This window comes from Coloeus monedula (assembly GCF_965178545.1).
Source record: "Coloeus monedula genome assembly, chromosome: 10".
In the NCBI taxonomy this organism is placed as follows: Eukaryota; Metazoa; Chordata; class Aves; order Passeriformes; family Corvidae; genus Coloeus; species Coloeus monedula.
The window spans coordinates 19,257,625-19,329,713 of NC_138790.1; the positions used below are offsets into that span (position 1 = coordinate 19,257,625).

At 40.2% G+C, this 72,089-nt stretch overlaps 2 protein-coding genes across 2 annotated transcripts; one reads left to right on the forward strand and one right to left on the reverse strand.

Annotated features, from left to right (window-relative positions):
- Positions 1-2,473: 2,473 nt before the first annotated feature.
- Positions 2,474-6,633, forward strand: DNAJC19 (DnaJ heat shock protein family (Hsp40) member C19). The gene is made up of 6 exons (XM_082288449.1): positions 2,474-2,504; positions 2,884-2,935; positions 3,226-3,299; positions 3,652-3,728; positions 4,606-4,676; positions 5,924-6,633. Exons 1-6 carry the CDS (start codon positions 2,502-2,504, stop codon positions 5,992-5,994), a joined length of 348 nt encoding a protein of 115 aa, XP_082144575.1. The 5' UTR covers positions 2,474-2,501; the 3' UTR covers positions 5,995-6,633.
- Positions 6,634-7,948: 1,315 nt separating this feature from the next.
- Positions 7,949-41,736, reverse strand: FXR1 (FMR1 autosomal homolog 1). The gene is made up of 17 exons (XM_082288131.1): positions 41,545-41,736; positions 31,981-32,033; positions 27,853-27,946; positions 27,187-27,258; positions 24,802-24,950; positions 24,260-24,353; positions 23,314-23,430; positions 23,043-23,213; positions 19,784-19,862; positions 17,491-17,600; positions 16,754-16,840; positions 15,821-16,028; positions 14,035-14,238; positions 13,145-13,345; positions 12,314-12,394; positions 9,831-9,922; positions 7,949-8,967 (listed from the first exon to the last, which is right to left on the reverse strand). Exons 1-17 carry the CDS (start codon positions 41,593-41,595, stop codon positions 8,797-8,799), a joined length of 2,034 nt encoding a protein of 677 aa, XP_082144257.1. The 5' UTR covers positions 41,596-41,736; the 3' UTR covers positions 7,949-8,796.
- Between the last annotated feature and the right edge of the window lie 30,353 nt (positions 41,737-72,089).

Below are 72,089 nucleotides of genomic sequence, written 5' to 3' on the forward strand. Positions count from 1 at the left end.
TTCCACCCCTAGGCTCAGTCTTGTCCAGTTGCTGGTATACTACATGTACCAATAATGCAAATTCCTCCATCCCACCTCCACTCTTACCAGCTCTTCCCACTAATTTTCCTTTCTCCTTAATAAAGATGAAATCTTTTAAGCATGCAGAGGCCTCCCGAGATCTCCCTTTCTGGATTTTCTTTAAAGGGCTTTCACAGGAGAAGAATTAGGTACATTATCAACCCATTACCAGCCCAGTATGCACATGTCATTATGTTTGTCCTTTTTCTCTAAAAATGAGAAATTTCACTACAGAAAGAACCACTAAATATAAATTCGCAAAAGCCCCTTTGCCACCAGAGCTACCAGTTTCTCTCAACAGGGACTGGGAAGAGTGAGGAAGGAAATAAAATAAAATTCCCTTTCAGATAGTTTTCTCCTGAAGGGCACTAAGATCTGGATCTAACAAAAGGTTAAAGAATAATTAAACCTCATGCAAAAACCTTATTTGTTCAGATGATATGAAAAATTAAAGTCTAGTCATACCCTAGTAAAGTCATTATCATCTTTTTGGTTCTGGTGGTTTTGGTTTTTTGAGTGACCTTTGTTGATAGAAAAGGGACAAAGAAGAAACCATCCTTAAACCAAATCCTCTTCTATATACAAGACCTGTACACCTTTACTTTTACTGAGGGGACCTTTTTTCCCCAGTAAATCATCTGGTTGTTTTCTACTTGCTGGCTCTCCTTTCCATATTTGAACATGTCTTACAGGCTGTCAGGGGCCTCATGCTCCGCGATGAGTGGATTCAATTCCTCTATCAAACATAAAAGTTTCCTTTTACTTCAATCTCAGGAAACACTTGTGCAACAGTACAAGTACCTTAACCAAGACCTTTCTTCCATTCCTTTTAAAGCAGGTTATTTCCTTGTAGAGTTACTAGAATGACAGGGAAAGAAAAAGACAGGAGACTCCTGCAAACATTACCTCAGTAGATGTTAAATCGTGCACTTGAAATTTTTGTGAGAAAAACAATTCAAGAGCAAAGTGAAATTATGACACATTCAAAGTGCTCATTACTCACAGAAAATATACAGCAAGGAAGGAAAATTCTGTCTTCCAGTGCAAGAGCCAGCAAAATTGTAAGTTTCTTAGCCAATGGTCACCTCTGACACTAAACTGCTTGTGTGAGGGCTTGTGAATCCTAGACCTTAAGCAGCCAAAAGGCAGCTGGCTTTGGCTACTGGGTCCTCTGGGAGCCCCCGAGGTCACTGGCACGTTCTACAAGCACAGAGGATGGCAGAAAATCTTTCACAAAGCGTCAGGCAGACAGCAGGACTCTGGGCCTTGCGCTTTGACGTTTGCAGCAGAACCTCAGGGCTAAAGGCTGGCGTGGTCTCCCTGCTGTGTTACTCAGTTTCCAAAACTACACCTTCAATCCAGAGCAATGGACAGACAGACGGGCACTTCGCTGCTGTGCGGAGCACGGCATTGTGCTATTAACAGATGACACTATGTTATTAATAATATTCAAACAGAAGTGCCATGCCTGTAATTCTCGCTCGTTCCGTAGCAATCTTCAGCAATCAAAGCCCTGTCCCTGCCCGTGCGGAGCCGGTGCCTGACGCGCTGGTCAGCCCTGACAGCGCAGCGGGGAGGCTCCATTAGCACGGGAGGAGGCGGAGAGCGCACAGCCCACGGGCGAATGGGGCGGTCAGACACACGGAGCAGAGCACCAGGACAAAAGACGGGAAAATGGGAGAATCACAGAATTGTCAAGGTTGGAAGGGACCTCTGGAGATGATCCCGTCCAACCCCCTAACAAGGCAGGGTCACCTGGAGCAGGTGATACAGGAACGCGTCCAGGTGAGACTCCGTGCCCTCCCAGGGCAGCCTGTCCCAGTGCTCTGCCACCCTCAGTGTGTATAAGCTTTCCCTCCTGTTGAGGTGAAACTTTTTCTGTTTTAGTTTATGGCCATTGCTCCTCATCCTGTTGCTGGGAAACATCGAAAAGAGTCTGGCACCATCCTCTTGGCCCCCACGTTGGAGATATTTATATGAATTAATGAGATCCTGTCAGTCTTCTCCAGACTAACCAGGCCCAGCTCCCGCAGTCTCTCCTCACAAGAGATGCTCCAGACCCCAAATCCCGTTTGTGCCTCCGCTGGACCTTCTCCGGTAGCTCCTTGTCTTTCTTGTACCGAGGAGCCCACAGCTGGACACATTTACCTCAGGAGGAACTGAAAAACTACTTTTATTTTCAAAAAGCGAATCTGGCCTGCGAGAAGGCTCTAGATCGGGGCGAAATCGCTTGATTACATTAAGAGTAAGGTCTGTACTACGTTTTACAACGCCGTAACCCTGCGCCCTGCACAGCCCGTGCCCCGCTCCCTGTCCCGTCTCCGCCGGGCCCTGTCCCCGCCCCGCCCCCTCATGCCCCGCCCGCTCCCGGGCGCTCCCCGGCGCCGTCCCCGCCCCGCGCTTTACGGCAGCGGCCGCGGCGCGTTTGCGGCGGTGCGGACATGGTGAGTGCGGGGGCCGCTTCTGCCCGGCCCGGCGGCTCCCGCGCCCTTCCCGAGGGGCCGCGGGCTCGGCTCGTCCTTGACGAGCCCTTTCTGAGGGCCCGCAGAGGCCGCTGGCTCCGCTCTCGGCCCCGCAGCCCCCTCGGTGAATGCGGCGCCGCCGGACCGGGTTCCCCTCGTCGCGCACAGCTCGGGGGTTCCCGCCCCGCTGCCCTCGCCGTGTCCCCGCGGTGCCCGAGAGCGCTGTGCCCGCAGTTCAGCGTGTCAAGCGCGCTGTGCCGTGTTGGGCTGGGGGCGGTGTGTCCGACCCGCTGTGCGCGCTGCCGGCGGGGCTGCTTCCCTTTCCCTTCAGTAAACAAACTCTGTGTTCGTTCCCATGCAGGCCAGCACGATGGTGGCGGTCGGCCTGGCCATAGCGGCAGCCGGATTCGCAGGTGTGTAGGGGACGGGCGGGCTCTGAACCCAGCTGTACTCACACGGCCCGGTGTACTTAGCCGTGCTTCAGGGCTGATTTCAAGGTAGTTTAATAGCAGATACAGGACACTCTTTTGGGAGAGCCAAAAGAGTAATTAATGGCTGTAATTAAACAAAAGATCAACGTTCTTACTGTTTTATGTCCCAAAAGAGTTTATTCCACATTCTAATCCACAAGTTACCAGTTGCGCTGGATTGCTAAATGTTCATGGAACTATGCTTAACATCAGTCAACGCTGGTCTCTTCAAGGTCGCTATGCAGTAAAAACTTTGAAGCAAATGGAGCCACAGGTAAAACAAGCCCTTCAAAACCTACCAAAACCTGTAAGTTTTTATTTATCAGTAGCGTCTTTTTGTTTAAAATTTTACTTGGTGAAATAACTATGGACTGTTGTCTCTTAATAGCACTGCTGTATCTTCTCCTGTATTTTGTCTGTAACAACAATTGATTGCAGTAATTCTGGTGGTGATTGGCTAATAGAGAACTTGTATGGGCAAATTTAAGTAATCATTTAAATAATGATACTCTACTTCAACTGAATTTCCTATTTCAAGTGTAGAAGAAGTTTTGCTATTTTTACAGACAAAAGCTCAGCAGTTACTAAAGCAATAATGAGTGGGTTTAACTGATTCTTGGAAATTAGTGGTTTTTAAACCAACACATTTTCTCTTTCAGGCCTTCAATGGTTATTACAGAGGTGGATTTGAACCCAAAATGACTAAACGAGAAGCAGCTTTAATACTAGGAGTGAGGTAAAGGAAATGTATCAGAAATGAAATGTGAACAGGAGGCACTGGTGTCTCCTCACTGCTGGCTTTGTTTGGAAAGGTTGTCATCCAATGCCCAGCATCCATTGGGAGTGTCACTGCCAAGTCAGGAAATAAGATGTGACCTTTGAGGACTTTCTGTGCTTTTTGGGGGTTCTTTGCTGCACTTTAGCTTGGTTGAAGCTAATTCTGTGTGGACTTCCAGGCATCTGCATTTCCCTCGCACATTCCAAAGCCACGTGTGATCCAAATAAGCCATTTCAGGAAGCCTTGGGGTTCATTGTGTGTGGGGGACACGAGACTGCTGTTTTCTCATGGTTCCTGTCAGTGTTGGGGAATTTCAGGTGGATGCAGTGTGAAGGTGCTGCAAACCCACTTCTTGTGTCTGGAATAAACTCATCATTTCTGGAACATGGTAGATCTGACTATGGTGGCAATCTCTGCCAAAGCACTTAAGGCCAAATACATAAATCTATCAAATAAGAACTTTGAACTGTGGCATTTTTTGGGTTTTTGTAGTTTTTTACCTTAATAAACCAAGCAAATGTTTTTTGACTTACAGCCTTTGGGAAGTTTTCCCAGTAAAAATGTTACAACATAGTTCTGTTTGTTTTTAACTGTGTGGATGACCCCCACCCTATTAGACATGCTGTAGCATGTCTTTTTCAGCATACAGTGTTTTGGAAAAACCCTAGGAAACCTCTCCACGACTTACACACTACATATCAGTAGTAGGAAAAGAGAAACATACATATTAGCTAGAGAATTTATGGGTAAGACAGTGCTCACTTATTTTCAGACACTTTTTGACAATCTGGGGAATTTCATGAGTCAAAAGTCAGTTTTTCTCTGTCTTTCAAAGCCCGACAGCCAACAGAAATAAAATTAGAGAAGCTCATAGACGGATCATGCTTCTGAATCATCCAGATAAAGGTGAGGAAATTAAGTCATGTTGATTAGTTAATACATGTTTTTAACACAGATGAATAGAATTGTGTAGGGAAGTGAGTGATACATAACCACCTCAGCTACTAAAAAACCCACAGAAAACTGTGAAAACAAATTTTAGAGTGCCTTAATCCATGTGGGTGTAGAGCATATTTTTGTGTGTGAATGTTTTAAAAGCAACCAGACAGATTCAGCAGATCAGTTTGTTACCTGCTTTATCTTCTGTGAATATCAGATCAGAATATGAATTGTTAAAATGCGACTTAAAACCTCCTTAATTTTAGATGAAAACCCAGAGTACCCTTGTGTGTTTTATGTACCACTTGTGAGTTTGAGTTCATCATAAATGGAAAGTGTTGAGCCTTCTACAGCTGCTGAAGACATTAAACTATGAAATATTCCTGTTTGTGGTACTCTGAAGGCTCAGAATCTAGTTATGCTCAGAGTAACTCAAGGCATCTATACCTGTTCTAAATTCCATTGAGTGAGTCAGAATCATGTGTTGGTGTTCGACATTCGACTTCTCAATCGTCGCTTAAAAGGTAAAATGGCTTCCTTTGAAGTGACTGTTGAATTCCTTGCTTCTGTGCACCAAAATCTAAAATAATCCATGGGGATATGCCTTTCATAGATAATATTGAGTGAAAGTTACCTTCAAAATTAACCTTACTGAATATATGCAGAACCTAAAAATAGCATTTTGTGTTGTATATGACCTAAAGCTTCAAGTAAATAATTAGAGTGCAATTAATGGTATATATGCCACCAGCACAGTTGTTGTGCCTCATGGCTTTACAATTTTGGTGCATTTGCAGTGTGGATTCTGTCTCAGTCTCCCTAAGTAATTTTTTGCCCTGTTTAAAAACTGAACTGGTCCCTTGGTACAGCAGCACTTTGTGCTTGGCACGGTTGTCTGCAGACCTGTTACTTCAGTGCTTCTGTATTCACCACAGACTGCTAAGTCAGGAGTGACCAATTCATTTATGACTGATAAAACTGGAGCAAAAACCACTCCAGTAAACTAAAAGCAGCCTAACAGGAATGAGTGGTCTGACACTGAGCTCCTGCAGTGTCTGTGAGTGAACTTAGATGCCTTCAGTCACAACCAGTTTGTTCTTTAACTGGCAGAACCTCAGACCATGCCCTTTTTTCCCATGTCCTGTGGCATTATTATCAGCACAGAAGAGAAATGTTGGGTTTTTTCACCTGATTTGAGGTTCTCCTTCTTCTAGGTGGGTCTCCATATGTAGCAGCCAAAATCAATGAAGCTAAGGATCTACTGGAAGACCAAGCTAAAAAATGAACGAGAAAGAAAATCACTCATTCAGAGGGTTTGTCCCTGCAAATGATTATTTTTGATAAATGGCTTAAGAGAAGTTCTGATGTAAGTCTTTTGACTTAATATAAATGAAGCTGAAAATACAAACCCAGGGAGGTACTTCCCTCACGACTTAGTCACTTTTTTTTTGGAAATGCGTGAGGGAGTGAGGCTTAAAGATTTTTTCATAGCTGTTCTTTATTAAACAGCCAAATCTGCCACTCAGAAATGTTTTCAGTGCTTGAGAGCAGTAACTTGGTGTGGCCAGTGTGTGTTACCAGACACAGGTAGATTCACATGCTGTTACCTAATTTCTGTTGAACTGGCCCTGCTTAAAGTTCACACTGCTGCTCTTCTATCTGCTAAAATTAGCACGGTGAACGTGTTTGGGGAGGGGGTGGAAAAACCAAGAGGATTTATTGGACAGGAGGAGCTGGGAGAGATGTGTGGTTGTCTCTGCCTGCAGAAATAAACCACAGGAAACAATGTATTCCCTTGTCCTTGCCTTGTGAAAAACAGGGTTAAGTGTTACTGATGGATCTGGAATGTTCCAGATATTTTTAGTAACTTTTAGTTTTTGACAGATTTTAATAGCACTTAATAAATTCCATATTTGTAATAGAAGTCCTGTAGTTTTATACATTATTGTACACTACAAAGCCAGAGCTCACAGACTGAGGTTTGCACTTAGAGTGATTAGGAAACAGGAACTCTACATTGATCAGAGGATACCTGAGCTGGATTGTGCCCTGTTAAGCCTCTCACACCCAGCAGCTTGTAAGGATCTCAGCTGGGGCCAGGGAGCTGTGTCATACTCCACGAATCTTCCCAGTGTTTCTGCCACTATGGTAAAACACTGCACAGCACCTGTGAGAGTTAATGTCCACCTGGTCATAAACACAGTGGGGTTGAGGGCTTTCACTCCCAGAATCTGGACTTGGAAGTGCTGCTGGAAGCATCTCATCTTGTGAGTGCTGCCTGCTGTGCCCCAGCAGTGCTGTAGATGAGTTCTGGGCTGTTGAGGAAACATTACAACAGTAGGGATGAGCTTGTTCTGTGCCTTCAGGAGGATCAAATAGGGAGCATCTACAACCTCCCCTGAAGGGTAGTAATTTTGCTCAGCTACAGAATGTAAAGCAGGGTGAAGGACAGCTGGAACCCACCATGCACGGTTCTATAGTCTGCACATTCCAAGCCAGATGCAGAATATTTCTGTACTTAAGTATTTCCCAGCCAAATACTACTGACTTATTAAACATCGCTGGTTTTTTCCTTCCCTGTTTTTTTAATTTTCTCCACTCCTGTGCCTGCCCCATCAGCTGAGATACTTGTGCACACTTCAGCTACAACGTTTAACTCTGTGTGTTCTGCAGGAGGGATCGTTGTTGCTGAGCGTCCAACACCGAAGTCCTACGACAAAGTGCACACACAGGTCCCTGCCTGGGACATCTCTGCTGTAGCTCTAGCATGTAGAGCAGCTGGTTTAGAACTCTTGGTTTTGTCCTTACTTCTGACAAATCAGGCAAGACAAATTCAAGTCAGTACAACATCAATGCTACCTTTTGCTGTGATTTCTTACACCTTCTTGCTACCCAGATGTTTTTCCACACCGGTTTTGTGCTTACTTGCTCTGGCTCGTGGCCTGGAAAGATGGGTGTGTGTGTTGTACTTCAACTTATCAAAAACTACATCTGCATTAATTCCTATATATGTTAGTCAGGTTATGCAATTCTCCAAGATAAGGAGTCTGGTTTTAGACTTGTTAACTGATGTTTGACATCATCACCTTAACAAAAGGAAGAGCAGCACATTAGAAACTCTTACGAAAAAGAGTTAAGAGGTTCAAGCTGCCTAACAAGTAAGTTTCCATTGTTAGTTAACAGCTTGAAAACCTTGCAGTCAATAGTAATTTGAATTTCTGATAGAAACAGTCAACAGATGGAAGATCAAAGTTTATTTTCTTTTACTACCAGCATACAAAAAAAACATATTGCACATCAAACAACCAAAACAAAAATAAAAATACTCTACTAAGGACTAACATATGTAGTTTATACAGAATAAACTTTCTGGAAATTGATCTTTTCAGTAGTTCAGGTTATGTCTTAATGGACATGACTAATTCAGCTTAGTGTTAACTAAAGCTATGTTTGATTTTTAAATACTGTACAGTTTAATAAATAAACCAAACAAAGCCTCAATGTAGAACAGTCACTGCCAATGTCACCCAGTATCCCTGCAGATTATGAGAATTTAACAAATGTATTCCAGTGGTCTGCAGATTTTTCCTCTACATACAGCATTTAAAAAACATGTATTAAAACAGACCAGTTTCCAGACTAAACTAATGGAGAAATTACATTTCAGTGCAAAATATTTTAGACTGCATTTCTTTCTAGTATTCCTCAGGTGAAGAAGTGGTTGCATATTATTAAAAATGTAACAAAAGCAGCTAATGCTTTCATAAAGAGTATTATGTTAGGGATCCCCCTCACATCTTTGCCGTATTTTGAAAACAAAATAACATTTCCTATAGCCAGCAATTTTGTTTATTTAAATGTTACATATACTATCTCAAGGCACATCTGATGATATATTTATAACACAGTAGGTGTCAAAGTATGTTTAACATATGATTTCTCCAGGATCCCTCCCCTTTCTGTATTCCAAAATGGAGGAACTGAAAGTGCGGTGTCAAGACTGGCGATCCATATTCTATCTTTGGCAAGCTTATACAAGCACTATTTTAAATGTAATGTAAAAGAACTGTAAACTAGGAACTTCAGTTTATGAAACACCATTCAGCACTGCTTCTTCCTGATTATTTGCATCCTCCTGAACAGTGACTTTCTTTTCATCAGGGCTGTGCTGTAGTTTAGAAGGCTCATCCCCAGAGGTGGTGGCAGGACCATTCACTGCCTTTTCAGAAGGGCTGTTTTCATCAATCGCATCTTTTGCCTTGCAAAAACAAGAACAGGAGAATATTAAAAATTCCATAACAAGACAGAGTGTAATCTCAATTTCCCTCTGGATCACACAATAGCTTTTCAAGAGCAAACACCCCTTGTCTGTCTGTGCCTGTATCCTGTCATTTAGAGCATCTGATCACTTACCTTGTCGTTTATGGGGTACTTCTTTATCAGCCACTTTAAGGAAATCATGCCAGCATAACCCCCAGGAGTGCACACCCCCAGCACACCCACATGCTTATTTATTTCTATTTGTCTAAGCCCATGAAGGAGTTCACTGAAAAACAGCTTTACAGCCTTTCTGAAGTCTATAGCAAGATGACATTTTGTTAATGGATCTTTCTTGCTTTGCTGAACTCAGAGACAACTTGTGGCAATATATTGCCTCTATAGAAGAAATTCTGCTTTATTCAGTTGATTATTTTTCAGGATAATGTAATGCCACTCTGATCCTTTAAGAAGAAAGGATCAAAAACATACAATCTTTGTACAATTAATTCCTTCTAAAATAGTTTGTACAAGTCACTAAAAATACCACATAGTATCCTCTGTCTGTAACATGTTTTAAGGGTTAAGACTTACCACGGGCAATTTTCCCATTTTATTACATAATGCAACATTACTAAGTTTAGTATTTTAAAATGTGTACAGACTTAAATTTGATTCCTAAAATCTGCAACAACAGTCACAGTCAGTTCTGTTTACTCTGGGCCCTTTTTGCTTTTAATGATTTATTCTTAAACTCAAATGCACTTGTAGTCAAATGAGGCGAGCTAATTGAAGCCTTCCCTTCATTACTGTTCTGCTGCAAGGGAGGAGGAAAAAAGGAAATGCACATTAAAAAAATCTTACCGTTTCTTTCTTGGTTTTGGCTACTGTCTCCTTTGGAGGGTTTCTCTGTCTACTTTGAGATTCAGCTCGTGATATATAATCAGCTACTGTTACTGTTCAAGGAAAAAAATCACAGTGATGCTCTCATCAGCAGTCAATTCAGCATGAACCTTCATGTCTTTTCTGTACAAGTTACGCTCTAACTGGGAGACATCTCACAAAAGGCCTTCACACTTACAGGTTATCAACCGCACAGCAAGGATCAATTTGTTACTGTTGTTAAAAATAATTTTCACTAAAATCGGTGGTAACAATGATCTGAAAGTGGACTCTTAATAAAACAAATTTTGGTCCAATTGCAAATTTTATTGGAGAAGAGCTTTCTGTACTAGGTTTGAAGAGCTTTGGCTGCAGGCTCTTTGAACTATAGGCTGTGTGTGTCACTGGGGGTTTTATTAGCTTGAGTAGTGCAGAATTTCATACTAATGAAATGAAATGAAGTGAAATGAAGGCAGTGCCCAGAACTGGGGCAGGTCAGAGCCCAGTATCACTTAGGATGATGTAGCATCAAATCTTTGTTACGTCATGAAGCGACTGGCAAGGGAACTTGTCCTCCTTGAGGTACTGTGAGTGCCACCAGCACTGTGCCACCAGCACTGTGCCACCAGCACTGTGCCCTGCCTCGGGTGTGGCTGCTGTGGGGTGTGTGGACACAGCAGGGCTGCTGGAGCCAGCCCGGCTCAGGGGCAGCACGGCCGTGTCTGTGCCAGTACAGCGGCACTCACGGGGGCTGGCCAGGGCTTCTCTGACCTCTCCTTGCCACCTCAGCACATTTCTGTAGCCTGGTTTTGTGTGATCCTGCCCTCCTGTAACCACACCAAGACTCAGTTCTATCTTTAGAATACGGAGTACTGCAACTTTAAATATACACTTGTATCTCTGACAAGCAACAGCACATTAGGGTTGGCAAGCATTACCTATTGAACTGTACAGTCATTTTATATTTAGTGTATCAGGTATTTAGGTGAGCTCTTTGTCTGGATTTAGCAATGACTGTGCATGAAATCCAAATCAGACTGGCAACTACAACAGATGAATTGCTCTGTTACAGTAATTGGATTTCTTACAACTGGGCCGTTCCAGAACTATGAAGGGCAAGGGAGTTTCTGTGCAAGTACTTTATCTTTAAAATGAGGTTCTGTACCCAACTCCTCTAATATTGGCAAACAGGAAGCATGTTTCATGCACACAGTGCATTCTTAGTATTCCTCTGTGTATAAGGAACCCTAATATACAGCAATGTAAATCAAATGATACAACTAAATGACTGAAGTACAGTGGTTGGCACTGGGGAGAAAGAAGGGGAGAGTTCCTTCTGTCTTAATTTCACTCACACTTAATAGGTATTGATGAAGACTTTAAATTATTACAGCATTTTAACAAAGATCCCAGAGAAATCTTGTTTGGGAAGTCTTGTTACGTTCTTAGAATACTTCAGATTTAAAAGAATTCACATGATTTTCTAAGAATTACTAACATTTCTTTATGCTGCTGACTGAAATTAGTTTCTTAGAAGCTGAAATTCTGACCCGTTACAAATCTTATCACTGCTACAAAACTGGAATGTTGAGAAGAAACATGGGTGTTTGAGGTTTTTTAGGAGGGTGAGGTGTTTGATTTTTTCCTTCCCCCAAGTTTTAGTTAGCATAATAAAACAACTTTTTTCTTCTTAACCAAATGTTGTATGAGCACCACAGATACAAGGAAGACAAATATGGGTGAAATTTTGAACCTGTCAATCCAGAAGACCTTCTGTTACTACCCTGTGCCGTGTATGTACAAGCATTTTCTAAACAGGGCATTGTATTGATAATTAGCCAGTTCTCCTTTAACATTTCAAGTGTTAGTACACACAAAAGAAATGCAACAAGCCACAACAACAAAAAATTGGAAACATGCAATTTCACTTAAATTCCTCCTCCTTCCCACCCTCAATTTGCAGATGACTTAAAACTATTCCCAACAGCCAAGGACTGAGAGCAGCAGTGTGATGCAGGTGTGGGGCTGGCAAACCCCACGTGAGTTCCCTCACTGAGCTCTGCCAGGACCCACATCCTGCTGCTCCAACACTGCTGCTCAGCCAGTGCTGAAAAGGTTGTGTCCCAGTCAGTGCAAGCGCACAGATGCAGTGAGTGCAGACCATGAACCTTCATGTTTGTTGTGATCCTGGACCACAGAACTCAACAGCACTTTGGCCATTGACTTCAGTGAGAACTGGATCAGAAGCGTAACTCGTATGTCCAAGCAAAAAGTTAGACATCAATTAGTTTCATTAGACAGATTTTAGAAGTTTTCCTAGTAGAAGAAATATCTTTCATCTTTATCTAGTAGTCTTATTAGTTATTGAGTAACCTTTTGATATTATGCAGCTCTATGTAAAACAGCAGACACAACATTCTCTCATGCTTTTGACCTGAGATTACCCACAGCTCCACTCGAATTACCTGGCTGTCTATCTTCTGCCTGACCCCTGAAGCGACGCCTGCGGCTACGATTGCGTCGCTGGGGTTTTTTGTCACTATCATCTGCAATTGCAAAGTTTATAATGAACTATTTCTGATCATAAAATAAATAAATTCTTCAGCAGTTTCAGCATGGGGCATTTAAAATTGCTTCTGTTAAAGACAGAGACTAAAAGTAAGACAGAAAAGCTAAAAGAAAATTTTATACTGAAAGCATACACAGTAACACAAAAGCTAGATTTTACTTTTTGTTCTTGGTTCATTAAAACATTTAGGCACGTGCTTAATGACCTCAGATTTCATTTATTAAGTAACCATACGTCAAATTTTAGCAACATAACCCAGATTTTGTTTTTCTACATTAAGCAACAGAGTGTATTCTTGTCCCTGTGAGTATCGAGAGAATTTACTGAGGGAAAGTTCTTAAGTAGAAGCTCGGTAGAGACAAATTAACAGCTACTTAAGGAGCTTTCCCATACCGAGACTGAGGTTACCAAGGACAAAACAGAATGTGTATCTGACAGTACTGTTTCTATCAAAGTAGCAGTACCAATGGGAAACAACAAGTCAAGTCTTTGGTGTCTCCATCAGACAGTTTTTACAAAAAAGGCACATGAAAAGGCTAGTGGAGCTCAGTAAACAGAAGATTCCATGGCACAGCCATGGAGGGAGTCTTTCTTTAATCAGACAGCAACCTTGAACAGAACAACGATTCGTCACTTACAAAAACAAACAAGGGCTTCACTACACTTACAGGGACAACACATTTTTTGCTTAGCTTGCTCTGGGTCTACCATCCAACCATTTACATACCTAAACCATTCTCATTAACAGAAGCTGTATCAGACTCTGTCATTCCATCCATAAGAACAGCATCTTCATCAGTCCTTCGCCGGCGTGACCTCCTGCGGCGGTTGCTGCTGTGGTGGGACTCGCTGGCGTCGGTGTCCACGGTCTGGTCTGACTCCGTGTTATCCAGCAAGCTGTAAGGGTTGCTGTCCGGGTCTTTAAGCACTAAACAAACACAAAGTGTCCATCTAAGATACTGTAGTGATGTGTAACTTCATTTCCACGCTGACTTACAGCCGAGTCCCAAAGTTTCAAACTACAAAGCAACCTTAAGCCAAGGCCTAACACACAGACCTGCAGTATTTCATCTCAGACTGGATCCTCCGACCCTTAACCTAACAGTAACAATCCTGGGGCACCACAACAGGCACTTGCACTGTTTCACCACAAACATTTCCAAGATGACACTTAAGAGACCTTTTACTCAAAACTGCTAAATACATAAAACACACCTTTCACTCTGTGGTTGTGTGGTACTTCTGACACTGTTACAGTGTTAATGTTAGCACAGATTCTGATAAAACCCAACTTTCAATCAATGATTTCTTCTTTCATTCTGGATCTAAACGTAAGCTTAACTCAGAAGGCAGCCATAGGCAACATGCCAAAGATTTATCAACTTTGCTAATAACATTGTGTGTGAGCCGTAGAGGAAGGAAATTAAGATCACTGTGAACAGAAAATAAAAAAAAATGCTAAAACACGCTGTATGACACAACTATCACACAACTGCACTGAAATCTCAGGGTATTAAGATCAAAATGTAAGAATGGAGTATTTTAAAAAAGTAAGAGGTTATACAGAAAATTGCCAGGAAGACAATCTCAATTCAAAATCCATTTGGAACACAGTACCAGAGCTAATGGATGACTTTCCACCACGAGGTCCCCCACGCCCACGACCTCCAGACACGCTACGTCCTCGTCCCCCGGGACGTCGTCTGTTGTCTCGTTGGTGCCTGCTCTCCCTGTCATCTTCTCCTGCCAAGGACCAGTCACTAAGTTCATCTTTTCTCTCAGATTCTGTTTCAGAGGGATTAGAGAGCTCAGAGTTTGTACCTTGTATGAGAAGGAAAAGAAAATTGGAAATTAGTATCAATTTGGGGATTATATTCTGGTTTCATATCCTCAACCGAAGTATTCCAGCCAGCATTGCTGGTTATGGATGTATGTTAAGCCAGCATTGCTGGTTATGGATGTATGTTATTTAAAAAAAAAAAAGCATTAAATATATATATAAATATTAATACACATACAAGTATATAATCATAGATGTATTTTAATATTTATATGTACACCCATATATAAGAATATATGCATACATAAAATATAGAGCAGAAGTTACCTAAGTAAGATTCTCAATCTAAGTTTGTTTGTACTAACGTGAAATAAAGGCTGAAAGATTACCAAATCTGTAATTTCTGTACACAGATAAACCAAGGATTAAGCAGTGTTTCCTCTCTTTGTCTACACACTGCAGGCATTTGGTGCAGTTTCTAGGCAACTTCTCTAAAATTCCCAAGGACAACTTTGCCACCTTATAGCCGATGGCTGTTGCTAAGCAACCCCTTCTGGATGCTGTAATGCTGCTTGAACAATTTCACTGTTTATATTAAACAGCATCTCTAATACCCGGCCATCTCTGAGTACCCAAACCCACACAGCTTTTTATTACCTGAAAAACCAACACCTATTATTCATTTTAGGTATCCAGGAACTCCCCCTACTAAACCAGTCTGAAGTTTTAGACACATATGGCTCCATTTTGGGAGGAAAAAAAAAAAAAAAGTTTTCCAAATCAGAGTGTGTATATATAAGCAAAGTGAACAAGTTTTCTTACAGTTAGTCGGTTCATTGGGAAATAATAAGAAGTGAAGTTATAAACATCATCATCAGAACCAACACAACTAACACATGGCATGATCCAGGAAGCTACAGCCAGGGACAGACTGTAAAGCCCAAAAAGGGTCTGATTTTTTAAACAGAAATGAGCTACAGGTAGAAGATATCCAGAGTAATTTACTGCACTGAAAAAAAAACGATTGTCCTTCTTTGTGAAGCATGTTTATATTGAAATGCAGTGTCTCCATTTGGACGAGCTGGGGACGTGCACACCTGTTAGGAAATGAACCGTGCTTTTTAATTGAGAAATGCATCACAATACCTCACCATACCTTAAAACAAATCCAATTAGTTCCTGACCAAATTAAAAAAACTCACGGGACTTTGTGCTGTCTCCATGTTAAATCATTTTGGTTTACTTTTCAGAAATACGCTGCTAAGATGGCCATGATCACAGACAAGCAATTTTTCTCCTTCTCAAACAAAATAGATAATGCTAATTTCAGATTTTTTTTTTTTGTGTCTCCTGAAAAGCATCTCTATTTCCCTTCCCAGCTTTTATGATGTTATCTACCAACACTGAAGGACAAGATGTTCCCAAGTTTGATTTGTTAATTTTTTCAGTTTTAAACTTAACTTCAAGACTGCAAATCTAACGGGGTGTTTCGAGCTATGTACAAAATCAAATGGCAATTCTGAATTTCCAACCCTATCTTCACTCAAGTATGATGAACACAAAGAAATCCAGAGACAGTTTTGGGTTCAAAGGTCTCCCGAGGCCTCGCTCAAGGGCGCTCACCGTAACCAGACGTGTAATTGGGGCCCCTGCGGCCTCTGCCCCGCCCGCTGTAGGACCTGGAGCCTTGCACTGAGGAGAGGGTGCTCTCATCAGTGGTGTAACCCTTCTCCTTCTCAGGAACTCGGGTAGAGGAAGGCCTGAAGCCCATCCCAATCTGGCGCAGCTGTTCATCGATTTGGAGCCTTTCCAGTCTTAGTTGTTCTACCTCCTACATAAAATGAAACAAAAAACATTGAAAAAACTGCTGACAAACGTCCCTCAAAAAACACCATCACCCACCCAGTCATCTTGAAAATAATCATTCCTGTAGGAGAATTACCACCACCTGAAAGGTGACTACAAATAACAAAATTCAAGATGAGCTATCTCTGAGTTTTGGAAGAGATCTGAAAACTTTCTCTTTCACCACTACACAGATGACTTTTCTTTAAGACTACTTAATTACAAGTCATCGAATTTTTTACAGTAAAATTTAGGGGAAAAAAAAAAAGCAAACTGACAAGGGAACACAATTCAAACTCATTATCTTCGTTAACATCACATTGCAAAACCAACCTAAACAGATAATTGTTCTAATACTACACTGTGTTGTGTTACTCTTAGAAATTCCATCCTACCCCAACAGAGCATTAACCTGAGAATAGCAGAACATGAATACAGAGAAAAAATTGTGTTAGTTCCCAAATGCCCCTTAAACCACTGTTCTTTGCAGTCTGATTCTTTCTACCCCAACAGCACTAAGTAACCATGACAAGGTATTTACAGGCTCACGATACCCATGGGCAAGGTGCGGGCTCAAGGCACAAAGGTTTAAATTGTGATATACTGAGGAACAGTTTAACAACTGCAAATCCCACCAAAGCATTTGCTCAGAAATTCCCTTACTTTAACCCAAGTTTCCTCTTCAGATTGTCCCCCTCTAAATACACTCACCTTTAGATATGCGATGTGATATTCCAACAGAACTTGGACATTCCCAATGCTTTCTTTAGTACCAACAAATACAAACGGTACCATTCCCTACAGAAACAAAGCATCAAAGCTTTTTATCAGGAAGAACATTATCATCAAAACAATGCTTTCTTTTCAAATTATATAAAGAGATCTGTTTCAAATTACAAAAGTGAGCTGAACAAAGGCAGTAACTAAGCCTTGGACTGCAAAGACATTAGAAATAGCTCAGGCTGGTGTGACAGTGGGGGCTTCAGACTGTCCAGCTTTCCCAACAATCTATTCTGGAGATGAGGTAACCTGACATCCCATGTTCACATTCCCCCATGCAACACATGCTCTGTGTGTTTATCACAGCAGGTGTGTAGAAGTATCCACAGTTTACCAGGAAGTGCCCAGTGGTTCATTAAACCAACTTTACAAGACTCAGCACCTTTACAAGATTTTAGTGTTTGTTCTTATCTATTTAAAATATGTGGATACTTTAACACTATAAATCCCAAATTAGTTACGTAGCCAAAGTACGTATAGGACAAAGAGTAAAAAAAAAAAAACCCCCTCTTACATCAGCAGCAAAAAACCTTCCTTTAATTACCTCATATAAAATCTACTGCAAGATGCCCACTTAAAACTAATGCTCTCTATATCCACAGATTGTGAAATAAAACTGGATTTGAGAGTAAAAACCCAGTCACAGCAGGAAAGAATAAAGTACTTACATCTTCACGGGGCAGCTTATTTTCATTGTCTCCTTCAATTCTCACCCTGACGACTCCAGACTTGTCTACAATCTCCTGAATCACTTTTCCATTTTTTCCAATAACTTTTCCTTCAGAGGGCAAGAATGGTTAATTTTGCACCAGTGTGCATAGTATTTTAACATGTTTATTGATATTTTATATATAAACCCCCCAGACGATGTCAGAGAAAACTTCCAAAATTAAATTCTCTCTCTATATGCAGAATGACAAGCAGTGACAAAGATCACCACTGCACACAAGCTTCTAACAGAACCAAACCAAGAGTAAAAAGGCACAAGAGTTTTGCAAATTCTTATTTTAAATTTATGTGTCAAAATTATTTGGACCCCCTGACTCCACATGTGCCTTCATTCAATCTTTGCTGACATTTTAATAGGCTTATACATTTTTTGAAGCCTCTTAAAAAATTTTGGCTTTACAACAGATTTGTGTACGACCAGTGATTTTCATATTACCTTTAAAATACCTATTTTGAGATCATGCATGGGACCTAAACCAAAAGGTCCTTCAGAACTTGTATGTTTAAATCTCAAAAAAAGAAAAAGAGGTGACTCCTTACTACAAGAGTTTAGCTCTCAGGCTAAAGTTCTGTGAAAACGTTTCTTCATCCCGGCTAAATATATGGCACTTAAAAACATTCATGTTTAAATTAGGAGCAAAGGAAGGCAGAACAACTTTTAAAAAGGGTAAAAGCCAGAACTGTGTAACAGAATACTCCGTAAGGAATGTTCTTTTCAGCAAATATCAACATGACACAAAGTAACACGCAAAATATATTACAAATTTGTTTTCCTTCCTCAAAAGCTCTAACAGCTCAGCAGGTTTGGGTTTTTATCTTTCTGTACTGGAGTCACCGATGAGCACTGAACTTCCTTTAAGCTGGATGTCTCCATTAAGTGTAGCTAAATATCTGTCTGCTTACCTGGGTGCTCACAGGTGATGTAGGCAGGACATTTGCCTTCATCAGAAACTGGCATTGTAATTGTTTAACAGCAGCATTTTCAGTTAAACACACTGCTGTGACTTGTGCCCTGATTCTTATGTGGTATATATTTGCACTAATGCATGCTCTCCAAAAGCTCTCCAAAACTCAACTTGTAGAACATAAGGTTTAGCAAAATTCCCTGGAATAATTAGATTTACTGAACAAGACTGCAGAAAAAAACCTGTTCACATAGAAACTAGTGATTAACTTGTTGCATGTTAAAATGAGCTTTCACATTACATTGATGAGAAAACCAGTAAGTTGCATCAGATACACAATTTGCACAAGTTCTATTGGAAAAAAAAAACCCAAATGAACAAATGAAACCTCCCCGTACCTTAATCTGGTCAAGTTCTAACACCATGGAAGCCTAAGTTTTAGGAGTTTGCACATTAATTATTTAAATTAGGTTATTTACAATATGCAGGCTCCAAGCACCAAACCACAGGAGGTTAAAGCTCAGGTTTTAATTTCCCCTCTGTATAATCCAAGCTGTTCAATCAGGTACAACACCTGCAACTTACTGCCTCCATGCCCACGCTGCCCACAGGCTGGGCATGGGGAGCAGGGAGCTGCCAGACTTGAGTAAAAAGCAGGATAAAGGAAGTAGAATGAGGGAAGAGGAAAAATGTCCCCTGGGAAGGCCAGAGTAGGAGAAGACGTTTGTGTCTTTAAGTGGAACAAAATTAACTTCACAATACAGAGTGGCTTTCAATACAGAACCTAGCAGACTATGCTACACCTTCATAAACATGGAAACCTGCAACATGGAAAAATGCCTATTTTGAGACTGAGGCTGAGACCTATGAGCACTGTTGATTTATACAGGAGCTCACCAGCATCCAACCACCACCTCTGACAAACCTCAACCCAGGAGGGAGCAGTAACAGGAGAACTGTCTTGTGTCATTCTTGCAACTCAGCTGGAGTACTTCCAGATTAAACTTTGGAACTTAGTTTCTGCACTTTTAAGCAGTCAATTTAGTAAGGTGTATTTTTTCACTACAATCTGAACTTCAAATATTACCATTAAATTAAAAGTCTGTAATCGAGTCAATTTAAGTGTTAAAATCCTGACAAAGAATTATGCAGCAACAATATATCCAATTTCATAATAATTCTCTGATACATGTAGTTTTAAAAGATTAATCACTTTCTACTTAAATGGAGAAATCAAATGTTGTACTGGCATCTATATCCTCTTTGCAAAGTTATGTTGATTAGGCTCCATTTCCCCAACTTTTCATGTTTTAGCAGTATTACATACCAACAAGATTTCTGGGAACTTGAATAAAATCCTCCACAAATTCCAAGTAACTTCTGGCCTTTTTTACTGCCTCAGCAGTCTGGAAATGAATTTAAAAAAATGGAATTTATTTGTGAATATAGCATGTTAAAAGCAAAACCTTGTAGCAACAGCTGCAAGTCTTCCAAACAATCTTATTTTCAGAAAGAGAAGAATAGAGACAAGATTAATCTAGTTTTAAACTAAATCATAAAGGAATAATTGAGTGAAATGCCCAGAGACAAAATTCAGTAGTAAAGCAAAGCATCAGTAATGAATAAACTATATTTTTATGTTATTTCAAGACATTTTGAGACATCAGAATGGATGCCCCATCCCTGGAAGTGTTCGAAGGCCAGGATGGATGGGGCTTTGAGCAAACACTGCAACTGATATTACAGCCAGGGCACTCTCTTTCCAGAATGCTGGTTTCTGGCCACAGTTCATCTACAATGCTCTCCAAAATAGGACAGTGGCTCTGGTTACGGGGGAGAACTCCTGTGAATGCTCTCTTACAGCTTTATTATTAAATGATGGAAATCAACTGAGTTAACTGGGATGCCGAAACAAGAAACAAGGCTACAAATTAGCAACAGCATAAGTATAGAATTAAAGGAGGAGTATCAGCATCTAGTCAGTAAAAACAGCTTAAGAGCACAATTTCCATTTTACACTAATGCCTCAACCCTTTCATCTGTCATTTTTAGGCAACACATGAAATAAGAGTACCACCAGCTCCTGCACCTTTTAATCAAATCAGGCAAATCCTACAAGAAGAAGAAAATGTATAAACCTCTACTTCTGGCAGAGGTCAAAATGATAGCAAAAGAAACATGGACAAATTGGATTTCAAGATAATGAAAGCAGTGATCAAGCACAAGAAACAGATGAACAGGAAGCCACTGTGAGGAGCAGAGGTTATGCTGCATTCTCAGGGCAACTGCTCAAATGATACAAACTTAACAGAGGTTAGCAATTTTTCATCCTCAATGAATTCTACAAATGGACACAATTAAGCAAAGAGTTCCTGCCTCAGGTATGTTTAGCAGTTCTTTCCCAAATAAAGGTGAAGGAACAGTGAATGCATTTACCGAAGCAGTCAGGACAAGAAAATATACAACTGCCAGAGCTGCAGCTCTCCAGTGCACCCTTAGGCCTCTCTACACTTGTCATGAGTACTCAGGATTTTTACGTGAGTACAACCTGGGTAACTCCTTCACACCCCAACATGAGTGAGCACATAAAGCTGACTCAGACAAGGTATTTTCAATTCCTTGTAGTGAAACATGGATTAAAGACCTCAAAGGATTCCAGTCACTACCAGGTACCTTTGTTAACTCTGAATTACAGCCTACACGTCCACTGATGCTCTCACACAGCAGTCCAAACAACCAAGACACCTCCATGCTACTGACGATTCTTTAATAGAAAAATTAGTGTTTTCCTGAACTCAGCATTGCACCTACCAGTGTTAAGAACTGCACAAGAATTGACTGCAATTCCACTATGACAGTAATGAAGGCCTAAGAGGAACTCTTCTATTTCTGACACAGCTCTCCCTCTCTGGGAAGCACAACGTTTCCATAAGCAGTCTGAAGTTCACAGGCCTGTGATCTGTACAGGCATCACAATGAGAAGTTCAAGCAACTAGAGAAGGGTCTTGAAACCAAAATGGTCTCGACCAGACAGGGATAAAAGCATAAGCAGCATGCCATACAGTTTAAATTCCTTCTATCCACAGACATTTCCAATATTTTTTAAAATTTATCTTCATGTGTCTTCCCTCAAAGAGTCTAGCCCTGAGCAAGTGAACCTTTATTTGTATGCAAAACATCAGCTATGGGAAACCCTCACACTGCGACTGCTATGTCAACAACACTGGTTCACTACTCCCACACATCTCAGCCTGAAATTGTCTGCCTGTGCATTCAGCCATTAGGGCCTGGCTGGTTGCCCACTGCAGCTGAAAAGAGGCAAAAAGAATAGGCAAGTGTAGCCAGATGCTGAAACCCTTATCATGTGGAATTGTTAAGCTGCCTGGCATTTTTAGAAGCACTTATCACTTCTAGGAAGGACAAGGCTGGATGTGTCTAAAGGCATTTTTATTTAGGGGGCATCTGGTATTTGTAATCATTGCTGTGCACCTCTGTAAGAGGCTGGTGACAGTCATAACCTTTCCACGAGTTCCAGCATCACACCACTCACACGAAAGAGATCAAAACTGGAATACACTGGACATTCCACTGCATTTCAACTTGTCTGATTCTTCCTCAGGAACTGAGATGCAATTTACTGGCAGTAGGAGATCAAAGAAGGATCTGTTGTCACCCTGATACCCTAGAAGCATTTCCAAAAAAAAAAGGACACAGAATTTCAGGAATACTGTAAAGTACAGAAGTTTGACCTCCTCTCCACAGGATCAACTTCATCTGAATATTTGATCACAACCAGGTTCTACTCCTGACACTGATGGAACAGAATTCAAGACCTCAGATCCCTGAAACAGGACACAACCACAGATTTCCAGAAGTTTTAACATCAGATACTCAGTGGCACCTGTAGAGCTGGTAACATGGGATAAAAACCCTCAAAATATGTTCTGACAGGGCCCTAGTGAGAGTGCATTTTTGTCACTAGCCTTCTGCTTCTTCAATGGATCCTTGTTTTGCCCAAGGACCAGCTACATTTCAAGGTAGTTGTGAGATTCAGAAGAGTCACACAAATGGAATTAACTTGGAGCAAATCATTATTTTGCCACAGCCAGCATTAAATTGCCAAAATATTAGTGTTAGAAGCAATAGATACAGGCTTTAACACACCTGGCTAGGTCAAAGGAGCAGACACCACACAGCAAAACACACATGAAAAGGAGGAGGGAAGAGGAGAACCAATAAGGTTCCGAGGGAGAGAAGAAACCCAAACAAACCCATGATCAAGTCAAATAGCAGGAAATGATACTTCTCTCAGGTTGACCCAGGATATACACAGTGCAGTTACAGCATTTGTGCATCAGCAAAACGGAATGATTAGGACAGAACACACCTTATGGAAGTCACCACTGCAACAAAGGCTTGTATTTCAAATATATGCAGTAGAAGCTGCCACAATGTCAACACGCACAAAGACACTCACACAAAAACTCAGGTGCTTTGTGTTCTTAATTCTGGGTACAGCTCTCACCACTCTAAAAGCAGGTACAGAGAGAAATGCTCCAAGGATTCATACAAAGTTCCCCCCTTACCTCTCCATAGATTCTGAAAGTACCGGTATCCTCTTCAAGTTCAATGGTTGTAACTCCTGGAACTTTTCTGGCTTGTTGTATATTACTGCCATGAGTTCCTATAGCAAGTCCCATTAAATCTTCTCTGACTACAAACTCCTCATGAAATGCTGCAGCAAGCTGCTTTGTGCACTGAAGGGAAAACAAAGGAAGACTCATCCACATGCACTCACTGTAATGCACTGCTCTGAGCTCAGTTTCAAGCAACAAGAGCCACAAGCTGCGGCTTTACCTCCAAGTGTTTTGTAGCTTCCTCATTTCTTGACATCAGCATGAGTTTGGTGCGAATGCTGCGCAGGTGCATGTCACTGAGGATGTTCACTCTCTTCACTGTTGCTTCACTGGCAGACTACAGGAGAGAGGGAACCTAAGTTTTGGCTTTGTAAGCAAATACACATTTAAAGGATAAATCAGGAACCTACTGAAACTAAGTCATAAACATGATCTCAATTTCTAGAGATTACATGAACCTTGTTCTTCCTCAAAACAAAGCACAAGAAATTCAGCAGCACCAACTACTTGTTCTCACTCACAACACATTTTATATTAAAGACTTCGCTGCCGAATTACACAATAACCCTTTCCCCTTCATGTTGCCCCAATAAATCTTTCTACCATATACATGCTTGTCACCACATGAGTAAGAGAGTTAAGGAAATAATCAAGGACAACACAATCCTGCAGAGTGAAGTTCAAGTGGACAATATTAAGTAAATGGAGTTATGAAGAAAAACTAAAGCTGAGACAAGCCTATGCAGTAAGAACAGCACCACAGAAGCATCTAAAGTGAATAATTCCTTAATGCCTACACTGAACTGGTGCAGCTCTCCACGTGGAAACCCAGCTGTGGGTCAAACTGCACAGCGTAACACAGCACAAAGGGAAAGCCATTGCTCCAGAGTGGAGCAAGATGATTTACCTCTGAGCCACCTGCTAAAATCAGTGAAATAGAACGCACCTGAGAATGCCAAAAGTCATACAAACAAGGAGACCCAAAGCTGCTCCTAAATTTAGGTTGTATGCAAAGATTAAACAGATCTGCTTATATTAAATCTCTCACAATTTACATAGCTTGACAAGTTAAACCATTTTCCTTACACACACAGAGCTGGCTATATACTTCCTATAAAAAATATACTGGGAATTCATGCAACATTTACATAGAAGCAATTACTTACCAGTATTATTAGTTGAGCAGTTTCAACATGATAAAAAATTCGACATGCTCCCACAGCTTTCTTGAAATCTTTATGTGCATTTTCATTAGCACACCTAAGGAGACAAAATGACTGTTATTTCAATAAGCTGCCATCAAAACTGAACATGTAATAACATAATCAGACCCAAGAACATTTCAGTAGTTTATGGCAAGGACTGTTCACAAAGAGGGAAGTTCCCATTCTCTCTAACATGGTTCCAGAGCTTATTTCCCTGTGGATTCTACAGCACCATGGTTATCTGGCAAGTCTCAGTAACAGGCCCACTGTGAAGTGAATCAACTGTACAGGCATGAAGTTCCCACCTGAGAACTTGCCTTCTGTCCTTACCCTGAAAGCTCAGCAGGGGTCCCAGGCAGCAGTTTCTAAATGAGCTACTGCAGCCATAACCACCCTTAAAGTTCTTCATGGACCTGTAAATCAGCCTCTAAAATAGAAGCCAAGTGGGTTTTTCTCCCCTTCCAATAAGTAAAAGCCTTCTTGAAGTGTGCAGAGCTACTCACGCATCTCTCAGGTCTTCAGGAACATCCACTGTGCATTTGAAGAAGGTGTTCTTTTTGACAGTTTTGTTCTGATTCACAGGTCGGAGTCGTTCGTAAGTGACAATTTCATTGTAAGTGGCATCACAAGCAGCGTATTCAATAACATAAAACTGCAAAAGAGTTTTTTTAAAAAATGGTAACTCCAGCAAGGAACAACAAAGACATAGTAACATTACTGGCATCAGCAAGGAAGCACAAAATATGAATATATAAACAAAACCCTAAAACTAAGTTGATATAATGATACATTTCTACACAAAGGAGCCTGGACATATTTTGGCACCCTTGTGCTCCCTCACTGAAGCCAAAACACTGTTATCAGCACAGTCTCAGTCCCCCACAACAGCACAACAGCAATCAATCAATTGGATTGATTTTTCTGATGCCCATCTCTCTTTCAAATACTTTCATTAGTTTAGTTCAGTTCAAGTTCCAAAACCCAAAGTGTTTACTGGAGCTCTAATTCTAGAAAATATTGAACAAAGAATAATTCTTCACAGAAATATCACTCTGCACCACTTTAAAACAAACAAACAAACAAGGCAAATCCACTGATTCAATGGGCAAACTACCTGGGAATCATGTAAGATCAAAATCAATATAAAAACTCAATCTTTTTGACACACACTGCCAAATTTAGGAAGGCAAGAGAACTAAGACTATTTAAATTACCAATAATCTACTCCTACACTTCTACCCAACACATACAAGTTTAAAGAAGCTTGTGTGCACAGTATCCCTGAAGCCTGGCTCTGTGTTAGGGATGCAACCTTATCCTCCCCTCCCTTCCACCTGTATCCAATTTAGGGGTGCCACATTCACCTCTCCCTCCCTCAAAATTGGTATCTGTTTGTCTCAACACAATTTGCTTAAGTATCCAGAAAACACCAACCACTCTGGTCATGACACACTGTTTTCTAATTTCAAGTTTTAAGTTTAGTTTAAGTATCATCCTAATTATATAAAGCTGCTTTGAAATGTATCAATGTATCATTATTACCCCAACTAATAATAATGAACAATAAACACTAAACTACAACTAAATTTAAGAGATCTAACACTATGTGATCTAAAAACTTAACTTCTATAGTTAAAGATAATTCTGGATATCAGAACAATCCCAAAGCAACAAATCATTAGACAAATGAGTTGTTTGTGAATTTCATATTAACTCTGAGGAAAAAATCTAAATATGGAATCATGATAAAGACAGTACAAAGCAGCCAGTACAAACTGTGAGGTTCTTTGCAGGGACAATTCCTTAAAATAACTGATTTGACAAGCTTACACTGGCCACTGAGGGTAAAAAACCATTTTTTCCTGTAGAAACTGGAAAATTAGGAATTGGATAAAACTGAAATTAAAATCAGAATTAAAAAATTTACTTTTATGACTTTTTCCAAAAATTAGTAGCACAGCAAAGTAATGGATAGCAAAATTTCAAATTTCTGTGACATTTAAGAAAAGCATATGAGCCACAAATGACAAACTACCATTTAAATCAGTCTGTCTCCTTTTATCTTCTTTTCTTAACAAGCTGCTTATTCGCAAGGGTCAAAACACAGAATCTTCCTTTGGTAGGTGTTTACTACCACCTTGTCCTTACAGAGCTCAACAGAAGTTGGTATTTGTTGAGTTTTTACACAATAATAGAAACTGGATAATTATTTTTTCTCAGTACTGTTTCCTTTAGTTTTAGGAATCTGATACAGCAGAAGCATCAAAAACACAGGACTCCTCCCACAATGAGGTTCAAATCTTTTGCTGTCTTTTCACAAAATAAAGCTTTAATGAGACCAGGTCAAACGCTGCCACAGCTCTATACACTCAAGTGTCTGAATCTGCAATTTACTTGGCAGCTGCAAACCATTTATTTATGTAAAATAAAAACTTGACATATGTGAAAGCAAAACAAGCAGTGCCCTTCTACTACACTCAGTAAGAACACATACACAAAAACCAACCCACAGCCACACAGAGCAATAGCTACAGCAGGCTTAATTTACAGACTATAAGCACGTTTTAACTGCAGGTGCTTTACTTCATATTTAGCACCAAATTCAATCCACAAAGCAGGTTTGTTAGAAGTCCTGTCCTTGTGCATGCCTTCAGTCCTTCAAGCAATTAAACTGCTGAAAATGGAAGTCACTTGCTCAGCTCTAAGGGCACAACCCTCTGCTGTGCAAGGCAGCAAAGGTCATTCCAAAGTGGTCTCAACTCAAAATTCTCTTTTCTCATGTTTTTTGTATTTGTAGTACTTTATTCAGAGTTTTTTCATGACAAAGAACTTCTATTGACTGTATTCAACATGAAAGCATGAAATCATTAAGTTTTAAAATAATTTACCTCTCCTTTCATCATTCGAACTTTTGCCAGCCACCAGCCACAAGGTTCTTGGTCATTTGCCCTAGAATAAACCTGAAAATGAAAGAATTTCTTAGAATAGTTGCCCAAAACTATGAAGTATCCTCAGGAAAGGAAACCATTACTTTGATTTTAGAGACAAGTACAGAAAAAAACCCAGAAGTTAAACTAAATCACTAATGATACTACAATGAGCAGGGAGCAGAACATGCATATTTTGATTTCTAGATTTAGTACATCACTCCTATTAACACTCTCTCTGTAGAACATTGTAATTCACACAATTTCCTACGAGACTGTACCAGACATTTCATCTGGGTTAAAACTTGTTATCAGAGCAGCTCTATTTACATCTTCATATCAAAGATTCCAACACTTTACATTCCAGGTCAAAAAAGAAAACTGCCTAGATTTTGTGTCAGAATTAAAACCTTCTCTGCTATTTTAAGTTTTAGATTTTGAAAAATTTCCACTGGTAGTTTTGTGGGAAAACTGAAATGTCACAGCTTCCCTGAAATTCTAATAAACCCATGTGTAGACACATGCTCCATTTTAAACCTTCAGCTTGGTAATGCCCTTACAACCCTCACCACTGCCTTGAGTGGACAATCAGTTACAGACCAGAACAGGTCATGAGCATTCACTCACCTCCACCTCATCTCCTTCACCGATTTCCTTCTTGATATCAGGGGGTGGTGGTAACCTGACTTCATTGAAGGGCACCTGGCGCTCTGGTTGCCAACTGGAAGTTGAAAAAGCATTACACATTAATTCTCAAACTTTCCTATCGTTTTCTGCATTTTAGTTTTGGAATTCTGAGTTTCACTAAAATTCATTCTTTCCATATAATCAGGCCTGTTTCCTTATTGCTAGAAAGCAAACCTTATAACCAAAGGAACAAAATAATCATGTCAAGACAAAATTCTCTGGGAAGATATTTAATGACAAAATTTTGAAATTAACTGAAAAATTTAACTAATGGCTTTCACGAAACCCCAGTGAAAGATATTATATGATGTACTTAACGCTCCTACTGCTCAAGTCATAGAGCCCATATACAGATATGAGCTCAGCTTTGCAGTCCACTATGGGGTTCACCCATTTCTCCTCCTCATAGTTAACATTTCAATTGCTTACCACCAAAGTTCTATGTATTCCAGGAAAATCTGACTCCGACATTTAACAAAACTTTCCACCTGCCAACTTGCTGATGTTCCCCAGTAACATATCTTTATATCTGCCTATCAATACCAATTACTTCTAGGCATACAAAATAAAGGTTGACTTTCTTGTACAGCAAGACTATTTATTTTACTTTAGTTGGCTCTACAGAAGTATTTTATTTGTAGAACTGTATGTTTTCAGCGCATTTTATGAAGACTACTGGAGCAATTAAATCCACTGTGCTCCCCTGAAATTCCTTTTCCTTCTACTCTGTGAATGTCACAGAATGCCATCAGCTGTTCCTCGCTCTTAGTCAGAAATCCAACTAAAGACTCTACACAGGTTGACATAAAATCAGGGGAAAAAAGACCCTTCACAAAACCCCTATTAATTTAGAGTATCTGAGGGACTTTTAACGGTATCTGTCAAAGTATTGCAATGTCCACCATTTCTGCCCATCTGATTCACATTAGACACCCACAGAATCAGAACCAACCAACTTGCAACACTAAGGATTACTGCAAGTCATTTGCTTTGCTTACTTGTAACAACCTGCAGACAGAGCAGCCTAAATTAGTGGAACAAGTCTGAGCATAAGGAGCAAAGGGCACTTCTGCAACTGTCTAGGTAAGAAGATGGATACATTTACATGTTTGGTCTGAAAAGACAGCTTACACTCAAGTACCTCAATAAAGATGTTACATATCATATAGTTTTAATCTAGACATTATAATAAAATTTTTCTTTCAATTATAGTTTGAAAAAGAACAAAAATGCATGAAGACTATTACTGAGGTGCTGGAACACATTCAGAGAAGGGCTAGGATGCTGGTGAATGGTCTGGGGCATAGATCTGATGAGGAGCAGCTGAGGGAGCTGGGGGGGCTCAGCCTGGAGAAAAGGAAGCTCAGAGGGACCTGAAAAGAAATGGTGTCAAGTTGTGCCAGGGAGATTTAGGTTGATACTAGGAGAAATTTCTTCACTACAAAGGTGGTCAGACACTGGAATGGGCTACCCAAGGAGGTGGTGGAATCTCCATTCCCAGAGGTGTTCAAAGGCACACAGATGTGGCACTTGGCCACATGGTTTAGTGGTGAACATTGTGGTGCAGGACTAATAGCTGGATTTCATCTCAGAGGATCAAGCATAAGCCTTTCCATCCTTAAGGATTCTCTGACACGGATAGCTTTTGTTGAGGCTGGAAGGTATTTTGGCTACAAAATGTTAATCAAATCACATTCTATTTCTGAGAAATGGTGAAGGAGGCTGGCAAAAAAATTCAGTTGCAATTAAACTGCCCTCATTGCAAATATAACAGTTACTAATCTCATGGTTTGGGTTTTTCCTTCCTCTCCCTGCCAGTGAAGGAAGTGCACAGTGGAAAAGGGCACAGAAGGCTCAGTTCTCAGAATATGAGTCCAAGTTTTGGTAGCAAAACTTTTTAAGTCCAGAATTGGAGCATCTCACTGGTGAGATGCAAAACAAGATGTTTTAAGAAATTACTTGTGATGGGCTACAAACTACCAACTAAGACAATCTGACAGAACTAATGCTTGAACTACAGGGTACCAATCACAACAAAGGGAGGCTCTTGCTTCTTACAAGCCTCTCCTTCAACACAGCTGCTTCAAACTCCAATGAGCCTCTATGAAACTGCACCTCAAGATCCAATTTTCTATCTAACAGTAATAAAAGTTTCCAGTTCCTGAAGCTTCTGCATTCATTCCTTTGCCTCCTTAACCTCAGAAAATGTCTCTTAAAAGAATTAAGGCTACCTGCTCAGAGACTGCGTGTTGCTATGGCCACAAAATCATCATTAGCAGTCTGTGCTAGTACACTTAACTTTGGGAACCTTACAACAGCTGTAGATTAAGACTGGCTAACAGCAGAATGTGCAAAGTGACAGTTTACACTGCCTATTGTGGGGTAGGCAAGTGTATTTGCTAGTGATAATCACTATCACAACACTGATGCTCTCAGCGCAGGTCACTCTTGCCAACTTTGGTTCCACTAAAGCCCTGACGAATTTAACTCCATAAAAAGCATAAGAATTGATCAGATTTACGTCACAGAATAAATGGCTGTGTACACCCATCCTGATCAGACCTATTTTTAGTCAACAGAACACTCCACATATGCTGCAGCCCATCCTTTTTGAAACATGGCTGCTGCTGCCAGACTTTCTGTAAAACACATGGATGATATGGATACTAAATACTAGAAATGCGTTTGCCAACAATTCCACTCCTGCTGCAAACCCCTGGCACTTCCTTTAGCTTACGTGGTTTCTGATATGAAAGTATATACTTTGAATGCAAAGAGAAGTAATTACTTTTCTTTATAAAGTAATATGGATGTTGAAGATGAAACTGAAGATTTGTCACATCTTCTCAGACCATGGATAAGATGAAGGGTTTAATTTTTTTTCTGTTTGTTGGGTTTTGGGGTGAGGGTATGAAAACCTAGGAGACAGATACAGCTTCCATAACCACCTCAGTGTTAGTATAAATCATGGTTGCCACCTCATCTTCTAACTGTTTTCATAAAATAAGGACTAGAAAACACAGGCTAGAAAGAAACAAACACTGGGTTTTGCAGAGTAAACCCCAGGATTACTTATGTCCCCCCCCAAAGGATTTATTTTTACACACATGTATATATGTACACACACGTACACACCCGGGATTATAAACGCTGTTTATAAGGACACATTTGCACACTCCCTAGTATTACCTTTATTACCCAGCAATCTTCCTTGAAGAAAGGCTCAAAACTGATCTACAGGCTAGAGGTGGCAAAGGTTCCTAACAATTTTCACATCAAAAGCAGACACATTTTATAGGATCTCCACCTAGTAACTGGAAGGGAAACAGGAAAGAGTACGTAGCTCACAGAGTATTTGGAATTAGCACTGGAACCTCCCAGGTAATCCACAGAGCTATCAGTCAGAATGCTGAACAACAGGTACTCATTTGTACTTTACTATCCCATGGATTATCCGTGGCTTGCCACAACGAGTTCCTAGCAGCACTGCTGTGTTTATATATTAAATGAAACGGGCCTCATGGATAATTCTTCTTCAAGATTTGCTAACAGATCTGCACTCTTTTCCACTCAACAGGTCTTCTGACTGGATATACATGTATATTTATCTTCCTAATAGTTAAAAGAAAAAAATCACCATCAGGATATTTTCACTTTTCTCTGGTTGAGAATAGTGAACAGCATTCCAGAGGGTAGACAAAGAATGGCTGATTTAAGTACTTTGGTATTTTCCACCTTTTTCTGCTTTTGTGTAAGAGTATCAAGCCTGTGCCACTGATTCCTATGTTAATTAGATTTGGCTGTCACATCTATGGGCATCACTAAAGATACCAAAGAATGTACAGACTGATGTACAGGACTGTGTAACTGATGAGCTGAATCCTATACAGATTCAAGAAGGCAGTTCATGGAAGCTGAACAGAATAGTGAGCCTGTACTTCTAGAACTGTATCTAATGAAATCTGCTTCCTCTTAAAGGCAAAACAATTAAACAAAAAACATCAGCAGAAGCACAAAACTGAAATAACCTAATATTCAAATGATTATTTTAAAAAATAAAATACTTACTTGTTTTCAAATACAACTGTGAGGGAGTCCTCATGAACATCTTTGATAAATCCCTAAAACAAAAACATTTTTGTTACAAGAATGCATGTGAAATCAAAAAGGCACCAATTTCAATACAGCCTGAAACTGAGCCAAAACCACCACTAACACTGAGGTTCCAATTTAGGAAAGCTCCAAGACACACTCCCACTCTTTGCACGAGGTTGCTGATATTCTTAGCTGCCTATTCCAAGATGTGCAGAGCACAGGGATTGCTCCCAATGACTGCTCAAATCTGACCAGCACATTTACAACTGAACTCCCTATCCAGAGTTTCTTACTTTACCCACAGCTGTGCACAGGTGTTTTACAGGAACAAAATGAGAGAGGTCCAGGCAAGAGCAGTTATTCAAATGGCTGTGCACAGCACTATTTGCTTCATTGGTGTTCTTCCCAACACAAACTGAATCCTAAACAACTGTCCCTCTGAGCAGCACAGCAGCCAGTTTGAATCACACTTGGCAGTAGAGGCTGCCACACAGCTAGTTATGGTATCATCTTTCAGGTACTAAACTGGGACTGGATGAGGCCAAATGCCTGTAGGACCTCCCAGGAAAACAAAGAGAATACAGTATTTCATGGATTTTTTGTGCTTATATGTAGGGGGCATTGATTGTGCCAAAAACCTAAAGACACAGATCAACCTCTCTGAGTTATACCCACGTATCCATGCAAAAATTAGGCTGCTACATTTCTCTATTATGAAAGGTAGGCATGCTGAAAAAAATAATAGTAAAAAAAAAAAAAAGATAAAAGGAACATTACTCCTGCCTTTGCTCCAGCCTGGTATTTCCCAAGTAGAGGTGGTCAAGGAGAACCCTGCAGTTCTTAAAGGAGTAAGAAAGCTGCATAGCTAGGTTAAGACAAGTTCCAGGAATCTGCTGAATGGATTATATCCCCTTAAGAAACTGCCAGCTGAGGAGGACGAAGAATATTTCAGCTGTGCAAGGAGCAACTAGCCCACTGAGGTATTATGTGTCAGCTCAGGGAAAGATAAATTTTGACACAGTAGATCCCTCCATGTAATGACAGACAGTAAAGGAGCCCACACTGACAGCTGGCTGCAAAGGGCCTATAAAAACAAATCTCCTTTTACCTGAGCTCATACTCGGTCAGTGCTCTGAAAGCATTTGCTCAAAACCTGCTTTTCTGCTCCCTGAGCTTCCCTCAAACCCATCTGTCAGCAACACAAAAGACTGGCTCTAGCAGAAAGCACAGTGGTAACCCTCAACAAAGCAGGTCACCAGAAATCATCTTGTTGAACCACCTAGCGTGCTCCTAATAAAATAAGGCCTCTCAAGGGCCATCCTGCCACTGCAAGGGAAGGCAGGCAAATCTTCTTCTTTGAAAGGTAAGCAAATGAAAAAGTTGACAGTAAAATACACCCAGAATCAGGGACTTTCAGTTTCAAGGAAACTGGATGGGAGTATAAAGTTATGTCTGTTTAAATATGTAAAGAGCATAAAAAATTTTACTGCCTAAAGCATGTGTAAGCCAGCAACAGAGATAAAGCAGAACTTCTCCCAAATTTATGCTACCAAGAGTTCCCTTCAAACATGCCCCAGCATGGGGACAAATTAACACGGCATACAGTGCACAAAACAGGAATTACTCTGCTACAATTCATCCAAACTCTATACAGGGACAAAACATTGAAGTCACAGCACTGAGAATCAACTTCATGCAGTCCAGCATTCTGCTACATGACAACTTATCAAGAGACAACAGCATTTACAGGGAGAGATTAACTCCCTACCAGAGACAGCCTTTTATCTGCATTCCAAGAGTCTGTGATTCCATACTAGTCTCTGCCTCATTGTGCTGCTTTAACTTCACTTATTTCATAGCTGAATCTGGTCTTCTGTTACTGTTGTGTTCTCACAGTACTCAACGTGTTTCTACGGTCAGCCTACAGTAGCTAAAATTTTATTCTGCAGAACTGAATTCAGTTCTTTCCTTTGCTAAAAAGCACAACTTCAGAATCAAAAGAGATTCCAATTCAGGTACCATAAAACATCTGATTAACATTCAGAACTTAATGCTTGGGAGAGTTTAGAAAGTCATTAATCCACTGACTGCAGATTTCATTAATAAAACAAAAGAAGTGAATAAAAGGAATCCAACTGCATTGACTTTTGAGGATTTAAGACAATTAGCCCACTACCAGGTGAAGTGTGGGTTTCTGTGTAAGTTACACACAGGTTTAACAGTTACAACCAATTTTCAAGCTAGGGTCCCACTGAAGAATGCCACAGCTGAAGTGGAACAGTAATGCAGAGATGCGGCTCTCAGCAGCCCAACAGCTGACACTGCACAAACATCAGCTCCATAAACAGAAACGTGGGACAATTTTTAATAAAATCTAAAGTACAAATTCCAATAAAGAGTGTGTACATTTTACAACACCATGTGGGTTTCAGGAACTCCTTCACAGAAGGAAGTCTTTCAGTTCAAAGTGTGCATGCACACTGCTCTTCCCTCCCACAGGAGAATGTAATGCAGACTCACTGCTGGCAGACACGTAGGCAGCAACTGCCTTGGAATTACCTGCACAGCTTTTTCACTTGGTATTCCCAAACTCTTTCACTCCCTAGTATAATGAAGCATAACACCTATCAAGTATGCACTTCAGGTCACAATTGCACATATGTAAAGTATTAAATAAAATTATATAATTATTACTTAATTTTATTGTTGTGAGGTCTGAAAAAGTCTGATCAAAGCCTAACTGTACAATTACTTCCTACTATTATCAATTTCTCTACAGCTGTGGGGATGAAATCACATTTACAGCAACTGAAACACAGCAGTCTATGAGGTATTATGGACTGTACGGTCCATTTGTAATAGAACTAGAAATAATGATGATTCAATGTGACTTTCAAATAGTTTTCTAAGAAATTATTTCATTATTGTCAAGAAGGATGGCAAAAGTATCATTAGAACATTTTCTGAAAGCAAAACTTCCTGCATATGACTTTCCTACCTTCAACCCTGACTATACACATGATCAGCTGTATATACAACTTCCAGATAAAACCAGAAAGAGATTTCATGAGTGTCAGGATGAGATTTAGTGTAGTTTATAAAGAAGTCATCATAGAGTCCATGATTATTAAATTAAATTAAAAAAAAAAAAAGGTTTTACCAAAAAAGTGTGACATTAAAGTATTTACTAACACAAACTAGATTTTTTACATGACAAGTTATAGTAAATCCTATAAATTCACAAGAATTTCTCCAGAAGAGGTGTGATGAACATAAAACAGAAAACTAAATAACCTGAGTTTCAATTAGGGAGTTTTGGAGTTCTTTATTTGTGAGGTAACCTATATAAATAGATTTGCACTAATAATACCTGATACTGTATCAAAAACATTCTCTACTAAATTAAGTAATGATGCATCACCTTAACTTTTCCTCTAATGAACAAGGTCCTCCATTACTGAAATTTAATTTAGTAGTGTTGCCTAAGACAGGTAATGCCAGTATCTGAGTTTGAAGAGTACTATGTTCCTACATATCATTCCATGTACCTCCAGTGACGAGGCAGAGCTAACAGGAGACCACCAAATACATCATCAATAAACACAGTGGCAACAAAAAGAGTGAGGATTTGTTCTATCAGCAAGTAAGCTTACACATAACCTTTGTGTGTCTTTTATACGACACACAAATCTGTGGAGGGCAAGAGGGGAAGAAAAACTGACATGACTTCATCTTGCCAGACCTCTGATTTGGCCTGTCCAGATATTAGTGTCAGTCACTCCGTTTGTGCTGTGAGCTGGATCTCTGGCAGTCCATGTATGCCCTGGCTGGAGCAGCCCAGCTCAGGAGGACAGGGGACTGTACTGTACTACAGGCTATTAATGTCCTGCTGGCTCCACAGGCTCCTGGGTTCAGACCTGTCTCTGCCACTCACTTGGCAGGAGCCGGGCTCCCAACACCAGCACCCGCAGAGGGAGGGGATGGGAGAACCAGCCAGTCTCGCCCAGGGCTGGACAGGGTGTGCAGGGTGAACAACGGGGCAGGAAACTCTCAACCAATCATTTGCACCAAAATCACTGCAGCTGAGACTTCCTCATTTCATAACAGACACCCACACACACTCTTTCCCTTTTACCTGGGTTTTGCCCATGGATTTAGGATTAGGATCTGCTGATAACATAAACGGATCAAGACTTACTGAAGTGCCCTTAGAGTGAACTGTATGTCTGTGTGTGTATATGCACACACCACTTTTTTTTTTATTTTTAAATCCAGTTCTAGGCAAAGTCACAAAATCTGTAAAACAGGCAGACACAATCCAAGTTCCCTCTCTATCCTACTTTCTGTAAGTTTATCTGACCCCCAAGTAGGGTGGATCTAATCTAGAAATGAGGTGCTGTTAGTTTAGCTGCAAACTGTCTTTCCAGGGACAGCCACTGTGCTGGCTTTTGAGTCCTGCATACCTGCACACTAAAACTGTATTAAAATCACCTTACCCACTACTGGGCCGATTTCAAACAGCAAACACTTCAGCATCTGGTACCATGGACTGTTTCTGAACCAGTGACATAAAGGTCAAGCAGCCTATATCCAATTACCAAGCCTTTCACTCGATGCAAGAACCCTAAGTGTTTCTAACACTGAAACACAACTGTTTCATGTAACAAACACATGAAATAATTATTACTAAATGATGATCATGCTGAGCCCCCAAAGGAAAAAAAAGGAAACTAAAGCAAACAAAGGAAACTTGTAAATAATCAAACCACTGGACAAGAAAGACTGAACTTGATATTATTTTCATTACAAGTGATTAGCTGCACTAATAAAAGCAAGCAGCTGTGGCTTACTGCAAAACACAAACATTACAGGCAGGTATCAGGAAAGAAAAATATCCTATCACATCAGTTTTAGCAACCACAGTTTTATTTATGACATCACTGCTTATTTCCATCCACAATCACAATTACCACATGTAAATTCAAGGATACTTCTGACAGTTGTGCAAGAGCTTCAGCACTGAATCCCCTGGTTTGGGCTTACTCATGGAAGTCTCCATGACTCATTACTTACACTGCTTCATACACATCCTCCAAAAGGGCTACACTTCTGGAAAACACCTTCCACTGATCACGTGCCTCAGCAATCAATAACCATTCCCTCTGGCATCTCCTTTCTATCAGCCTAAAAGGCTCAAGAAACAGCTCATCAAGAGCAACAATGACTACAGCTACTTCTTGCAAGACTCCACACAACTTTCAACTAACTGATCAGGAACAACTCTAAAATGTCTAAAATTTCCCACCCATATAGATGTAAGGCTAGATGTAATAAAAAAATGCTGAGAATTATAACACAGCCGAGATCTTTAAAGAAAAAACAAAGGTCATTCCAGTTACAGTTTCCTGGTGTAGTAATTGGCTATGAAAAGTGGGTAAACTACACTACTAATGACAATTTCCTATTTTAATAGCCATCAAGCTAAAAACCACTCAGATCAACTCAAGGTGTTTGCAAAGCCACTAATTAAAAATTGTAAGAAAAATTAAAATAAATAATTATATTTTTATTGATGCATAAACTTTCTCTCCCAGAGTTGCTCATCAAGCTTTGGCTCTACATGTGGAGAAATGGTGTATGCTATTCACTCATAATTTTCTCCCCTTAGTAATATTTTGGCCTGTGTCTGCCTTGAGGCCAATACCAACTCCTGCTACCAGCACTTTGCTTAGTCCTGTTACCAGAACAACTGCACCTCTTGAAAGAGGAACAGCCAACAAGGAAGCACTTCAGAACCTGTAAATTAAGGTTGAGCTCTATTTTAATTCATGGGGTTTTTTTCCTCTTGCATAATCTGAACAGCTACTACTGTAGAACTTAAAGAACACAAGGGCCTGCAGCACACCAGAGCCCATTTTCCAGCACGAAGTCCCTACAAGGAAGAACACAATGGATCTTCCAGTCGTTCAGATGCCACTGAAAGACTCAGAGGAATTGATCTGATGTTCAACTTATGTACCTTGGTCTTACTGTAAGGTCCAACTTATTTCAGGGAAGCTGACATGGGAAATCATGAATAATGTGAATCACCAGGCTCTTAATTTGCATAGAAGTGTGCACATAAAGGCTGATGGAGACACTGAGTAAAACAGAAGTTTTTGTCTTGTTCTTCCAAGACCCTCCACAACTGGCAGGTCCAGAGGCAATGGGACAAATGGGAACATGGGAATATCGATATGAATGTCAGGAAACACCTTTTTTTTTTTTTCCCCCACTGTGAGAGTGACTGAGCAGAAGCACAGGTTGGTTGGGAGGTTGTAGAGTCTGCATTTGCAGAGATATTCAAAAGCCATCTGGACATGGGCAACGGGCTTTAGGTGGCCCCACCTGAGCAGAGGTGTGGACCAGGTGAACTCCCACAGTCTCTGCCAGCCTCAGCCATCTGTGATTCTGTGAATTACTTCATCATCTTAACGACACAGTGAAGCATCATCCTGAAAACACTGCAGGCAGGCCAAGACAAGGCTGGGAGTATTCAGCTTTCACTCTCTTCAACACATTCAGAAGCCAAAGAAATCCAGGTATTTTTGATCATTCCATACATTAAAAAAAGTCTGCTCTAATGTCCCAAAGACAAAAACTTTTCTGCCATCTAGTCCTCACCTAGAAAGCATCAACTTTTCTACTCTCAGGAAGCTCTCACAGCACCTTTAATATATGCAAACCCTTAACCAGTGGTTTTCAGCAACCCTGTCTGTTCTCCCCTGTTCCACAGCACAAACCTCCCCATTTTTCAGAAGCCCACAACCATTTTGAGCCCCCCCCCAGTGCCATCTGCTCTCCAAAGAGAACGGGTACTCAATATTGTGATATATACAAAGTCTTCTGAGCTGCAGGAAGTGGCTAAACACTGGCTCTGCTGTGTAATGGTTGAGAATATGGAATAAAATATACGGTAAATGCTGTCCTGCTCTCCAGATTACATTGCATCTTTAAAGCAAATGAAAAAACAAGAAATCACAAATTTGGTGATTTAGAAATACAAGTTTAAAATTAAAGAGATCATAAAATTTAAAAAGATCATAACATGCTTTCTCCTATAATTTTTTTAAATTACCTTAGGATCTACCATAACTGTCCACTGATACATGAAAACTCAAAATGCTTTTCATGATGTATGAATTTTAATAAAGAACATTAATTTTCCATACTAATTAATTGCAACCATAGTGTATACATATCATGTATGTTCTACCTACACTTATGAAGAATTCCCTGTAAAAACGGAAGAGCAATTATTAGAGGAACTAAAGAAACTATAAAGAGTACTATCCACCATGGTCATACCTCCAGTAAATAGTGAAAAGCCACTGCAATGCTCCAATAGATTTAACCACTACATTTGTTCTACTGCAGGTAAGTTGCAGATTGCAGTAACAACTCATTAAAAGAAAATCTCTCACGTAATTGTTTACATAGTTGTTTTTATCTCTATTGGCATAGCAGGTTCTTTCTGATCTCATCTTCATGGGGTTATGTTGTGCTAATTAATCAGACTGGTCTAAGGGAAAACATCAAATCTCATCCCATCTTACAAATTCTGCTTTTTCTCTTCAGAAAACTTTTGCCACCTTCCATAGAACAGCTTAGAAAAGATGGGCATCTTGTCACTATGTTGCAATGATCAATGCTACTGGTGCCTAAAATAGGACACTTCCTAAAAGAGACTGACACACCTCTTTGCTTTAGGTCACTTTAAACAGCAAGTGACCTAGGAGCGTTACCTAGTTCCAAAACAAATGCAAAACCTCTGCCTTCCTCAAGAGTAAGACTCACAAAATGGAGTCAGTGACACACACACTTCACTGCATTTAACTCACAAGAATAATCTTTTAAAATTGTGTTTGTTTAAATGATTTGGTTTGGGAAGTTTTTTTTTTATGGGAGTTGTGTGTTTTTTCCCCCCTCCACATTAAGAGTGGATTACTCTGAGTTGGGGCTTTGATTACTGTGCATCCAATCATTCTAACCGGCCTTCATCCACCATGAAGATGCCATGCCTGGACTTAATCCCCACTTCATTAACCTCAAAGCCATTATGTCATTTTTAATTAAAACTTCTGCTTTTTAAAATCACTGTTCACAGGGCTAAAACACATAATGGTGCTAATCCAAGTCTGATAATTCCCACTGACTTAGGAGAGATGTCATCCTTGCAGATTTTAGATCAAGTTTATTGTAGCAAATTCTGTGTACACGGGTCCCTTCAGTCCAAAAATTCAGCACACCTCATACTCTCCCATGTGTGTGAAATTCCTCTGAAGCACTAGAACAACTGATCCATCATTTGGAAAGTTGTCCAAGACCTCAAGGTATAAAATGGAAAGCTAAGAAAAGTGTTTCCAAATTCTGGGCTTCTTCATGGTCAGGGGGGAAAATCCATTCTATTTAGGAGTATCCTGTTCTAGATGCAAATGATTCTGATGTGGGTTTCTGCATGATACTTCAAGTTCAACCAAAAATTTATCTAATGTATAAAATATATTATCTACTGATTTTGGTAAAATTTTCAGAGGGTTTCTCACCAAGGGGATGCAGCTTCTCCCACTGCATTCTTTCCTCATAAGGATATCTCCCATTTGTCTCAGCCAGTCGAAAGAACTAACTCCTGAAGTCAGCTGGTTACAATCCCTTACACCCAACTGCCTCTACATACTGTACAATCACCACATGATTCCCAAGCCAAATCCACAGCTGCACACAGGAAATTCAGAAGGGGGGGAGAGGGAATTAAAAGGGACACCCTCACACCAAGTGCAATATTGCCTGTACAATACCACACTGTGCATGTGGTTAGGCACAATAGCTAAAGAGAGTCCTGAGATTAAATCCTCCCAGAACACAGCCACGCTGCGTGCTCACAATACTGGCTGGAATCAGCCCTTCTGGAGAGGAAGACAGGAGCCTACTGCCATAAAAAGAGCTGGGATTCTTAAACATCTGAAGCCAGGCTTAGGGGAAAATGACTGACAGGCAACAGCTGAGAGTATTCTGCATTGATCCTGTACCATCCTGGCATTCCAGGGAGGGTGATGGTGAAAGAAGATTTCTGAAGGCATAAATAAACCCGAAATCTTAAAAAAAAAAAAAAAATTTAAAATATTTAAAAATCATTATTATCGCCCCGGTTCACCCCATACCACCCAAAAGCCCTGCATCTTCCAACACCAACCCCCCCACACGCCCACCCACCCTTCCCAACAAGAAGGCTCAGGGAATCCCCGCGCAGCGCATCTGCTCCCCCCGGCCCCGCCGGGGCTCTGCCTTCCCCACACACGAACCTCCCCTGCGCGCAGCCCTCACCAGCCTCGTCACCGCCGCCCCCCCGCCGCCGCCGCCCCGCTCCATCTCCGCCGCCCCCGGCCCCAAACCCCCCGCACCCCGGCACCTTCCCCGCTCACCGTCCCCTCCCCCGCCGCCCTTCGGCCCCGGCCCCGCCGGGCGCGGAGCCGCCCGCGCCGCCCCCGCCGCCGGTACCTTGTAGAAGGCCCCGTTGGAGCCGCGCACTTCCACCGTCAGCTCCTCCATGTTGGGGCCGCAAAGGACGCCGGGACGAGCTTCTAGAAACTGTCACCGCGGGGGGAGCGCGCGGCGCCCGCCCCCTCCGCCCCCCGCCCGCCGGGGCCGCGCCTCCGGCCCCTCCTGCTCCTCCGGGCGGGCCGGCAGCCGCCGGAGCGGAGCGGGGCGGGGCGGGGCGGGGCGGGCGCTGCGGGGAGGGCTCCCCGCCGCCGGCGGAGCGGGGCGTTTCCTGCAGGAAAGGCTCCCGGAAAGGGCTCCCCACCGTTACCTCTCCGCCCGCCGGCGCGGGGCTGAGGGGGGAGCGTGGGGTGCGGGTGCGGGCGCTGCGTGCGGGCACGGTGCGGGGCGGGCCGGGCTTTGCAGTGAACGCCGCTCAAAAGGCCGCGCCTGAGGGGGCACCTTCGGCTCCTGAGCCGCCGCCCGGGGCGGCCAAGATGGTGCTCGACATCCAGCGGCCAGCTCGGCTTTGTCCCTGACGCCGCCCTGCCCCGCCCTGCTCACACCCCGGCCGGGCTGCCCTGCGTGCCTGCCTGGCTGCTTTCCTCGTGTGCTGCTGCCGAGAGAAACAATAAAAAATTTAAAATGCCTCTGCTGTGCTGGGCCTCACAACGCACTGGGACGCGAATTGTGCTGTGAGCTGGATGCTCACATCAGCTTAGTCATGCAGAGCCTGATGAACGGCCTGTACCTGTGCCAAATGCGTGTGTTCTTGCAATAGTTTTAAATATAGAACCGTAGAATCATCGGGGTTGGAAGAGACCTTTAAGATAATGAAGTTCAACCATCAACCCAGCACTACCACTGTAATCCCTAAACCACATCACCCAGCGCCAGATGCAAATGCCTCTTAAACACCTTCAGGGATGGTGACCACCACCTCCTTGGGCCACCTGTTCCAATGTCTGACCACCCTAACCGTGACATTTTTCCCCCGATATGTAATCTGAATCTGCCATGTCAGCCTAAGGCCATTACAATAGCAATGCTTTCAAATGCCCTTTCCCGTTGGGCATCAGCCCCAAATGACCAGGAGGACATGACGATATTTTATCCATCAGATGTTTTTATTTTTAGTTTCTTCATGTTAATCTTGCTTTTGTGCCAGTTGTAACCATGTCTGTCAGAGGGGTGAGGATTTTGGATAATAAAGGCCAAAAAGTGTTGAGAAATCTGGCTACTGGGTAAGGAGGTGCAAATGGTCAAAGAATGTGTGGCACTGCCACTTGGGGACATGGTTTAGTGGTGAACAGGGCAGTGCTGAGTTGTTGGTTGGACCTGATGATCTTGGAGGTCTTTTTCAACCTCAGCATTTCTATGACTCTGTGATTCTGATGTGCCATAACTAAAGGAAACATACGGGTTCAACAACATGAACATTTTTTTCCATGCTGCAAGCATGAATATTCTTATTCTTGCATAATATGTATTCCACATAAATTTTGAAGGGTACCTTTTATTCTAAATTTTGTTTTAATCTTTATAAACTACCCACAATTTATTCTGTCCATGGTGCCTAGGCCACACATGGACAAGAGAGACCTTCTTGAAATAAGGTGCCTCTTTTCCTGTTGGCAGAGGCCACTCAGGATTTTCCAGGATAAAGTAAGGAACCAGGTAATGTGAAGCAAACAGCTGTGCTACAAAAATTCTATGCCAAAAGTTTTCATTACTCCAAGATTGAATAGACAGGTCTGTTTATTCGGCTACCAAGACACAGAGTCTTAATGTCAACTGCTAAAAAATGGTGTCTGGGGTTAAAAAAAAACAAAAAACCCACCCAGAAATAAACTATGCATGAGCTTCTGTCCTTAGGAGTAAAAACAGGACACAGACAAAAGAAAAATTACCCCAGAACTATGTGAGGTGCCTGGGTGTTCACATTTGCAAAAGTGGGGGACAGTTCTGGGCATCAATGATAACGAGAACTGGCTTGAGCCAATGCAGTCTGCATCTGAATTTGCCTGATAAAGTTTGTTTTTCTGGAAGTGTGAGGATGATAGTGGTTAAAGGGACAGGGTTGTTTACATGTTAGTATTGAGAGAGATTGCTGTATCTGGGTTAAATGGGGTAGAAGAGGGCTCTAGCAGGTTGTGGGCCATATAGTTTGCAGCACATCAGCCAGAATGTAGATGATGAATCTGTTCTGAACTTAGTTTCCACTTACGTGTAAATTATGAGTAACTACTAAATTAAATTGCTTTAAACATTCAGTGAAATAAGAAAAGGGGGGATCTTTACTCAGATTCAAGAACTCAAGAATTCCTCTGATAGTAGCTATTTACAACTTTTTAAATGAAACTTCGTAAGGTTTCATTTTCATTTCCATTTCTTTTTTTTTGTTTCGTTTTGCAACACCCACAGTGAAAGTGCTGCTTTCATTTCCTAGAGCTTATGTGGTCCAGGAGATGCTTTGGGTAAGTCTCCTTGAACCATTCTCTGTCCTCTCTGAAAATTCCACTCAGGAGGCAGAGCAAGCTGCATCATGCCTGAAGTCAGAAGCTGTAGGATTCTGTATCCTTGGGACCCTTGGTTGGAAAGAGCAGAAAAAGGGTTCCCTTATCTGAGTGAGCAAAATGAAGGGTGAAGCATTAAACACTGAAGGATTAGGATGTTGTCTTCAAGGCACACAGAGGGGATAATGATCCATGAGAGACTGAAGTATAAAAGACAGAAAACATGACTAGCAAAAAGACTCCCCAAAAGATATAGACTGACCATTAATCAACTTAGTCTGGAAATAAGTTTACAGTGGGAGGTTTCTGGAACAACCTTTCAAAATGAATTAATGCAAGTTAATAAAGCCTGCTTACTTTATTTAGGATGGAAAAAGCATTTATGATGGTGATATGGCATGAGCAATATAAACCACATTTTCAAGAGAGAAAACTTTGCAAGCATTGATTCCAACAAATAAACAACCAACCCACACCCCCATCCTTCCAAATGCCATTTTCTAAAAGTCAGGAAGTATGTGGACATACTGGAGAGGGTTCAGGAAAAAGCCATAAAACCATTGAAGATGTAACTCATAGTCAAATAGTATCATTGCAGAGTTTTAATATTTTGAAAATGTGATTTTTGTCCACAATCTGCAAGTATCCGGGTAGGAAAAAATATACAGGCATTTTTAGATTCCTATCACTATCAATTTTTAAATCAATATCGAGTATGCTCTAGCTCATACATTAATTAATGGAATCATCTGTGTAACTGAAGGTGGCAATGGAATTGTCATTCTGGGACCTTCTGACATCAGACTTTGTTAAATGTTTATCTTACCCAAAAGCAGAACAATTTAACTGTTTTCAGACTTGGGCAAGACTGAGACAACAATAAAATCAACAACATAACTGTTCAGAATAGTGATCTCATAAAGTAAGATTATATTTAGCTATGAAAAGATGCACACATTGATATCCCTCATGCTACTAGTAGGCTGAAAATGTTTGAAAAAAATGTTGTCATTTTAAACTATCAGTTATTTTACTGCCAATTAATTTTGATTGCCTTTTCTGGTACCAGAACAAGGGTCATTTATCTATTTTTCTGAGCATATTTCCTAGCTTTCTGTAACATAAAAACCCAGAAGCATCCTTTCTTAGCAAATTTTGTTAAAAAAATAGGCAAAACCCAAGGTCAACTAAGTTCGGACTCATGCTCTTACAATGTAACAACCTGGGCCTTATATTCCATTCAGTGAAAGGAAGTGCTGACACTTAGCAACTCGTGCCATAAAAACCAAAATAATGATAAAAAATTAATCTAGTTTCACATTTAAGTGGGTAAAAACCTTTTTGGTTCCATTCTCATTCTGAAATTTTGGCAGAAGGCTTATGAGAGACATCCATCCACAGACTTCCAACCTTAGCAGAAACTGAGGAAACAGGGAGCACTGAGATGCTCTGTAAATTACTATGCAACCTTAATTCTTAGTGGAGACAAACAACACAGATGAATATTTGAAAGATATTATGAGATAAGATTATATTGGTCTCATGTCTTACCAAATGACAAAACCACATTACAACTCAGCAAAAGTCTTGGAGAAGTTTTTTTGAAAAATTATCTGCTTCCAAGTTTGCTCGTTTACATGTATATTTTCTTTGTTCTACAAATTGTACTTGGGTAGCAGAAGGAAGTCTATGAAACTTGTAAACTTACTTCCAGTAAACCTGTGCAAGTAGAGCAGAGGATCTGATATCCAGTAGTACAACACCGGTCTTTATAGACATATGGCCTCAATACAGATCATCCTGTTGGGCTGTATAAAGGGCCTGTAGTTTCAGAAAACTCCCTTAGTAAAACTTGTGTTTTGATTTGTTTCGTTTTGTACTTCACCGCGATTTTTGCATTATTTGAATATTGAGCTGAAGAAGGATCTCTACCATTTTTCATCAGCCTTTCACAACTGAATTCTTGACCTTTTCCAGTAAATGAATATTTGTCTGGAGGTTTGCTGAACCCCACATCTGTGCCCAGCCACATCTTCAAGTACTGTAAGCAGACACTGCTTCTGAAGATAGGACCCACAAAAGGTGGTGCTAAGTGGGTGTATGTAAAAACATTGTTGTGAGGTGCAGTTTTAAACCCTCTGTCTGGTATGGAAGTCAGAGAAAGAATAAATCACAAGTGTTCCTATTATTGTAAATGAACTTTTGCAGTTATTTACACCTACCTTTAAAGGGAAAAACCTATGGACTGAATTTAATTTTTGTGTTTAACAGCTGATAGCACTCATATTTATCTTTCTAGACAAAATGAACTTAAAGTGATTTGCAGATATTGGGTTAAAAATGTCCTATGTTTAGAAGGACAAAAAGTGTTAAGAATCCACAGAATGCAGTAGGTATTCACTATTGTATTCTACTTCCTGTTACTGCAATCTAAAAAAGAAAAAGTCACTGAGCTAATCAAACTATATAAGGAAGACATCAAGAACCAATATTAAAAATGGTTTTGATTACAGTCTGTGTTTATGCTGAAGTAATCATGAGCAATATCATTCAGGTTTCATTTGTTCAGAGTCCACAAGATAATGTGCATATTCAGCAAAAGAAAAAATATACATCCAGGCAACAGACTACTATGTGAAAGTAATTTCACACTGAATGACAACATATGAACCTTGTTTTTTCACACTGGATGAATTTCTGCCTTACCATTGCTTGACTGGTCTTCCCCTTTCTGTCAGGAGCAGCACAGGAAAGTAAGGAAAATAAAATGAAAAGTTTGATGTCATTCTAAAAGCAACGAGAAGCACTAGAAAATGCCTTCTGTAAACTCAGTGTTCATCCTGGCACCGTGCAAAGAAACTGCAGAATCATTTCACTGAAATTTTAATGAACTCCAATGAGAACATTGCTGCTTAATGGACTTTATGCAATGGGTGGAAACTCATCCACTCATAATCCAACTTTTCGTGGGGTTGGCTTGGTTTGCTAATTTTCATTATCACTTTGTATCTGCCTCTTTTGAATGCTGGTGGGGATGCAGATGGTCCAAACTAACCTTGTTCTTGACTTTGTTCCAAGCCAGGAAGCAAATGCAGTAAGCTCCAGAGGGACCTTCCTGCTCATCTGCAGTCATGGTGATGTAATGGTGTGGGAAAACGTGCCATTGAATTAACTTCAGGTGTCCAAGCACAGAAGTTCTCAACTACAAGTGTTGGGAGTTATATCCTTCCTATCACTGTTGCCAGCCACATAAATCCAAATAATTTCTGTCTTCTGAATACTTTCAGTGGAAACCAGGAGAGGAAAGTAGTGTTTTTCTTTATAACTGATCAAATTTTGGTCCTTGTTTGGTTCTCAGGCAAGTCCAGACTATCTTTGTTTTGACTTGGCACCTGGGCCAACTTTTAGTGTCAGTGTCATATAAAGAGATATCTGCATTTCTAATGTGGGACTGGACCAGAGCGGGGTTTCAGGTAATATAGATTTATGTGATATGAATTACTGGCTACCTCCTATGATCATCAAAATGTGCAGGTTTAATCCCTGATTCTGGATATTAGTATTAATTTCTTAAAGTCAGGGCTTGCTCTAAAAAAGAGGCAATAAAGCCCTGAGCAAAATTTGTGAGAGAGGGTGGACAGTGGGCATGTTGCTACCATAAATACCTGATCTGAGGTATAGAAATTTAGAGCCACAGGACATGACAACACGAAACATTAGCACTTAAACGAAGGTGTACCTGGAGTAGCAGAGGGATGCACATCAATCCCAATGAAGAAATGCAGTATGGAAGAGAGAGGAGGGAACTTACAGGTAGGAAGAAGTTAGCAATGCATCTGTGTGAAACCCAGCAAACAAACTGAAAAGCTTATATATGTTCCTAGAGGATTACCTGATATAATCTAAAGCACAACACGATTCATTTCAAAAGGAGATCAGTTGTCAGCTCGAGGCACTCTGCTGTTGAGAGTTCTGAAAGCAGGTTTCTGTCTCACCCCATTCTACTTTTTGAAGGCTCTGATACAGCAAGGTACATAGACAGGTGTTTTATTTAGCATCTGAATGGAAAGGATATAAGAATGACTTAATAGTTGGCTTAATCTGTGCTCTTCAGGAAAGGAAGGAGTTGAGAAGAAAGTTTGCTTCAAATCTGTTGGCATAACAACAATGTACAGCATTCTGTGTAGATGTATTTTCTGGTGTCTGGAAAGTCCCACCTGTAGAGCAACAGATATATATTATATGTATATATAAATTACATATATATGTGCTTATTGTATGTTTGTCCTTTTGTGTATATGTAAAGAAACTGCAGATAAATACAGAGCCTGAGTGCCCTAGGAGCAAAGATAAGCATTTTACAAAGAAAGTACTAGAATGCTGATCTGTCAGTATCAGCATCTCATCATCAGTTGTTCTCCCCAAATGGATTGCATTCAACTCCCAAAAAAAAATCAGGGGAACATTTTCTATTACTTTAGTCATAGGCATTGATTAAAAAAATTAAATACTAATACTCAGATTAAGAGATAAAACATGCACATTTTGATGATTGCAAGTAATTATTGCAAGACTGTAAGTAAAGATTGCAAGTAATTATAGCAAGATTGAAGTAGCTAGTAACTCATGTCATGCAACTCTACATTCCCTCAAACCCATCTGTGCTGGTAGATAGGGTGAGGCAATATGGAACAGAGAATATTTCAGTGAAGGGAGTTATCAAGAAGTTCAAATGTTTCCTGTGGCTTCTGTAATTGCTCTTTCAACTGAGATGACCTTCCTCTGGTACGTGTGTTCCAGTTGTATCACAGATGCCATTGAAGAGGGTGGGATAAAATCTGGACTTGTGCCTTTTTCTTTTTTCCATCTTTCTAAAAATACCATTCTATTAATAGCATAGTGTTTTCCCAGACTGCCTGTCTGTTGAGATGAAAAGGGAACTCATTAAGCTACTTTGTTGATAAAATAGACCGTTCTGATAAATACAACAAAACTGACCATCAGTAAAATTATTGCATGAGTGCTCAGGATGTCATGCCTTTGGCATGCTTCCACTTCCTTTTTTTCAGTTATTTGATCCCCTGATGCCAAATGCTGTTGGCTGTCTGGCCATGTTAGACACTGCAGCACGTGATTTCACCAGTGATTTGTTGCCATAAGGCTCATCAGCTGAGCCTGAAGAGCTGAGGTTGCTTTGACCTGCTCTTACCACAGCTGTATGCTCCTGCTTGTTTTGTTTTGTCTCAGTGGAGTCATATGTCTAGCCCTGGACTTTTCCTGCTGGATTTTGGAAGGGAGTTCCTCTGTTCAATGTTTAAAGTGCTGCTTTAGACAGTGGAAAAGAAGTGGCTGACTGCAACTACATTAGAGCTGTCAAAAGGAGGGGCTGAGGAGGATTAGTGCAAATGGATGAAATATGCTCAAAAAGAAACAAGAAGGAGACAAATGATAGAAAGAGAAAATCAAGAATAGTGGAAAAAAAACAACAGAAGGAAGAAAAGTTCCAATGACAGTGGAAGAAAAATTCAAAACTCTTCCATGAAAAAAGGTTCCATGAATGAAAAAGATGAGGTAAGAAAGGAGGATAGATAAAATGAATGATAGATGAGGGAAACCAAGAGAGAAAGAACAGTTCTGGGGAATACATGAAAATACATGATGGTCACCTGCGATATTCACATGCTTTTTCTCACTAAAAAAGAATGGGAGAAGAGATGGTTGCAAACATGAACAATATAGACCCATGAGATCAATTCATATCTAACATAAGGTTAACTGGTATTTTGAACATCCAAGTTAAAATCTACTTTTTGCTGTCCTGGGGCAGGAGTTCAGTTGCAGTTCTTTTACTCTCTGAACTGTGTGCCTGTGTCTGTAGCACCCAGTCAATGCCACATCCCATCAAGACACTGGAATAAGCTGGAATGAAGTAGTATTTGCACAGGAAGCAGCCCAGCCCTGTAATGTGGTCTTGCACCCAAGGTAAGATTCTCCACCTCTCAGATGGGTCTTTCACCCCTGAGGGACTCCAAAGCACATACACAGGGTTTGTATGTAGCCTCTTCTGACATCCTTGTGTGCTAGTGTGAAGTGTAATTCCAGCTTTTGCTGTTGAAGCTGTTTCACTTCCCAGAAATACTTTAGTGCTCACAAAGGTACAGAGCATGTGACAACAACTATTTAGAAGTTGTTACATACTGAAAACAATCACAAATACAACAGCTTTTTCTGTATGAACTAAAAGTATGGTTATCCAAATCAGTTTACAGGACTGAGGGCTTCAAAAAAATTCACAATTTCCACTTTATGGAACCATTTTGAGCAACTTCTAATTCATGTGACAAGGGTTTTAAGAATTTAACATTTTCATCATTAAATGACATTTTATCTTAAATTAAAATAGCATATGTTTTCTAAGCATGTGACAATAAAACCTGATGTCTTAGCTACCCATACTTGTTCCTCTGAGAAAAGAAAGTCTCAAATACCCTAAATTCCTCACTCCGGAGCAATTTAGATCTCCTTAGAGATCACAGTTTGAACTACAAATGCAGTAAGGGCTGCATCCTGCTGTAACTGAAATCTTTCCTTAAGTCTACTTCTGCTTTTCAATCTCTCTAATTTTTCATTAGATCAAGAGTCACACATTTTTGTTGGCAGTAAAGCAATTCCAATTTGAACTGCCTTCTGTCTTCAATAGGAATTTTCCCAAAGTACAGAAATAAAAATGTAAAACTTTGCTGTGTTTCATTACTTTCATTCTTTTGAACATTGCTGCTCTGAAAGCTCTGTGTGAAATTATTAGAAGACGGGTTTTGAAATGCTTGTGAAAGTAGATGCATATATGGGACTCAAAGGGCCTTATTTAAAAAAGAAATTTGCCAGTTACCCAGATCTCTGGTTGGTTATGCCCATTCAAGGACACAGAATCCATCATTCCTATGATTATTTTTACATCTGAACTTTTTTTTTTATACTAGATAGACTTGAAACTTTCAGGGTCATTTGCCCAGCATGTAGTTGAATGTCCTGTGCTATAGATTCCAATTAGCAAGACCATGTTCAATGGTCCTACACCACCAATGCTGTCTAACTGCTTTCCACTTGGCTTTATATGTTTCTTCTTTGTTGCAGCTGCAACCAGGTCTATCTACCCTTTGATAGAAAAATTTCAATTACCCCAGGGAGAAGCTTTTAGCTTTATTAAGCATTGAAGTCTACACATTTGTTCTTCTGTTGAAGAGCAGTTCAAAAGGAGACTTTCTGAGGAAGTAATCTGATAAATTAGGATAAATCTTGTGGACTTTCACTGCTAATGTTTTTTCCTGTAGTCTGAGCCTAAGATTCTGCCAACTCAATGTACAGTTAAGCATTTCTTTAACACTTTTAGCCCCTGACAGATGTTTCTTATACTTCACAAGTAAATGGCTCTTCAGTGTTTTTTGAGACTGCTGTGCTCTCAGCATAAAATTGATGTCACAGAAGGCTGGAGAGCTGTGCTTCAGCCTTGATAGGCAGTGACAGAAAACTGTTCCCATCTGGTAGCTTTGTGTTGGCCTCTGAGTAAACGAATGGTTTCCTTTCTGAGATGATGGGTGTCAACCTGTCACCTCCTCATTGCCAGGAGTAACCTCAGTTATCTCAGGAAGAGCGAGGCCTGCACATACCAGGTCTCTCATCTGCCCTCGCTCTGTTGTCATTGGCCTCTCAGGGGACTGGGGTAGCCAAGTGACGTGGAGGAAAGCTGGCAATAACACTGATGTAAGTCACATCTCTTTGGAGATGAAAAAAGGAGCTTCTCTTCCTAATGCTGTCAATCTTGTGTTTTACCTCTTTGGTGGGTTCATTTACTCAAGTAAATAAGGCTGTCATTTATGCTTTTTAATGTTTGAGAATTCCACAAAAGTTTCACGTCTCTGGTTTGAAATAGAATCTCTCATTATTGTCTCTATCTTGCAAATTAATTTATTATTGCATTTGAAGTCCTAAATGCCTCTTGAGAGAGCTGAACATACAGTCTAACAATCTGCCCATAAAGAGCAAACATGAGTTACACATTTAAGGAAGATAATCTTGTAGTTGTATGGAAATCCTGTCACTCTTGCTTTTCTGTTTAAGCTTTATAGAATAAAGCCTTTCTTTCTGGTTTTAGAAAAATTTTGGTTCTCGCTCACTCATCCCTGTTCTGTATGGCAGAAGAAAATGACACATTAAATTGAGACTGCATAAAGGGGCACACACAACTAAATGAAATTATTATCACCAAATTAGAAGACTAGAGTTCTTGGATTAAATATATTTTTCTAAAAATCCTCAGGAGAGAATGCAGAGGAAACAAATAAACACTGAGAGAGTTCTCCAAACACAAAATCCCACCTAAATCTGAAACTACAATGTGCTTTTTGGAGCACCATTAAGTAACAGCCACTATCAGTTTCAAACACAGGTAGTAGAATTTACATAAGCAAATCTCATCTGGCTAAACACTACTCCATAAATATACATATTATACTCTGTTAAAAATACAAAAGATTATATTGTCATAATGCATCAAAATATTACAAGGGGGGATTTTGGATGAATTATCACTCTTCAATTCTGTGCATCCATCATAAGGCCCATATGCCAACTACATCTACATTCCAAGACACACACATCCTCTCCTGTCCCTCAGGACTTGTCAGCAACTCAACCAAGAACAAATACTCCCACTGAAACCAAAACAAAATTGAATAAGAAAGAAAAGAAAATCCCCAAACTGTTTGCTGTCTCTTAGGAAAACACCATTTCATGGTGCAATAAAGATATTAAGACAGGGGCAAAATAATTAAGATTACAGAAATTAATGCTATATCAAACTCCACAGAAGGACTCCTGTTGACATCAAAGCTTTGTCTTCTCTTTGATAATGAGATTACACTTCATACTTGATTTTCTACATATTCTTCTCTACAGAGTAGTTATATTGCCACTGTCTGTCAATGATTCTGCACAAAATTTCATCTGTTTAAAAGCAAAGGGCATATATTTTGTGCCACTGGGCTTGGAAAACCTGCAACCTAAGACTTGACTCCATAAACTTGGAGCTGAAACTGTAGTTAGAGCTTGTGTTTCCAGTGTTCCATCATGTGCATGCATATTTTATGCATCTACTTCCAGTTAGTCAAGACTTTTCTCCTTCAAATTTCAGCTTGTAGCATCTACCCAGCTTCATTCAGTACATTTGTATACATGTAGTTGCATCAAATGTAGTAAATAATTCTGTTGACAAGACAAAAAAAGTGAAAAAAATGGTCTCGCACCTATTTGAGTCTGGAAAAATTAGCTGAAGTAAAATCCAATTAGAAGGCAGCAGATAAGACTGAACATAAAGGGTTAACTTTTTAACGAAAAAACCATATCTGCCTACCCCCTTATCAGAGTAGAAATATCATAAACCCAAAACCAAATCTTGCTTTGGTGCTGGCCATTTTCTGAAGACTCTGGTCATACAGTCTGGTGACATTTTGACATGTAACCTTTGAGAGAAGCCTTGGTAAGCTCCAAGGGAGTACTGTCCTTTGGAAGCTGCGTTGGGCTCAGGTGCCAAGTCACTCTTCCAAAGTTCAAGGTATTTGCTGCTGAATCAGTCATTGGTATTACTGATTTTTGCAGCATGAAGAGAGAGAACGTACTGGAGGAAAGTCTTGCACGTGCCAGACAGACACATGCCTATATTAAGACTTATGTTGAATTGTTAATTTTTAGTTATCAGCAGAACCAAACTAAGAATCTGCGTGTTCAGCTGAGAGTGTTATTGGTGCAGCTTGTTCATGCTTCAAAGAAAACAGTTGCTTTCAGTCTGAAATGCTGAGCGATTTCTTTCTTCTCCTGCGTTTGAGCTCTTCAGTTCAAAACATGAAATTTTTGATGTTTACATGGACTGAAGAAGATCATCATCTCAGCCAGGTTACATCTGACCTGTAGCTGGAGAAGGCCAACTTCATTCTCCATAGATGAAAACCCTACAGTCCATTGTGGTCTAGCACACAGCTCTTATGCTGATATCAGTCCATAACTTATTCCCACCATAGCATCTGCCATTCACCTTCCCTGCCCAGACCGTTTGCCTACTTCTTCCTCTCTTCCGCAGCAGCTATCTGCAGAAAATGAGGTCTGTAGCACGGCCTTTCAGGGAAAATGGAGCTGCCTGGTCAGCCATGAGGAGAGTCTGGCTCCTCACACATGGAGGTGATGGAAAGCTGTTCAGGAGATGAGCAAGGAGCTGCTGCAGAAGCTGAAGGTTGCTTGCGCAGGGTAGACAGGGCAGAAGAGCTGTGCCAGGTGAAGTTTGAGCACTGTGTGAAAGAGGATGGAGCTTCTTGCTGGGAGAGGGGACAGCTTGCAGCTGGACAGGAGGAGGGGCATGTGTTACAGGGCTTTGTAAAGCAGATCCAGGTCACAGCTCCTGAGGCTGCACAGCTCGGCTCTGCATTATCCCACAACAGCAAAAAGCAGGTGAAGATGATTTCAGATGAGCGGAACAGTTCTGTCAGAAACATTATGCTGATCAATATGACAGATTATTTGTTTCAGCATAGTGCTTTCACCCAAATGGTCCTTTATCTTCCTTATATAATTTTATCTGAGTTATTTTTGTTTCATGCACTTCTAATGAAAGATCTTGCCATGATCATTTATACTAAGGATCAGTTTATACTACCTGCAGAAAAGTGCTCCTCACTACATAACCTTCACATGCTATTAAGCAAAGACTTCTTTTTAAATTCAAATATTAGCTGGAGAATTTCCCTGCTCTTAGTGGTATTTCCAAGGCACTAATTTTAGAGAAAGTCTTCCAGAGGCAGTCCGAGGAGATGGTGAATAGTTTCTTTAGAATTTATGGTGTAGCCTACAGCGTGAGACTATGAGTTAGTGGGGGGGCTGTGTGCTAGAAACTACAGGAATGATCTACAAAGAACAGGAAAAATATGACTTAAGTGATAGAGAATATTTCAAAGAACCCAGGTTCTGCTGCAAGGGTCCTGTGACAATCTCAGCCAGTGCTTTTCAGCATCTTCAGCCATTGTCTCATTTCAGTAAATTAAGACACCTCTACACTTGATCATTGCAGAAGTTCACAAAGCAAGAAGTAATTTAGGTCTGTGGCTAACGCTGGTACCTCCCAGGCTGAGAGAGCACTTCAGTGAAGTGGCTTTGTGTCAGCAAGATGGGCACTCGTGCACATGCAGCAAATGTTTGTGTCTCCATGCATTTTCCTCTCCAGAGAAAACATACATTCTATAGCCTTCTTGTATCATTCCTCCTCCTGCATTACTCCACTTCAAGGTATTGTTTCTAGAATATGTCTTCAGTCCTTTCTCTGTGCAACTGAACTATGGGTCAGACATTATAGCCTCAGGAACAGGAACTTCCCTCTAAAGAAATATTCAAAGTCATTTCAATAATGAAGAAATAGAACAGTGGACGCTACAGATTGGGCTCTTGCAGTACCTAGCTGCTATTCACCTGACAAATTAATGGTGGGCAGAAAATAACACTACTACTGTTACTACATGTATTAATAATACTAAGGAGAAGGCAGCAGCTGTCTTTGCCCTCATCCCACCAACAAATTAGCTGGCACCATCTAATGGGACCTCTGCTATCAAGAGTTGTCCAAGCCTTGAAGGAATCTGTTCAAAGCAGAGAAGGAACAGAGAGTTGTTGCCCAGGTGAAGGATACAGCCCTTACTTTCACTGTGCCTTCTCATCCCACCAGTGGAACATCTTTGTCTGGGAATCTGGCTACAGAAAATGTGCAAATATGCATCTGGCAAAATAAATGCCACAGTTTTAAGTTCAACAGGACTCTCACTTTAGCAGGAAAAAGCTACTATTTCCATGGAATCACTGTCTTCCTGGAACAGCCCCCCAGCAGTACTTGTACCTACAGGACAGGGGCTAAGCTGTGCCTAAGCCTCAGAAAATGGATCTCAAACACATCACTGGCTTGTGACCATGAAGTTCTACAGGGCTGCCAAGGACAGCAAGCTTGTAGCACACCTCAGAGTGCAGGGGGCACCTGGTATTCACCAGAAAATAGAAACCTCAGCAGCTTTATTGGCAGAGCTCCAGAGCAGCCTGAGCACCCCATTGCATGGGCTCCTTTTTGGGCTGTGGAGAAAGCCTCAAGTGAGAGGCACAGTACCAGCACCACCGCTTGGCTCTGGGATTGCCTCACCTCTTCTTCCAAGAGACTAAAAGAACAGAGAAGAGTTGAAAATTTTTTTGCAGTCTTCAATATCTGATTTTACCTGTACTTGCTTTTATCCTTGCTTTCCTTGGTGAGAGACATCCATGTTATTTTAAATTTAATTTTAGGATTTGAAAATGCAGTCAGGCCTGTTTATTAACAGCACCTGGAGTTCAGCTGGGAAAAGTGCCAGAAAACTTTGCAATAGTCTTAAGCAGCCTGAAACAACAGTTGGATAGGCTTACTTTTGAGAAAAGAAAAGTATTAGCCACTGCAGAGGAACTGAAAAGAGAACTTCATATCTTTCTCAGAGTTTGGTTCAGGTGCTAAAGATTTTTTTCCTTTCCCTTTCAAAATATTAATGTAACTTCTGGGTTACAGATTCACAGGATTGAATTCTTTAGGGTTTATAATCAAAGAATTCATAATAAATTATTTAAAGTTTATAGTCAGTCTTTGGAACTGACGATCTGATAATTCAATTCAGACCTGATTTTCCAATAGCTTACAAACATATTTATATAAAAAAATTCTTCCGTTTTTATTCACTCAGTAAGTGGACAGCCTTAACTTTTTGCTTTAGCTTAATACTGGTGATACCACCTCAATTTTAGTTTCCCACTTTCATCTTTTTTTTCCTAGACAGACATAACAATTTTTAAAACAAAATAATCATTTAATTAAAAATCAATTTTTAAATTAAGCACCACAGAACAAGAACCTTTCCATACTGAGTGAATGTAAAATGATCAAAGAACAAAGGAAAAACCCAATGGGCCCCCAATTAGTGTCTGGGTCTCCTCACATAGTCCTGCTCTTGGATCACAGTAACAGATCTCCGTGAGACATCTCAGCACTGATTTGTACCTTTTTAACAAGGCACATTCCCCAAATATGGCAAAGGAACCACCACCATAGTGCGACCCTGCCATGGCACTGGGCAACAATCTGTTCCTGACAAAATGTGCTCCTAACACCAGGAAACTGGACCAGGAGATAACCTTCTCCACCCTCCAGAAGCCTCTGAGTCCGAGGATAATGCACCAGCCAGCTGGACAAAGCGAGTTCCCCAAAAGAATCTCTTCATACATTGGATTTCCCTTAATATCCTATGTTTAGACTTGGTGGTGCATTACATTGCTGATCACAGTCTCTGGTGGGTACCTGCTCTTTTGGCCACAGCTCAGCATAATTACACAGGGGAAGTACCCACCACAATCTGAACAACAGACTTGGATACTTAAATAATGCTCTGTAGAATTCTGTGTAACCTCCCCTGGCAGGAAGTGGTTTGAATATGAAGGTATTACTGGACTGCTGGAGCTTTTCATCCAGTTGGGACCTTGTTTGATCAGGAGAGGAAAAAGCAGGAGAGCTGAGGTTATGTGGTTCCATCTCCAGCCCCTCCTGCTGCTGGCCCCAGATCAGCCTTCTGCTGAGCTGGCACCTCTGATGCTTTCTAGTCAAACAATATTCAAAATGGGTTTTACCAAAACTTTGCATCTTCTAAAGCAAATGTCTTCTTTTCACCTCAAAGTCCTTTGACCCAGCCTTATGCAGATGAAGTCCCTGCCAACTGGTGTGTGCAAAAACTTAGACTTGAAAGCCTGAATACATGATATGGTTGCTGTTACTGCTTTCTCTGGCAAAAGCTGTAATTCTCCTAACACACAAAAGCATGACAGGTGTGCACATGCAGATTTTTGGGATCACTATACTACACTCACCTGCAGAGGTGCTGTCATTTATGTTTTCTGTACATCACTTCTCCATTAGAAAAACCCAGAATGGCAAAACCTTGCCTTGCTTCGGGAGTGATTTACCTCTAATTGTACATGATATTTAACAATCACTGTTAAGGTTTTTTTCTTCTTTTGTGGTGGGAAATGCCTACAGGAAATCTGCATTTCGACCTCTCCAACTTTAATCTCCAAAAACTTGAAGGGGCTGCATTCTCAGACACAGCATGAATACAATTAGTCTTATTTTTTCTGTATTTTGTGATGCTGCTGCCATCTAGAGTGTAAAAGTAACACTGTGTCATGAAACAGCATCAGCAGTATTTAATTAATGGATTTTGTATTAACAGGGGGCAAGTATAATCATAGTCATACATTTTTCTCTATTTTGTTCCACTGCTGCCACCTAGAGTTGTAAAACAGTAGATTATTTTTCTAATTGTATCTGTTTAATTAGTGGCTATTTATATCTGTGGGTGATGTCTTACTTTTCCACAATTTTCTCATTGCTTGGGTTTGTCTTTTTGTCCTGAATGCCAACATAACCCGAGTATGGCATGTCATCATGTTTTCTTTTTTTAAAAAAGTAACAGAGTGGTTAAGCCAAATAATTAATTTGTTGCAACTTTATGGTTTTAAAGGTCATCTTTAAATAAGAAATTATCTTAGGGCAACCTGTCTTTTTTTTTTTTTCTGGTTACAAGACATCATTCATTATAAAAATTTGACTTAACATTCATGTGAGATCCCCTAATTAGAATTAATAGGGAAAAAAATAGGCTGCTATTGTCATTAACAAGGAGAGACAGCTGCTGATACTCCCATAAAAAATCTCAAGATTTTACAGATCTTTTTTTTTTTTTTTTGTGCCACAAAAAGCAAGACACAAGCCTTGGGGCCTGTAAAACAATCAATAAAAGAAAATAATGAATAATAGGTTACCAAATCTGCAGTCACTAATGCATGCGACCTCCTTGTATATTTGAAGTTCAAAAGAAGTCTCCTTTGATGCCTAGTAGGTAACTACAGAAATTCCTGGAAGAAATCCTAGGCATTCTTGTTCTTTTAGCCTATTTAATTTTTAGATGGCTTTGGATGACTGCACTGGAGGTAACAGCAACCCTCCAAGATCAAACATCCACCAACTCTTTACCTGGATTGTTCCTTCCTCTTTGCTGATGTAATCACTTTCATTATCCCTCTTCAGGTGGCCTTACTTTGTTGGGAATCCTTAGCTTGTCCTGTCTCGTGGAAACAGTAGCACTTTCTATATCTTTGTTTGACAGCTCTATTACAGTACCTCAAAACTCAGGAATTTAATACATAGGCCTCCTCAATACCTCTAATGGCAAATTTCATGAAAAAAAACCCCTTTTCTTGGACTTTGATCACAGAACTTTCTCTGGCTGGCTGTTCTTGGTTCCTAGTTCCTCTGGCTGCGCCCCTTGCCTTCTTTCACCCACCTGTGAAGCAGAGCCAGTGTCCTGGTTTTGTCTTTTCAAACTATCTTTCTGAAAACTCGTCACAGCTCGTGGCATAATGGCCTCACCTTAATAGCAACATGAAAGTCATACATGCTTCTGTACATCCTCCAAATAGCTCACCCCAGGAAAGCTACTGCAGATAACAGGGAGCCAAACGGAGCAGGGTTTTATTCTCAGGTTGGTGTCATTTGTCTTTTAGGCTGTAACATGGAAACTTTTGAATAATACATCCAATCAGCTCCACCATTTCTCAAAGAATGTCCTAGGCACAAATTCATAGGTATTTACAGATTTAAGCAGAATCAAATGAGAAAAAAAAGCTAAACAGGGAATATATGAAGGTCAGATACTGAACTGGCAGACCCAGAGGCTACAATAGGATCTGTATTGTCCACAGATCAAAGCTATTAACAGCATGCAATGTGACAACAAAATATCTCATCTCTGCCTGTCTTCCCATTGTAGGAATAGGAGAATTAGCAACAGTGTGAAAGTCTGGAGGGAAGAGCCATAAAGGTCCAACATGTATAAAGTATGAAGAGTGAGCTGTGTGGCCATGGAAAGAGTCCCCGTGGGGCTGGAAGGAAGGACTCAGATGTGGCCATGTGCAGGCATTGGGAGGACATCCATGGCATCTGACACAATAAAGGAAAGGGGAGCCTCGGGACAATCCCAAAAATTTAACAGAACGGGAAAGTGGTGGATGGGAGCTTTGCAAGCTGGATAGGCAAATGTAAAAATTGCCTAGTGTAAGAAAAGGCCTCAAAAGCAGTTTCCTGAAGTCTTCATCACCCTGAATAGTGATTGCCATGGGACATTATGCAAGAAAAACATTCCCATGCAAGCTTAGAAATGGCCTTCATGTTAAAAGGTATAAAAAAAGCATTGGCAACGGGTTGTTATCTTCCAACCTTAGCTACATCTGAAAAACCATATAAAAAAAGGTGTGTAAACGACATAATCAGTGCATCCAGTAGTTGTTACAACCTCTTGCTCATCCTGTCTATGCCCTTGTAGACTGTCACGAGTTTTGTCTGAGGAACTTCGATCCTTCCTATAAAACTGACCCAGGAGTGAATGATGATACCTGGCTTTTATAAGAACAGACTGTTATCTGCCTTGGGCTAGCAAACACTGTCTGAAGCTTATCTTGGGGGTTTTCTTTTCTGGTTAGAAATAGGGGTCATTTTTATCACTTTTTTTTGGTTTGTGGTGACAACGTTTGGGGACCTCTTGTTTTTGTTAGGCATTGGCAACTTCATTTCCTTCATCCACAGGTCTCAGGTCTGGTAACTCTAGTAAGTGATACTCTCTTTAAGAAAAAGGTGTTATGGTGTTGATGCTTCTTTTTTAAACCAATTTCTCTGGGTTTTGTGCTGTATTTTCTTCTAGTACTTGTGACCATAAAAGACAGGGTTTGTTATACTTCCATTGATATAATACAGAATTACGAAATTACAAAACTGAGGCAGTTGCAACTTGTAATCCACTATCTATGAATTTGCATGGAATCCCATCTTGGCCAAATTATGATGAGCCTTTGTTATTCAGCAGATTTTACTCTAACTCAGTATTTAAGATGAGAATTTATTAGAAGATTGCACCACTGGTAGAAGCTTCTTGAGGGGTTTTTTTTTTTTCTTTTTTAAGATTTAAAAATAATCAATAATTTGTTTTGGTAACTGCCAGAAGGTTTTTTCCCATGCCAGTTGTACTGTCCTTAAGCTTCAGCCTGACAGGAATGTGAAACCAGCAGCTGCCCAGGCACCTCAGCATGGAATGTTTCTTTTAAAAGGCTCACCTTTTGTGCAACTTCCTTTTGGTGCTCTGATAAATTTACCAGTGAATACAACTTTTATGTAGTTTGTTAATCCTTTCCTGACATTTGGTACCTGCTATGTGTAGTACAGGCTGTCTCTCAGACTATGAGACTAATAAGTTTTACTTCATGGAAGCACTCCAGAGATAATCACTTCTTCAAAATATTCAGACCAGGGCATTTTGATGGCTTTTAACAGCTGGGCTCAGTTAAGGCCAAAGAGAAAAATGGGAAAAAAATCTACTAAGAATGGATGTAACGCTTCTGGATCTCATTTACTAAGTTGGTTCTACTCAGAGTAATGCATTTTTTAATTAGTTAAATAACAACACTTCTGCATTTCAAAATGCACGCAGGTATCTGCCCCTATCTTTGTGTTTTCATCTTGTTTTATCAACAGTGAGTTATTTTTACCTTAGGAGATGTCTGAACTTATTCAGTAAGTATGATTTTGACAACTTAAATTTCTCTTATTTTTAACAGTTCAGCACAATGGAATTTATGTCAATGTGTTATCTTTTGCTAAAACACACAAAGAACTTTACGAAGTGTGGAAGAGATTTAAGAAAAGCATTCAAATCCTGATCAGCAGAGAAAGTCTACCCAATGCACAGAGTTGATAGTCTGATTCTGCATCAAACGTTCCACCCAGATTCACACTGGGTCCCTGTTGCATCATTTCAAGTGCTATTTTCATCTTGTGATGTGATTTAAAGTGTTTCAAACACAAGGGTTCCCATTCTGTTTACATTATTAAACAAGCATAGCCTTTGCTTTTGACACTGTTTTCAGACTCATAATGCCTCTAGTAATTATCTTTCACTGAATACCGATATTTATTTGGAAATTTAAATACAGCAACTAATCAGGTACAAAATCCTGCTTTGAAAATGTATTTAGAGCCTCAGCGAGAACTGCTCCCATGTGATCACAGCTTTGCCCTCAAGCTGTTTGTTCAGATGTGACTTTGCTCTTATACCTCAACAATTTTTCCTGAGTGGTGCATGTTAGCATTGTATAAGTAAATCATATACAGTGAAGAAAGGTGGTACAATTTATTAGAAGAAAATGCTATAAATGGGAAAGACCAGATTTACAGTGGTTTTGAGCTCGAAATACACACAGCAAAATTGAAGCTGAGTTTTAATACAATAATGCCAATTTAGCTAGACACACTATTGCACCCCTTTTCATGAAGCAGTTTTGAAATATTTTAGAGTTGTCCCATATTTTTGAAAACCTATTCGTTGCTTTTTACAATTTTGTTTTCTGCAGTTGTGCCAAGGTGTACATTTCTAATGACTGCAGTTCAAGTGTGTACCTGTTTGCTAACACCATCTTTTGGAAAGAAGACTTTTTCAGTAGCTCTCAAAACATTCAGTCAACTTACTGCAATAACTGCTTTGGCCTCTTTATTCCTTCTACCATAAATATTTGGTCTGATCAAACTCACATTATGCAGATTCATTAGCCAGGTTTGAGTCATAAGAATCAATGCTCTTATTCAACAGTTTACTATAGACAAAAAGTATTTTTGCCAAGCAATAATGCTAATCAAAGGTGCCTTGAAATACATTTCCCTTAAAAACCACTGTACAGCAAACAGAAAGGGTGCCACTCCCACCCCAGTATTATTTTAGTACTTTATCCTATGACTGATGGTTGAAGGCATTGTTGGCTGCAATGAGTGGAAATGAAACCACTGAACAAAAAAATCACAATCCTGTTCTTTCTCTGACTCCATAGAGGTCTAAACTGCAACAGCCTGCAGAGAAGGAATCAGCCCATGTGCTCTCCTGGTCTTACCTGTGAGGCAGCACAATGCATAAGCTGATTTCCAGGCAGGACTTCAGGAACTTGGAGAACTTGAAAGTGTGCACAGCTATGGCACATCCGCATCTCCAACATTACACTGCAACTGCGCAAAACATCTGAGGACATCTGAGGAAATTTGGGTAAGTCCCACTTTAAAAACAAGCCCCCTTGTACATCAAATTCTGTAATAAATAGATTATAAATTCCACCTCAGATTTTTCATCAAAGTAACAAGTCAGAGCCTGTAGCCCAGAGTTTACCAAACTTGCACATCTTTGGTTTAACCACGTGGGGAGGGGGAAGTAGGGGAGGGCATTCAGCATTCTCAGTACTGCTGGTCTCCCAGAGAGGGCCTTTCATGGCTTATTGTAGAGTTCAAAACTTTGGATTTTCAAATAAATACCTCAATTTTACTATAAAGGGTCTCATTGTGTGTGTGTGTAGGAAAAAGGCTTAGAGTTCCAGTAGTTTGTCAAAATTATTTCAAAAGCAAGACTGCAAGACTCAGGGAATTAAGTTTTGTCTATCCAGAAGAAAAAAAAAAACCCAAAACAAAAACAAAAACAAAACCAAAAAAAACGAAACAAAAAACCCAGTCAAATCCATCTCCAGACAGAGGTAAACTCTTTAACTGATGCACAAGTCCAGTTGAAAACATTAGGTGCAGGACTATGTCATCATTTTGACCTTCCTAAATGGTTCTGCAAAGATGAAACGAAATGTGTACAACACTCCCAGAAAGTCCATAATTTACCCTGATATTTCAGAATTGAACTATGGAGACCATGGATTGTCTGTATTTCTCAAATATTATCTATGTCAATTTTTATTCATTGGTAATTGTGTTACTTCTAAAGCAGGCCATTAACAGGGTCATGGTTTTCCAAGCAGGGCTGTGCATTCCAGGAATAACTAGGAATTCAAAATCACACTTTGGAAAAAATGATTGGTAGATGTAGTACAAGCCCCAAATTTCTTCCTCTGTTAAATTAAATAAAGCAACAATGCTACTGAAAAAAAAAAAAAAAAAAAAAAAAAAAAAGCTTCACACACTTGTTTAAAAAGTCCAGATTCTGAATTTTGGGTAAACAGGGCATCTACCAGATATTTATCATTTAGGTATTTCAGTATATTTTCTGTCATAGGGAATTTTAGTCTAAAATAGTAATAATTTTATTTTAGAAACATGATTGTTATCCAAATCAGAGAAATAATTTCAGAATAAAGTAATTTGTATTTGGAAAGATGGGGGAGTTACTCCAGACTAGGAAAAGTGAAGTGCTATTACCTGTGTTTACAATATCATTATCATAATTTTGTCTTTGTTTACTTGCACTGTGAGTCCAGAGACTCGAGTCAGGTCACTGTGCCAGGCAGTGCTCAAGCAGACTGGATGTGGAATTCCCTTCCCAAAGCAACCAGGGAAACCTTGTAAGTAACAGCAGAAAAGAAGTAACTTCAAAAGGTGCTTGATGTGGAGTTACCCCACTGCAGACAAAAGGTTCAGGCCTGAATTTAGAACCAAATTGGCCTTGTCCTTAAACAAGGGCTTTTCCCAAATTGCCCATTTCTTTAGTTCTGCCTGATTTCATGAAGACACAAAGCTGAATTTGCAAAATCACAGCCATTCCCATGGCAACAGATGGGATGTTATGATGTCCTTTCCTGGAGCAAACAAAACAAGCAACAGAGCTGGATCAAGGAAGGAGTAGGAGCACTTTATAACCCTAAAGATGCACTTCTAAAATCATTGCTGGCTGATATCATACATTTCATAGACATCTCCTACCACTTTCCCCATAGGTCATGATTCTTTGCAGAAGATGAGGAGTTAAAGAGCTGATCTAATAAAGTCAATGGAAAGTCTCCTGCTGTATTTTGGGGAACAGGATTGGACAGGAGACAATGTCCTATGAATGTCATGTAGGTAAGTATTGCTATTCTTGTTTAAATGGGATAAAAATTAACTCAATGTCATGTGATTGATCTAGAATCATGTACTAGAACTAAGAAAGATCTATCATGGAATTGATAAATGACAGGATAAAATAAAATATATTAGGATTCATTTTTTTAATAAGTGACAATCTAACATTAACATTCTACCGACCCTTCAGGTTTGCATCAGAAAATGGAATTAATTCTACTTAGAAAAAGTGAGTTTCTATTTTCTTTAGGAGAGACAATCCTTTTCTGTATTATGGGGTTAAATTTCAAATTTGATTTTAAGTTCAAGGTTAAACTCACAGTGAAGTTCCAAAAAATTGTAAGGGGGGGGGGGAATAAAAAGAGGGGAAAATGAATTGTGCTTCATTATATTAGCAACTTGCTTGACTATAACATTATTTATAGAAATATGAATATTATATTTAAAGCTATGGAACTCAGTTCGGCTGCCATTGAAGCCAATGGAGATTTTGTTTTAATCATCCCCACTGTCAGGTTTATATTTTAAAAAACATTTTATTATAAAGAGCTATATATTTTAAAAGTGCCCCTTTGATAAATGGCAGCAGCAGAATGGAATCTTTGAATAAGCTCTTTGAAGCCTGCAGTTTTATGAGTTCAGTGCCTTCAGAAGCTTCTAAAGTAGTTATAGACAAATGGAGACAGCCAAGGCTTTGCACGCCTACTTCAAACATGAGAGAGTGACTAACATAAAATTGTAGTGGCCATTAAAACTTCAAAGGAGAAGTGTGACCTGAATATTACTTGTCATCGTACAGGGTTTGTTACTGGAAGATCTGATCAAGTTTTTATAATTACAGTATCTCCACCAAATGCCAAGATCATGACTTAGATAAATGATTCTGCCTCAAATAAAATTTTATTCTTGAGGTTTCTTTTGCAATCCCAGTGGCAGCAGACACTGACTGGAGAGTCATGTGGTGCTGGCTCCCCCTCCTTGCTTCCAGCTAAATCTTGTCTCTGTCTTGCTAAAGCTGCTGTCCTCATGATCTATTCTACCTCTTACCTCTCCTGGTGTCTTTGCCCAGAGAGCCTTTCCTTCTGCTGCAGGCCATAAAACTGCTTTTCTTACAGATTCCTCTTCTCAACTCACAGTATTTCTTCTCACCAAACTTCTCACCATCCTACAGAGACAATCATACAAATACTTAATGAATGAGATAATGAAGAAGTCACTGTTACCAATTCCTCTGTTGGCTCTCTCCCTTCCAACTGAGTATATTCTATGATTCTATTATTCCTCCCATCAGAAATGTGGTAACTTTGTGTGAATTGATAATCCTTTGAATAAATCTAGTGATCTACTAAGCTTGCATATATTTACCCTCCCTTAGACTATAAGGTCTTCACATGCAATGATTTCTGTAATTATATCTGTATACCTACAGTGATATGTAGTGGAGTTAACATCTCAACAGTTATGCTTCTTTCTCTGGAAAACAATCAGAAACAACTGGAGACTTTGAATGATTGACCTTTATATATAAGGAGATGGAAGATAATCTGGCCTTTTACTATTACTTTAATTGTAACTTTTTATGGACCCTCTGTTTACAGATAAAAAAATTTTACTTGCATTTTATCCTCTTTTCAGCCTCTGTAGTGGTTATTTGGACAATTATTTGCATGCATAGAGTTAGATGATTGACAAGCAAAACTTACAGTTAGTATGGGGCTGTGTTTGGGGTTTGTGCTGGAATGAGTGTTGGTAATGCAGGGATGTTTTAGCTCTGGCTGGGCAGGGCTTGCACAGAGCCACGGCCCTTCCTGCTCCTCACCCCATCCCAGCAGCCAGGGGGTTGGGGGGACACAAGAGGTTGGGAGGGGACAAAGCTGGGCCAGCTGATCCCAACTGACCCAAGGGATATCCCAGCCCATGTGGCATCATGCTCATCACATAAAACTGGGGGAAGAAGGAGGAATGGGGGATGTTCACAGTGGTGGTGTTTGTCTCCCCGAGGCACTGTTAGGAATGATGGAGCCCTGCTCTCCTGGGCATGGCTGAACACGTGGCCATGGGAAATGAGGAATGAATTCCTTGTTCTGCTTTGTTTTAGAATGCAGCTTTTGCTTTACCTTTTAAATTGTCTTTATCTCAACCCATGGGTTTATGTCACCTTTACCCTCTGATGCTCTCCCCCATCACACGGTGGGGGAGTGAATGAGCACCTGTGTGGGGCTGAGTTGCTGGCTGGGGTTAAACCACAACAGCTGCATGTACTGTTTTAAAGGAATATGTTAGGAAGCCAAAAGTACAGGAGATGTAAGTGATTTTGAAGCAGTATGTAGGGCTTGTTACTGCAGACTTCGGTTCCATTATTGCAGGAAGTGTTCCAGGTCAGCAGAGGGCTCAGAAAAGTTTTGAAATCTGCAATCCCCAATTTAGAAAATACAAGTTGTCTTTAGAGCAAAATTGAACCCTTCTGTCTTCAAATGAATCTTAGTCACTCCTATTAGCTGTAAGAAGCCTTTTAGCTTGCCAGAATACCTGCAGAAATGTCAGTCATAGTTCTTCTGGGTACAAGCAATGATAAATGGATACATTTCTCTCATTGTTTTAGCAAGCAAGGTTCCCTATAATTAGAATTCAAATGCAGGTGCTATGGCATTGGTCCCTAAAACTTATAAAGAATAGAGAAAAGTATTTTAGATGAAACACTCAAAATACAAAGCTTTCCATCTCTGTTATTGATCTATGTGGATTGCAGCAAAAAGATGTAATGTGGATATTATGTTATACATGTAATAAAATAGTACTATAACTTTAAAATGCTGTTTAAAATTGTGCCAAGTACAACTCCTTATTATTGCATTGATATGAAATAATCTTTAAAACTAAACTATGAGTTTCATGTTCATTAGTCAAGAACACGGAACCAATCTCTAGGGAAACAGAAATAATACATAGTGGAGACCTGACTCACTGAAATCTCATTCTTATCAGACTAAAATCAAACAACAACAACAACAACAAAAAAATTAAGAAAATAACCCAAATTCATGTTGGAAATCTCATGAGACAAAAGCAACAACTAGCAGACTGGGGAAGCAACTACAAGTAATCTCTGAAAAGAACTGTCATGGGGCAAAACACAATGATGCCCGTCCCTGTGGATAAGCTGTTGGAAAGTTCCTAACTGAGAAGAAGGAAAGGACACTATGGTCGAGGGGAACTTGACTTCTCTGTAACTGTATTTTCAATTTGCAGTCAAGAAGCTCACCTTCTCCTTTGCTGGAACTTCTGCATTACTTTCACAATTTGTTTTGCATAATGTCCATAGTAAATTCAGATGAAACTGGCAATCTTGGAATTCATTTTTGCTTCTCTATAAGAAACCCCAGATCTCTAAAAACTAATCAGAAGTGAGCTTAATGGCCTCTGTGGTATTCTGCCAGGAGGAAGTTTCATGGCTCTTATTTACAAATATCTTCTTTAATGGAAATCTGATATAGTGAATATAAATCAATGATCCAGTGAAAATAATGCAGAAAAAAAGTGGACCACAATTGACTCTTCTAATTTTCACAGGAGACAATAAAGCAGGGAAAGGAAAATTAGGAAAAAATGCCTTAATAAATTACTGAGAATGAAAAGAATTTTGAAGGTAGTGGGAATCCTTTGATATTTCTCAAGTGAATAGTTTATCAAAGTACAGCTCTACATTATGAATTAGTTTATAGCCTTTACACAAGTCTGCCATGATGGTATATTTGGAACATCCTGCAGTGACTAATCAACCAGAGAGTGCCAAGAACATCAGAATTGACTTCCTGGACTCAAGTAAAGGTCTCTTTTGTAGTTCTGTCTCTTGACTGTGGCCAGCAGCAAAGGTTCAGGGAATAGTAAGGATAGACAAAGGCAAATTCCCTTTAGGATGGCATTGGTGATCTCTAAAAAAAATGAATTTGGGAACTGGAAGAAAAAGGAAATATGCACTCCACTTATTCATCAAAAATATGCTCAAAAGAGGGTGCTTAAGTCCCTGCAATTGACTGATTATACACTTGCACTAAAGGTATTAACATACCCATAATTGCTCACAAAAATAAACCAACAGCCAGAAGACTTTGCAGAACAGGCCTAACTATTGAGTAGTCTCTGAACTTCTCCTCCCCCTCTGCCCTGCTCCAGATACCTCTCGACACCCCCAGCAGTGTGTTTACCTGGGGTCTATGAACAGACACTTGGCCATGTGTTGGTTTTTCTAAGGAAGTAACTGCAGACCTTTTATGGAACAGGTAACTATTGTTAAAAAACCTGTTGTTAAAAACCTATTGTTTTCTAGAGAATCCCCAAGGAGAAGAATCAAGGGACAATATCTGTACTCTGGGCCTCATATTCATCCAATCTTTGGCCCTTTACACCTCCTTCCTTCTCAATACAGGAACCCAAGAAGAGGAGAAATACCACCACATTTCATTGGCAGCATCTCTTTATGAGAAACAAGAAATGTTGATCTTAGGAACACAATATATCCCCAAGTCAATGAATTACTTGGTCATTTAAAATTAGGTACCCATTCCAATGGTCTACTGAGAGTTATTGCTGTAATAATGAGCAAAACCTCATTTTGTTTTAAATTTAGGAAATAACTGTGTTATTTCAATCACTCACCACTTGATGCCCCTATTTACCTCCTTCTTCCCATGCCTAAAGGAAAACTACCTCCACAAACCTCCATAATTAAAGGAATTTTATGTGGAGGTTTGTACTTTCCAGATACAGAAATGCCTACCTTCCTTTCTTCCATACTCATTCAAACATTTCTGTATTCATCTAACAAAAATACATGCACATACCATGGGAATTATATTTATATATGTGTGTGCAGATACAGACAGACAAACTCATAGCTACGTAAATGTACATGCATATAAATGTACAGAGATTGCTTGAGATACTGCCTGGGCCATGCACAGTAGCTTGTGTTGGTGTATAATGAAGCACCACTAGACAGAACAGTCACTTGTGGCAGGTAGCTAAGAAATTTCAATAAAGTAAACTCTCAGTATTATCAAAATTATACATTTGGGGCTGTTAGCATGGCCTAGAAAAAGATGAGGACAGGCTCATCTCATTAAATGAGAAGAAATAGTGGAATTAGCTTGAATCTAATTACAAGCCACACTATCTAATGTAAAAACATGACTGTTTTTTCACTCCCATTCATTTTGGCTAGTAATTAGTTTTGGCCTCTAAAATGCCACCCTTTAATCATCCAAACACAGATGTGATTTGCCGTGCAATTTAATCTTGCTTTAATGAAGAACTAATGGACGCATCGCAAATTACTTTCCCTGTTGGAGAAAAATTCTATTTCCTGCTTTTCAAAAGATCAAGAGTATCTTGTGATAATAGCCCAAGCGGCCCTGGCAGCCTCGTCGCACAGAGCAAACAAGCTCTTTTACTCAACTCCCAATTCAATGGAGAAAAAGAGGCTACAATTAGCAACAAAGCAGGGGAAACGCGGCATTACAGCCGAATCACTTTCTGCAGCTCAACCCCCAGCAACCACTGCCTTGTTAGAGCCAGGTCTAAAGTGTCAGGAGCGAACAATGTGCTGTGATAAATTACTCTCTTCAAACAGCTGCACTGCTAATTTTCAATTATACACACAAATGGCTCTCAGATTGGAAGAAAATGGAGTGCATGGGGAGAACAGTAGTAGATTTCTATGTTTGTTTGGTGGTGAGTGTGGAGGCGGGAGAGTGACATCCTGAAAAGAAAGCTGTAGCATGTGGAGTCAGTATTTCAGCACCGGATGATGAACCCTCCCAAATCTTACAGAAGCTGGTGGCTTCCTTCTCACATCTCTGCTAGGCTGGTGGAGAAGAAGAAACAGGAGCAGTTAGATCAGATCTTGCAGCAAAATCTTTGACCACTGGATGCATTAGTAGCCTTGGCAGGAAGTGCAAAGCAACTGAACAACTTGGAGACACAGGTTCAGACCCCAGAAGACCTGATTCCCTTTCTCATCTGTTCAACAGGCAGACAGTGGACTCCATGTGCCTCTTGAAACAGGAGATGTGCTGAAGTGTGTGAGCCCATGATTCTTGTGGACTCTGAACATACGACATGTTTGGTGGCTGCACCAATTTCCCCATGATGAAGGCAAAACTCATCACCACACAGTCAGCTGCTGTTGGATTCAGATGAAAAATTCTACAGAATTTACTTGGTAAAGGTGCTAGTGAAAATGATTAGGAGTTTTGTTTAAATTACGATACCTCTTTTTAAGCATTTGGCATGAGAAAGGCAATATGGAAATACAATTAGGATTACTATAAACAAGAATGGCTCAGCTCCCATAAATTACAAAGAACTGATAGTGATCTTTTCATTGCCTTCACAAATTTCCCATTGACATCAAGAGCTATACCTGAATTTGACCCAATATAGTAAAGTTATCACTGATGTTTCCTAATGATTTGTTTTCCAATAGATAGGAAACAATTAACAGAATTTTACGAAATCAAATAGGTTGCACCAAGGTAGCACAATCAGTTCTATACAAGTTTCACAAAAAAAAAGGGAGAAATGTAGCTGGTTTTCCTTGCCTTGTTTTTACTTGACCTTAAATGTGATGAATGACAGCACTGGGGGGGTGGAAGGGAGGGCAGTGAGTGGTTGTAATATTTTTACTTGCCCAAACTGAGATAACTTAAACCCATCTTTCTTTAAGATTTGATACTCAGAAATCTTGATTTGATTGTTGCTATCAAATTTGATGTCCACAACATAAACATTTCAAATCCTTTCAAAACCTTGGGCAATTTTTACATTGTCATACAGCTAGAGAGAGAAAAATCAATTTTGGGTGATGGCAATGGGGAATCTGGAATTTGAAAACGGCAGTATGTTGTCTAAACCAGTGACAAGGTTCCTGAAGTTCTGTATTTGCAGTAGAGCATCAGCCCTTTGCCAGAAAAGGCTCATGAGCACAGCTCTCACAAAGGCACACAAGAGAGGAGCCCAGTGTGTGTGCAGAG

Bases quoted from the DNA above. Each gene is read 5' to 3' on its own strand.
- DNAJC19 (XM_082288449.1), top strand. The intron at 3,729-4,605 runs GTAAAGGAAATG...TGTCTTTCAAAG, and splicing joins GCTTTAATACTAGGAGTGAG to CCCGACAGCCAACAGAAATA. The intron at 4,677-5,923 runs GTGAGGAAATTA...TCCTTCTTCTAG, and splicing joins TCTGAATCATCCAGATAAAG to GTGGGTCTCCATATGTAGCA.
- FXR1 (XM_082288131.1), bottom strand. From the start codon at position 41,595: ATGGAGGAGCTGACGGTGGAAGTGCGCGGCTCCAACGGGGCCTTCTAC. The intron at 27,259-27,852 runs GTGAGTGAATGC...TTTCATTTTCAG, and splicing joins GTGAAGGAGATGAGGTGGAG to GTTTATTCTAGGGCAAATGA. The intron at 19,863-23,042 runs GTAAGGGGGGAA...ATTCATTTCCAG, and splicing joins CTTTCAGAATCTATGGAGAG to ACTGCTGAGGCAGTAAAAAA.